The sequence below is a fragment of the Azolla caroliniana genome, unplaced genomic scaffold, assembly GCF_043228905.1.
Source record: "Azolla caroliniana isolate FFs.n. ecotype wild unplaced genomic scaffold, voAzoCaro1.0.p SCAF_13, whole genome shotgun sequence".
In the NCBI taxonomy this organism is placed as follows: Eukaryota; Viridiplantae; Streptophyta; class Polypodiopsida; order Salviniales; family Salviniaceae; genus Azolla; species Azolla caroliniana.
Genome location: NW_028230448.1, coordinates 13,255,704 through 13,327,792, shown reverse-complemented (window position 1 = coordinate 13,327,792; position 72,089 = coordinate 13,255,704). Strand labels below are relative to the sequence as shown.

Genomic DNA, 72,089 nt, shown 5'->3' with positions numbered 1-72,089 from the left:
ATAGTGACTATCCTAGGGTAACTGCCCTTTATGCTATTTACAGAAATAGCCCAAACTTGGGTTGTCCAAAGGGACAGTGTGAATACGGCCATTACACACTCGTATTCGACAATGAGGGAGGGATGTTGGATATGTGTGTCATAGGAGCGACCTCACATGAAGTGGGTTAAGCCCTACGTACTCAACACCATTGTGGCTATGATTGTTTCATTACGTAACGAAATATCAAAGTGACCAACGGGGATTTCAACAAAAAATTGTTGAAAAAAGGGATGGTGACAATGTCATTCTCACAAAAATGTGAGGACGGCCACCAAGATCCTTTCCCCAAAAAGGAAAACATTCGATATAAAGATCACGTAATAGAGGACCACTTGAACTTGACTAAGGTGGGGGACAGGAGAGCTATAAGAGGATAGAGATTAATCGCTCATATGGACTAAGGACCACCTAGACTTGGTTGAGGTGGGGTGGGGGACAGGAGGGCTATAGGCCGATAGGCGGATAGAGATCAATCGCTTTTGTGGACTAAGGGCCACCTAGACTTGGTTGAGGTGGGGGACAGGAGGGCTATTGTGTCGGAGGGGGGTCGGGGAAAGATCAATTGGCGGAGAAAGATCAATCCCTCCTGTGGACTGAGGGCCACCTGGACTTGGCTGAGGTGGGGGACAAGAGGGCTATAGTGTAGGAGGGGGATCAGGGAAATTCGTGGGACAAGAAGTTAGTGGGCAACCTAAGGTCAAGGGGAAGAGGTGGATGCTTGGACGTGGGGGATTGGTACCCCGCATCTCCACCAATATGTGAAATGCACATAAGAGATCAAATCCAGCCTAGTTAGCTTCTTACTTCTTACTCAATTTATAGTTCATACAAAGGTACCCATTTGGGTTGGCTTAACTAAAATGGGTGTGTTAAAAGGGTGGCACAAAGGAACACATGCACACCACAATATATTCCTACATGCAATGAAATTATATTGGGTTGGGTGTATCAACTATAGCAAATATTTTTGTAACGTATTTGTCAAGTCATTTTTGTAACGTATTTGTAACGTAACTTCCAAGCTTGAGGCATACATCTATAATCGCAACAATATTGGAAAATCAACGATAGAGGCCCCTTTAAAATGTTGGAATGTCTCTTAAAATTTTCATTTTTCAAGCCATCCCAACCAGGGCTCATTCCACTAGGAAGAATGCTTTAAAACCATGTCCACCTCATCTACTACAATATCCACTACAATAAATGCAAATCGTGCTCATTACTTGAAGGATTTACTTGGACTACAATTATTCATAACTAAAAGGGTCATTGCACATACATGTCCAATCACATGATAAAACCAATGGTGGCTCTAATCACCTCATTTAGTCATGAATAAGTGAGATCCAAGTAAATCCTTAAAGTAATGAACACAAATTGCAATTACTATGGTTGAATCTACTATAAAATCACCCCCTTCTTTCATGTACGCCACATTAGATTGAGCATAGATATGATGTAACACTTGAAAAAACAAATGCGATTGAGATCAATTATATATAAGATCATCCCTAAGTTGTTGCACCTTAGCATTACGATAACTTTGACATTACAATTGAGAAATAATGACATGCAATTAACTCTAGATATCCAAAAGCTTATTGTCTTGTAGTGCATGTATTAATAATGCACTATACCTAGATAAAACTCGAGAGAACTACTAAAGAAAACCCTATCATTGTTGTGATTAATTCACCCATGCCTTTGATGAATGATCTAAATGTTTCATAGAGTTATATCTCATGCTGCTACTCCCTTGTTATCCCTTCGTTCTGAAAAGTTCACCAAATTCTGTGAACGAAGAGAATCAAAGTGATATTGTGGCAAGAGAGAGTGGTTAAGGTGTAATGAGGGTTTGCCGAACAAAGATTTCTAATAACATAACTATTGAGTGGCAAGCTCAACTGGAGCCGGATCGGCTGAATAAGCCTGAGCCGGCAAGCGAGACAGATCGGTAAGCCGTGAGCAACCGAGCCGGCAAGCAACAGAGCCGGTGAGCTAGGGAGACGGTTAGCCGGATCCAATCGGTAACCGGAAGCCCAATATTAGTTTAGACTACTGGGCAATTATAGTCTCGTAGTAAGTGTCAAAAGCTCGTGTGAGCATTGAAGTACGCGGTACTTCTGTCACTCCCATGAGCACTTGTATAAATAGTGCTACTGAGCACAGTTGTATGTAACAGAGTGATTATATTGTTTTGAATATAGCTCTTACGTTCTGCTCTCTCTGTCTCTCCCGTGCACTCCTTGTATTTCCTACTTTCTCTGTCTTCTAACGCTTCCGCAAGTAATCGTTCACAATAACACATGCTTATATAGCATGGTTTACACATGTGCATATGCTTGTCACCTTGAAGTCATGCATGATCACCACTTGGCATTCGGCGATCATACATTAGCATGTGCAATGTAGCGACATTTCATAATATTATGTATATTCTCTAGATTATAGAATAACTATATGGTATCTCCTTATGGTTAAGGCTACATATAATCTTCCAAGAGGTCATGACTTCAAATCTTTACCCTACTCTATTTTCATGACAAGTTACATGAGTCGGAATGCATAAATTACCAATTGTCTTATTTAGATATCAATGATGAAATTCCACCTACGAGTTGTGTGACATCATTGGGATGTTTGGCAAACTTCCATGTTCAGTCATTAGGTGTATATCCTAACTAATTAACCAAATAATATAATTTGTTGTGCACAAATGTGGAGTCCAAAATGGTTTCTAACTAGTATTCTATACCATCAATAGGCTCAACAAGAGGTGGAGGAACAACATAATCCAGAATAAAACTTGAAGTATAAAGCTCCAAAAGTGTTACACATAACACTAGGTGAATACAAGTGTGGTGAGGGAGATTGAAAACGAAATGCAACTTCATTTGTCTAGTAAGAGATCATGGCTCATAATAATGACTCGATGAAATCCTCCCAAGTGGAGGGGATTCAAGGAAATACTCCTTTATGTGTGGACCAAGACATTCACAATCAAAGTTATGGCAAGGCATGGTTGTCTTTATAGTACTTCGTAAGAGCCACATGCAATCCCCAAGTCAATAACTTAGGTTCGTATGGTGATGAGTCAATATGATGAAAATCTACAAATTTCGTAAATTTGGCTTGAGCATCATCTAAATGGTAAGAAAGAATAATGTGAATCTCTTGGAGTTAAAGTAGACAATCCTCAACAATGAGATTTTTCGAGAATTCAAAATGTTCAAGCATCATGCAATGGGATTAGATCCTATGTTGACAAAGAATGGAGTATATATAGTAGAAGAGTGAATCATATTGTTGTAAGCAAAATCTACAAAGTGCAAATAGTAAACCCAATCATCTTGTTAGTAGTTGATGAAACAATGAAGAAACTGCACCAATATTTGATTGATACATTCATTATATAGATGATAGCTCAAGAGAGAGAGTTTATAATCAATCCAATGAATTGTGTCATAACTAGACTCGAACCCATAACCTTTTGTTACACGGGTCGAGACTTTACCATTAGGTTATGAGTTGTAATTTGAAGGATATTATTTTCATTTAGGTTTTATTAGGAAATTGATGTATATTCCAGATTTCTCTGGAACATTCTAGAAACTTCAGGAGTATTCCTGAAGACACTATAAAAGGAGGCGCAAGGCATTAGTTCGAACCAAATCGGTTCAACGCCAGTCTTAAGCCTTCTAACTACTGTTGTATATCTTCCGTCATATAATACATATATCTTTCGCATCATCATTCTCTCTCTCTCTCTCTCTCTCTCTCTCTCTCTCACTCACTCATTCCTTCTCTCAAAGTTCGACACCTCTCATAGTACTAATCCTTCTCTGTCTTAGTACTATTCCCCAACAATAGTACTAATCCTTCTTTTAGTACTAATTCCTTCTCTGCCTTAATAGAGTTCCTGACAGTTTGAACCGATTTTTCCCCCCTACTAGTCTCCCTCTTCCTTCTGTCTCTCTCCTTTCCTACTAGTCTCTTATTTCCCTTTTCCTTCATCCCATGGCCACCGTTAGCGCTGAAGAGTATCAATCCGTTTTCTCGGAATTTCAATGCTTGAAAGAGAAGTTTCATGCTTTGGAACAAGAAAATCAACGCTTGTTGGGGGATCTTCAGCAAATTTCCTTAGAAAAGCAGCAAACGCAACAACAGCATGGGGAACTTGCGTTACGCGTGCAACAACTCGAAGCAACCATCGTAGCAATGCAACAACAAGGGCACGGAGCACAAGGGATTCATAAAGAACCCAAGATTGGCCTTCCCACGAAGTTCGATGGAACGCGATCGCAGTTTAGAGGGTTTCTTAACCAGGTACGGTTAGTTATTCAAATGCATCCGTCCCGATATCCCACCGATGCATCACGAGTGGGTTTAGTAGGCACGTTGTTAACTGGCTCAGCATTAGCATGGTTCGCACCGCTACTAGAAAAGGAATCTCCAGTACTAAATAATTTTGAAGAATTCATAAGTGAGTTTAAAGCATGTTTTGGAGATACTGACAGCATAAGGACTGCAATCAACAAAATCCGGCGATTACGCCAAGGTGACCGTCCAGCCTCCGCATATGCTGCAGATTTCCGCCTACTCGCCGCCGATATCCCCTGGGATGATCAAGCATTGATGGAGCAGTTCCGCTATGGTCTACGCAACGATGTCAAGGATTTACTCTTGACTTTCCCTGAAGAGCCAAAATCATTAACAGAAGCAATCAGTCGAGCGGTCAGATGTGACAACCGCCTCTTCGAGCGACGTTCGGAACGACAATTTCAGATGCCGAGGGCAAGATCCGAGCCTACCTATGCCTCAATGGTAGCGAAACCTTTTCAAAGGGAGTCACATAATGCGCCTCCAGTAAGTACTCCAACTCCAATGGAAATTGACACTACACGTCGTCGTGGGCCGCTATCGGAGGAGGAAAAGCAACGACGCCGAACAAACCGATTATGCCTTTATTGCGGTGGACCAGGGCATATCGCGATAAACTGTCCCCATAGACCAAGAAGGCAGGTAAACCAAGTCATTGTTAGTTCTGACTATACTAAACCCGAGTCTATGTCAGTAGGAATCTCTGATAATCCTCATAGTCATAATAGTCCTAATAGTACTAATAGTCCGAATCTCGCAAACAAATTTGATGTCCTTAGCCAATTAGAAGAAGAGTTAAACGACTAAGTCCAGCCAAAATAGGAGCCGTTTGGTTGGACAGCCCTAGATCTGTGCAGCCCATTAGTGGTTCCATTCCCTCTAAGCAAGTTAGTGATGTGTTCGTAGTCCAAGTAGCAGTTAGTACTAAAAGTACCCCTCCAGTACATACCTTAGCCCTTCTAGATTCCGGAGCTAATTCTTGCTTCATGGATAGGAATTTTGCCCGAGCTCATCAGATATCTCTAAGAAAGCTCCCATGTCCAGCCTCAGTAGTAGTCATTGATGGTCGTCCCATTGCTTCTGGTAATATCATAGAAGAGTCGGAACCCGTTAATATTGTCCTAGATAACTTAACATGTGTAGTATCATTTAATATTATTAGTATTCCAGAACATCCCATAGTTTTAGGATTACCATGGTTCGAGTTACATGACCCAGACATAGATTGGAGGACAAGGGAAATCCGGTTGCGACAAACCCAAGGATCTACCCAGAAGGTTGCAACCATTTCGCTACGTCAGTTGCGTGAGGAAGGGCGCAAGGAGGAAATGTTTCTCTTTGCAATATCAGTACAACCCTCCAGCACCACCAAAGAGGAGTCCACCGTTCAACTTCCCGAGAAGTATCGTCAGTATGCTGATGTGTTCGATAAAGTACAAGCCAACACACTTCCTCATCATCGGCCGTACGACTGCGCCATCGACTTACAACCGGGAAAAGAGCCGCCATGGGGGCCGATCTACAATTTGTCACCAACCGAGCTAGAAGTCCTTCGAGCCTATATAGAGGAGAATTTGGAGAACGGTTTCATTCGGCATTCGAAATCTCCAGCCGGCGCACCCATTTTCTTCGTCAAGAAAAAAGATGGCTCGCTTCGACTCGTTGTAGATTACCGTGGCTTAAATAAGGTCACAGTAAGAAATAGGTATGCTCTTCCCCTTATCTCAAGTCTTTTAGAACGGATCAACGGTGCCAGGTTCTTCACGAAGATCGACTTACGAGGAGCCTATAACCTCGTACGGATCCGACCAGGAGATGAATGGAAGACCGCGTTTCGCACCAGATATGGGCACTTCGAGTATACGGTCATGCCGTTCGGACTCACTAATGCGCCGGCAGTCTTCCAGCACATGGCGAATGATATATTTCGAGACCTCTTGGATGATTTTTTGATCATCTATTTGGATGATCTACTGGTTTATTCAAAGACCCAAGAAGAACATGATTCTCATGTACTATTAGTACTAAAACGACTTCGAGAACATGGTCTGTATGCAAAGTTAGAGAAATGTAGTTTCGGGTGCAACCAAGTGGAGTTTCTCGGCTATGTCATCTCCTCAGAAGGCATATCTATGGACCCAGCCAAGGTCAAAACGGTGATAGAATGGCACACTCCGCGTTCGGTGCGGGATGTGCAATGCTTCCTAGGCTTTGCAAATTTCTACCGGAAGTTCATACAAAATTACTCAAAAATTGTGCTGCCTCTCACACAGCTCACCAGGAAGGGACAATCATTCATTTGGTCTAAAGAGACGGACATGGCTTTCGAGAGTCTTAAGAAGGCGTTTACATCAGCTCCAATTTTAGGTCATGTGGATCCGGAAAAACCATTCATTATCGAAGCTGATGCATCGGATTTCGCATTGGGGAGCATTCTGTCACAACAGGGTAACGACGAGAAGCTACATCCTGTGGCTTTCCACTCCCGTAAGTTTGACGCCGCCGAAATCAACTACGAAATTCATGATAAAGAGCTATTAGCAATAGTTGATTCTTTTATGCAATGGAGGCATTTCCTGGAGGGATCTCCTCATCAGGTCACTGTATTCAGTGACCACAAGAACCTTGCCTACTTTCAAGATGCTCGTGTACTGAATCGACGTCAAGCTCGGTGGGCCCATTTCCTCACACGCTTCGACTTCAAAATTACATATCGTCCGGGGAAGCACCAAGGGAAGGCAGATGCATTATCACGGCGTTCGTATCTAACACCACATCCCAGTGAGCCAGCTTTCGATAACCAGAAGCAAGTAATCTTGGGTCCAGCACGACTGCAAGCAGCACAGATCTTTGACATGCCCGTGGATTCCGACATTACCAATACTATATGTGAGGACTTGAAGACTGACGCTTTCGCCCAAGCTATACTAGCACAAATTGACCCCTCTCGAGCGTCATGTTCACAATCACAATCACCAGGTACGGATTATCGGCAATTCAAATACTGTGATGGATTACTCTTCTTTAAAGAACTTTTGTATGTTCCTAATGGTTCTTGCCGCCTTCGAGTAGTACAAAACTGCCATGACACATATACAGCAGGACATTTTGGTAGTACTAAAACATTAGATTTAGTACAACGATCATTCTGGTGGCCCCGTATGCGACAATTTGTCGAAGATTTTGTTCGGACTTGCGATACATGCTGCAGAGCGAAAATGCCAAGACATCATCCATATGGTTTATTAGAACCATTACCAATTCCAAGCAAGCCATGGCAATCCATTGCTCTTGACTTCATTACAGATCTTCCAGTCTCTAAGGGATTCAGTGCGATTCTCACAGTGGTGGATCGATATACGAAGATGGCTCATTTCTTACCATGTACTAAAGAAATATCTAGTGAAGACACCGCCGAAATTGTCATGCGGGAAGTATGTCGGCATCATGGACTCCCTGATAATATCATCAGCGATCGTGGACCCCAGTTTGTGTCAAAATTTTGGAAGCACCTTTTTAAAATGCTGAAGGTCACTTGTAACCTCTCCTCCGGCTACCACCCACAAACCGACGGTCAAGCCGAACGAACAAATCAAACACTGGAGCAGTATCTGCGGTGCTTTCTCAACTATCATCAGAATGACTGGGCAGATATTCTTCCGTTCGCCGAATTTGCCTATAATAACGCTATCCACGCATCGACTAAAGTAACGCCATTCTACGCTTATACGGGATATCATCCCCGGTGGTGTGTCCTTGAAACCCCAGAAGTGTCCACAAATCCTTACGCGGAGGATCGTTTGGAGCGGTTACGCAAGATACAAGCGGATTTATCTACTCAACTCCAGCAAGCTCAACAATCACACAAGGACTACGCAGATCGTCATCGACTTCCATCCAGTTTTAACATTGGAGATCGGGTGTGGCTGCTACGACGACACATCAAGACTACTCGCCCATGTGAGAAGTTGGATTATCGACGATTAGGTCCTTTCCGTATTATCGGGAAGATTAATGATGTCGCTTTTCGTCTCGAGCTACCTCCGCAACTTCGGATACACCCGGTGTTTCATAGTTCTCTCCTCGAACCCTATCACGAGAGCACTATCCCAGGACGTACTATACAACCTCCACCTCCTATCGAGCTCGAAGATGGACCTGAGTATGAGGTCGCTGCCATCCTCGATTCCAAGATTGTTCGCAACAAGCTCTACTATCTAGTCGATTGGCTAGGATATAGTCCCAGCGAGCGTACTTGGGAACCGATCGAGAATGTGACCAATGCTCGTGCTCTTCTAGAAGACTTCCATCGACGATATCCCGAGAAACCGGGTCCTCAATCCAAAACGACTCGTGAAACTCGTCGTTTTAAAGGGGGGATAGTGTCATAACTAGACTCGAACCCATAACCTTTTGTTACACGGGTCGAGACTTTACCATTAGGTTATGAGTTGTAATTTGAAGGATATTATTTTCATTTAGGTTTTATTAGGAAATTGATGTATATTCCAGATTTCTCTGGAACATTCTAGAAACTTCAGGAGTATTCCTGAAGACACTATAAAAGGAGGCGCAAGGCATTAGTTCGAACCAAATCGGTTCAACGCAAGTCTTAAGCCTTCTAACTACTGTTGTATATCTTCCGTCATATAATACATATATCTTTCGCATCATCATTCTCTCTCTCTCTCTCTCTCTCTCTCTCTCTCTCTCTCACTCACTCATTCCTTCTCTCAAAGTTCGACACCTCTCATAGTACTAATCCTTCTCTGTCTTAGTACTATTCCCCAACAATAGTACTAATCCTTCTTTTAGTACTAATTCCTTCTCTGCCTTAATAGAGTTCCTGACAAATTGTGGACCTTGATTATGGACAATGCCATTGGGAAGCCCGTGATGGCATCTTAACTATTGATAGTCATTGTGTCATCTTAATGAACATATCCACAACAATCTATTGATGAGTGGAAAAAACCAACTCTAGAGACAAAAATTAGCCACATGCATCATGAACCACACTTGATGAGGGAATTTTCATTGTCAACGTTGTCAATTAAGCTTTGAACTTCAACTCTACTATTTGTGTTGATGTCAATGTATATATACATTATTATTTAGCATTATAATTTTTGTTACAATAGTCATTCTAAAGTTTCAATTAGAAGTATCTTTTCATAAATAAAAATATTCATGCTTTCAGTCTTCATTGTTTTGGAGAGGCTTGTGCCTTCGATTGTACAAAAGAGTTAGTAGCTCTACTACTGGGCATAATGGTAGAACTAGATAATAAAACACACAAATGTTTGACAATGATGATAATATGCTCGACAAGAGTATTCCAAGACCATTCATACAATTTTCAAAGATTCAAAAAAATTCATAAAATTGATTCAATGAACACTATTACTAATGTTATGATCAGTTGCATGAAAGAAGTTAATGCCCTTAGTTCATGTGTATCTTCTTCTACCAAATTTTAATTAAAATTCAAGGGAGCGTCCTCCATGAAAAAGTGAGAGTCAATGATATTGAACCCTTGAAAGACACATTGTTAATGGATTTTGTTATCGACTTTTGCAACCCAAGTCTTAAAATAACATGATTTTGTATAGTTTATCATATATTATACCACAAAAATGGCCATGCCCCAACCACACTTTAAGGAAATTATCTTTGTTCCTCTATTGGCTTAAAAATTGTCATCGAGTTGTTCATCTTATGTGTTACTTATACGATTGAAACTCTCATTAACCACCAAATTTTGGTTTGAGGAATGCTTCAGAAAGATCCCACGTGTCAATGGTCTAGAGCCGGTCTTGAGGCTGCTAGAGAAACGTTACAACGGTTGATTACGTCTAGAAACACGATGTTATTCAGGAGTTCCGCGGCATGGTGGAGCAAGAATGGGGATAAGGTAAATCATCAATTTTTTAAGTATAAAAAGCCGAGATCAAACTGTAGTTGCAATCCTAAGCTGATTAAGGAGGATGGATCAGCATCGGAGGATGTGTCAGAGATCATGGAGGCAATCACAACTCACTATCGTGGGTTACTCTCATACAGTTCTATTATCCCCGAACAGCCTAATCTAACAGAATTTGTATTGGAGGGTATGCAACAAAGAATTTCAGAGGTTGCACAAGTTCATTTGTCAAGGCCAATCTTGGAAGAGGAGGTGTCAGATGCTTTGGCGGGTATATGTAGAACGTCTTGTCCAGGCATCGACGGATTATCAAGAGATTTTTTTGAAAACTTTTGGGAAGTGATTAAGGTTGACTTGGTTGATGGTCTTAATGAGGCATGGGCTCTTGGCCGTTTACCTGAGCATTTTAAAGAGGGGCTGATATTTCTAATTCCAAAGGTACAAGGCCTAATAGCTGATGCAAGGCAATGGAGACCGATTACATTGCTCAACACAATATATAAGATTTTTGCCAATATATTGGCCAAGGGGGTCAAACCCCACTTGAATGCACTAATTAATGTTGGACAAACAGGATTCATGGCAAACAGATGCATAATTGATAATGTGTTGACCTTTTGGGAGGCGATTGCCTTGGCAAAGAAAACCAATCAACATATTGCATGTCTCATGCTTGACTTCGAGAAGGCGTATGACAGAGTACAATGGCCTTTCTTAGATAAAGTGATGGAGAGGTTGGGACTACCCTCCAAATGGAGATCGGCTGCGTTAGCCCTTTACGAAGGAAGTTTGAGTAGGGTGATGGTGTCAGGGCATCGGGGCCCACGAATTCCATTATGCAAGTCTGTCAGGCAAGGGTGCCCGTTGGCCCCCTACCTTTATTTATTTATTGCAGAGGCATTCTCTTTCTTTTTAAACAAACCAGATGCAGGAATAAGGGGGTTAGTTGTCCCACAAGCGGGCAAGGAGTTGTTGGACTCATCATACGCAGATGACACTATGCTCTATCTACAAGGCAATGACGATAATTTACAGCTTGCTGAAAGTCGAATTGAGTTGTTTTGTAGAGCATCAGGAGGGAAAATCAATTGGAACAAAAGCAAGGGATTTTGGGTAAGTTCAAACCCATGGCCTCTTTGGTGCCCTAATGCTGATTTTCAATGGGTCCCCAATGGAATGGCTATTAAATATTTGGGTTTTTTGGTGGGCGTTGAGACACCCAAAAATCAGCAACTTGAGCAAGTGAAAGACAAAATCAGAAAAAAGCTTCGGGTGTGGGCATCAGTAAAGCTCTCTCTTGCAGGTAGGGTGGTCGTGGTAAACCACATTTTGTTAGCCACCATGTGGCACTCGGTGGCATGTTGGGTGTTAGACAAAACTTGCATCAAAAATATTAAGGCAATGGTGAGAGGGTTCCTATGGTCGGGTAGAGACCATGAGAGGGCATCAGCTAAAGTGGCGTGGAGTTGTTTGATCAAGGCGAAAAACCAAGGTGGACTTGGGTTGGTGGATCCAGTTCACCGAAGTAAAGCTTTACTAGGTAAGCTACTTGTGCGAAGTTTACAACCTGGTCCTGAACTGTGGAAGTTGCTTCTTAGGGATAGAGCTGACCTTTGGTGTCCAAGGAATGGCGGCCCTTGGAAGGCAAAGATGTGGTGGTTGTTCAGTCCAGATTTAAAGCTGAAACAACCAAATAGCATGGAGGACAGGGTGGCCCGTGCCATAATGATGGCTTGGTCAAGTGTAAGAGATGGGTTGGTCTTAATGCAACCGAAAACATTGGAGGAACAACTCCGACAACCGTTATTTTGGAACCCTAGGATTAGAAATGAGGACGGCATGATGCTTGGACAGAAAAAATATTTGCCATGGGGCCGCATGTTAGGGTACAATGTTAGTTCAGTAAGAGAGTGGGATGTTTTCAAAATGAAGAGGAGGGAGGGTCAGTTTGGTAGCATTTCTTGTAGGCTTGAGAAGGTGACCCAACTGATAAATAAGGCTGTTGATGGTCTAGATAGGTTGGATAAGGAAGAGGGGGTCTGGTCTGGGTGGTTTGTAGGTGAGAGTGATGGACAAATTATCCGTGGCAAGTGTCCATCTAATGAATATCGTTTGTGGGGAAACCTAAGTGCTTTGTCCGACAATGGTCAGTGGTTGGCAGTGCGGGTGGCAGTGTTGGAAGGTAAGAAGTGGCAATTAAACCCAGACCCAGGGAAGCTAGATAATGATTGTAAACTATGGCTATTGGACAACAAGCCTCTACATGATTTGGAGTGGGATCCACTAGAGGTATGGTGGCAAAAACCGGGAACGAACAAACTGGTGGGGTTTTTTGATTATAGTACTAAGCTCGGAAGGCAAATCATTGGCTCCAAATCAGTGGGTGCTGCTCAAACTTGCAATAGTTGGAGGGATAAAGGCATATCAGATGACTTGTTGAAGTCGTTTTGGCGGAGACTATGGGCATCTGATATGCCAGAAAAAATCAAGGTGTGGTTTTGGCTTCTTAGTCATAAGGCGTTACCGGTAGGGGAGTGGATGAGGTCTCGTGGTGGGGAGGCTGGTTGCCTGTTATGTGGTCACTCTTTGGAATCGATACCTCACTGTTTTTGGAATTGTGTAGAGGCAATCAGCATTTGGGGTCGAAGTCTCAGGATAGTGGCAGCATGCGGGGTGAATGGGAGAGTTGTGTGGGGGTCCTTACAGGGTTTGAAACTAACTAAGGAAGGTTGGGCGGAACAATTAAATCCACATGGTCATGGTTTTATATTGCAGGGCGGCAGTGTATTCAAAAGTGTTGGAGTAGAACCTGGTACAAACTCTGGTTTTTTTGAGGAGATATGGATGTTGGTGGCATGCTTCTCGGTCTGGCACATTTGGACCAGACGATGTATGTTTGTTTTTCAGCAACGAAAACTCCCAAGCGGTGAGGTGTTGCTAAACATTTGGTTTGAGCTGGTATCTTGGCTGCGTGGACAGTACAACTCAATTGAAGGGAACTCGGATGCAGCAGACAGGGCTCGCTCAAAGTTTTTGCTGAAATGGGGTCGCTCTCCTATGATGGTTAATTCAGCGTCTGGTCCTAAATGGAATTACCAAGCACCAAGATGGCTGTTTCCGCCATTGGCTTCGTTGTGAATATGTGGTCACCATGGTGGTCTCTATGTAAAAAGAGGCAGTGGGTTACTCTTGTTGTAAATAGTTAGGTGAGGATTATGCTGTTTTGATTATGGCTGTTCTTCGATGTAATTCTTTTGCTAACTAATGGGGAGTAGTGTTTTTTTTGGGAAAAAAAAATTAAAAAAAAAATGCTATAGATTATTAAGTATATTGACCCATCTAGTTTCACACGAGATTGGGAAATGCCATGTTTCACAAATAAAATACAATCACATGTGGAAATGTAAAAGCTCAGAAGAACGAAGTGGGATTGTGTTAATTACAAGGCAAAGACAAAATTAAAGTCGGTTACTCTTAAAATAAAGGATGTCAATAATAAAAGCATATCTGACTCAAGATGGTATGTGTTAGAATAGGAGAGCGGAACGAATAGCTCCATTGACATCCATGTGGCAAAGTGATGTTGTCTTATTGTGGAAGGCTATAAATTGAGGACAAAAGCAATAAGGTGCCTTGTGTTTTTTGTGTTTTCCCTCACATAGGTTTTCAACCACACAAGCATTAACGGGCAAGATGCCCTCGCTCTTTCTTGTTATATATACACATATGTTTATACAATTATATATCTCTTAGGTATGATAGGGTATAATGTATGTCTCCTTAGTTACCTTCATGTCCCTCGCAATATGAATTGTAAGAGCTACCGATGCTAAGCCTCTAGCATGGCACAAGCAGTAGGTCTTAATCATCCAAAACCAAATGGCCAGCCGTTACCCGTAGCATCATCATGTGTATCGATGTGCAAATACATTTTACGATGCACTTGGTTATTGTAATAGAGCATATAACATAAATAACAACGCTCAGTGCGAAGGCGAATGATCTGGAAACCAACACCCCCATGTACCCCTCGCTTGGAAGAGTTTCGAATGTATGTATAAGAAGCTAAGCATAAACATCATCATAATCTGAAGTTATAAGTAGTGGGGAAAACTCTCATCACTAGTTTTTTAGGGTAATAAGGCTTTTCTTGCTATAACATATGACCAACTTTGACACCGCTGATAATGATAGGTGTTGAGGCCAAAGGATCGAATCTCACCCTCCACCAAATTCCTATATTTTAGCTGAGATATAAAGAAGGCATGCAAATATGCATAATATCGCAAAAGGAAGAAGAAGCAGAAGCAGAAGAATGAAGAGATCAGCCTAGAGCTCTGTACATATTGTAAACAAAAAAGAAAAAGAAAAAGGCAAAACTCTTAAAGAGAGAGGGAAGATGTGTGGATTGATCGATAACACGAAAGAGACAGTTGGGAATAATAAGAAGAATAATAAGAATAATAGCAAGGGTGCAGCAGATGGTGATGGGGAAGATGAGGAAGGTGAGGCGAGGGCCGAACCGGCGGCATCGGTGGCGGACAATTCCTCTTTGGACGGAGAAGGAGGAGGAACCGATTCGGGTCCCGGTCCCAGTCGTGGGGTAGGCCAGGGGCCCCATGTGAAATTATCGGGTGCTAGTAGCGGGCAGAGGAAGAGCGTGGCGGCCGTGTCGAGGTCCCAGAAGGCGGGTCTTGAGTTCCCGGTGAGCCGTGTCGCTCGATACCTCAAGGCCGGACGATATGCAAAGAGGGTCGGTTCCGGTGCGCCCGTCTATCTCGCCGCCGTCCTCGAATACCTCGCGGCCGAGGTAAATACTTGAAATTACTCTCCAGACTATTTAATGGCTTGTCCAATTTCAGTTCGGTTCGGCCTCACGTATATTCTATGTTTCTTGGATTATGCTTTGAAGCTTTTGCATTTACTAGCAATTTGATTGTTGCAAGGATCCTACTAGAGGATTTTTTTGCTTTCATGTGAATTTGATGTCATACCATTTTTGCTTTTAGACTAATTCTTTGACCTTTCATCACATCTGATGTTTTTTATGTTTACTTACATTCAACTTCGTTGTTGATTGTGACCGTTGCAAAACGTTTTGTCATACTTTGATTTGGTATTGCAAATTTTTTGCCTTTTAAGCTTCTTACTTGTCCAAATTGCACCACCAAGCTTTGAGTATTCTTTAATTTAAGTCTACCGATTTACCATCTTTTTATTTCTAATGTGTTGCATTGTTTTTTGCTTCTATGATTCCTTGTCTTGAGTGAAGGGATCTTTAATTGTGGTACCGGAGCCGTTAGCTTTTATTGGTCCTATGTTTTTACTTCACTTTAGATTCATTTTTTCCTTGGTGCTTTTTTCCTTTTACCTTTCATGTGTGTGTGTGTGTGTGTGTGTGATATTAGGTATTGGAACTTTCCGGAAATGCAGCCCACGACAACAAGAAGAGTCGTATCACGCCTCGCCATATCCTACTTGCCATTCGCAACGATGAGGAACTTGCCAAGCTTCTCGATAACGTGACAATAGCTCATGGCGGCGTCATTCCTAACATCCACTCTGTTCTCTTGCCCAAAAAAACTAACGAAAAGAGCTAATTTTCCAAGAATCTATATGAATTTTGTACGTATGTAAAATTGGTTCTATTGTATGTTCCATTGTAAGTAAGTGAGTTGAGAAAAGAAAAAAAACGTTTAAAATGCAATTGATATGCGATGCATCTGAAACTTTCCAATGTCTATTGCCATTTCCAAGTAAGAAAAATGTGTACATCTTTGTTGTTGCAATGTATACATCTTTGTTGTGTGACGGCACACCTTTATTGAAGTACACATGTCCTTTTACAATGGAGCGTCTTTTGACACTTTCATGAACAAGAAAGATGGGCATGTTTCATGCTTGAAAGACACTCGAATCATGAAAATGAAGGATGGACATGTTTCACGCACCAATGGAATTGGCGATTAGAGTGGTCAAAGGTGGGGTATTTTGTGATCAATGCATGGGGTTTTTCTGCTACCTTGGAAATGATGCAACATAGAGAATCCGAACCACATGTCATCCATTCTCATACCAACCTTCCTCTCTTATCCCAACATTATGGCCGTTATAATTTTTAGCTCAAACATGGAGCTCTTCAAGGGATGTCTCTATTGCACATCTAGGAGCTTCCTTGAGAGATGCCTCCTTACCCAACAACTAGCTCACTACCAAATTATGAAGATTGTTGTAATCTACCATGCCGTTGATCTATTTGTATATGGTTGTACATAGATTCTACAAAATATTGGCCTCTCTAGCATGCCTTTGAGATATTTCTATGTGCTTGTAAATAGGTTCTACAAAATATTGGCATCTCTAGCAAAACTCATGTCATGGCAAGTGATTCATTATTGGATATTTGTGTCATTAATCAAACAGTAGTTCTCCTTGAAGTTGTATGATGTTAGTACAATAATCCAAACGCCTAATGTAATAGGTTCATGTCTCTTCATGATGCATACAATTGGTGATATTATATTTAACATTGGGATGTTGGGCATTGATTACATTAAATAAGTTTAGGAAGCATGTTCAGTGATGAACAAACATGTGGATGTTCGATAAGTAGACGATACTTCTTATCTTTATTATCCACCGTTTCACAATAGTGTGATAATCATATATTTGCTTAGACTTTTTGTTACGGTTTGGACCTTATAATATTAATAGCCCTAAGTAAACCTTAAAGTCATATATTATATACGAAATGATGTTATAAACATTAGTACAAATATTTGTAAGCTTTAAAACTACATCACATGTTATTTGTTCCATCTCTAATTCTTTTTGGAGCATCTTTCCTCCGTCGGTGGTTCACAAGAACTAATTAAAATCATCTCCATGTCAATGTAGCAACATTGTCATGTACCGCTTGTTACTTGCTTTCAAGTAATAGTAGGTGCTGAAAATAACAACATGCAAATATTCAAAATATGATGAAAGTAATCATCAAAGACAAAATGACAAACATAAATAAGACATTGTGAGTTGTCGAAGCCTTAGTGGACAATTCTAGACAAGAAAAGGACATCCTATTAATACAATCACATTTAAAAAAAAAGGGAACCCTCCAATTCTTCCTAGGATACAAAATGTTTAATTTGGAAACATTTAACAGTAGTTAGAATCCAATCGATCAATCAAAAAGCATATTTTAGTTAGAAACGACCACCCATTAGTGATATGGTTGTATATATGAAGTTAGACTAATATGTTGCTAAAGGAAATCCATGAAAGGTATTAAGAAAAGACAAGGTCCCATCTGGCAAGTCTACATACCTAAAAGGAATTCCATAAGAAGAATTAAGAAAAACCAACTCCCATTTGACGAGACCACATATCCTAGAAGAAATAGTTAGTCTGGTTGAGTACAAAATACAATATGACCTTAAATATAATGTGAAACGCAATACTTATAATGTTGAGGATGTGTGATTTGGAATATATTTAATACCATGGAATTACCCAAATTGAACGAGTACCTAACAATTTTAATATTCTAGCCTCCAATTTGCCCATAGTCTAACATTGTCCTCAAACAAGAAGTAGGTAGAATGTTGTGCCATGTGTGTGCACATTGCACGCATGCAAGATTTATTCAACTTTTCACCACGGGGACTTAAGCCAATTGCCTCCTTTTTCTTGTGCATATGATACTAGGCTTTGTTGAACTATTTGCAATCAATAAAGGCATTGGCAATCAATTATCTAACTTGACAATGCCATTTAGGTTTTCCTACATATAGTGTTTGTAATGTCTATGGCTCGTGCCTTGAGTGGGTAAATTGATATTTCCAAATGTAATAGTAATATAGTGCGATGCTAAAAAATAACATGTGTATATGTGTTTATCCATTTAAGTTTATAAAGTTTGAAGTTTGAACTCTTCGTAGGCAATGTTGTCGAAAAAATTCGACAAGGACCAAGTTTGTAGTTTAGCAAAAAATAGAAAACTTGATGCAATTTCTTGTTTGCTGTTTTTTGGGGCGGAGAAAGGAAAAAGTCTTCAAAATAATTAAGTAAAAGTATTCAAGATTTGTAAGTTCTTGTTTGACTACAAACAATGACATGGACGGTGACGTGGCAATACGTGCACTTAATGATCTTTTGGAAATGATAAGATAAACTATGGAATTTCTCACAAAACTATGCTTGTTCTTATATGTATTAAAAGTGATATGGAAAAGTGTGTGCTGCCTTTCAAACATTACTTACTCATATCAATATGTATATGTTTGGTCAAAGTTGGGCTCTTATTCACATCCCGATTAAGACTATGCACATTACTAAGCCTTGGTAAGAAGCAAAATTGGCAAAATTTGAGCTTCTAATTTGTCCTGTACAAAGAGATTTGTCCTCATCATAATGAAATTTGCTATCAGAAAATTAAGATTCTCATATGGCAAACATGAGAATACTTCATATATGCTTGCCATTCGTACTTCTGTAATTAAATCTTGTTAGTAGCAATCAAACACATTTCCTCATTAAATGAAACCGTCTAAAGCCTCACATTGACATAATGTAGTTTTTTTCATTATGATACAATATTATGTTTTATCTTACTTTTCATGTTGTCAAGAGCTTGAACTTTAACAAAAGATGCACTTGCGGGTGTTTGAATACATAATTTGAAATGATAAGAAAAGGTTTCTTGTGTTGTTTTTTAATTTCTAACAAATACAAACTCATTTCGGTAATATTTCTTGCAATATATAAATCGAGGATAATCACGAGCCTTTATTTCCACCATTGAATTCCAAGGTCACTTAAGGTGTGAACAGAAGGAATTCCCGTGGACCTAAAAAGAAGAGTTCAGAGAGAAAAGTGAAAGCGTAAGATGCCCCCTCTAGATGTATAATGTATACGTTTGAAAATCAAGGGAATTGTCAAAAGGTTATAAATGTCTCCACGAAGCACAATCATCACTAAACAATGTTTAATGGACATTGAACATCAAATACCCATATATCGTTTTGGCATTCCACGTTGGAACTCCCCTCTCTAAACATTGCGCAAACATGATTAGATTTCTATGAGCAATTCATATATTACAATGAGAGCCGAAATAGAGACGCTATGCTTTCATGATAAGTGTATTCTCAATGTCACGTATCGAGCATAACATCTTAACGAAAACCATGGAAAGTCTTCAAAAAGTAAATAATGGAAGAACATGAATTGTCATTTGCTTGTTGAGTCTCCAAAATAGATTTATTCATAAAGGAAATAATGGAAGAGCATGAATTGCCATTTGTTTCTTGAGTTTCCAATATGTCATATAGATTAGGTATCATATATTACAATTTACCAATATGATTTTCTATTTTAAACATTGGAACTTCCATATTTCATTGACGTGATTCCTCTTTTCATAGAACAATTTGTGAGATATTTAATATAACCTTTACCTTAACAACTTGAATAGTATTGCATAATTTTTATTCTTGACATCATGTTTGGACTATCAAATTGTGAAAGAACTAACCTAACTCTAATATCTAATGGCAAAACAAAAATCCTCTCATCTATGTGAGTCAAACATCTTTGTGACGAGAATATTCTTCCTCTATGTGTGTGTGTATGTGATATTGGCATTTGATATTCTTTTCTTAGTCACATAAACAAATCATTAGCTATCTTCTGACTATTGTCATCATGAGTAATTGCCTATTTCAATATATCGCGAGCAAACCATTGCAAACATTCTCATGAATATTGTCTTCCACCAATCCTAAAAACTTTAAATGTCAACAAATCATACTCAAGTTCCTTAACATATTATTTTAAAGACGTAGCTCAATGTTCTATAGAGCTAGTTGTATTATACATGTCGATGCTAGAATATGTGTTGTAAGGAGCATTTTCAATAAAGGTGTAAAAATTCCTTCCTTGCTTCTTTCATTGGACCCACGACCTAACATGATCGTCCATTCATTATTGTTGCATTCCATTGGCATCCATTTGTTGGAGTTGCCAAATTGAGATGCTTTCCTATACAAGTTTAATCGAAAATGTTTGAATTCCTCGACTCAATGGGAGAATAACGAGCGGGGATCTCTAACTATAATTTGGATTTCACAAATAATATTGAAACATTGTTGGAGGGCAAAGTGCATAATATGTGAAGGTTGGTACTACGACGTGGCATGGGTTGGTTACCTAGAGCGAACTTACAAGAGTATCTTTTCGTTGCAGGGCTCTAAAATGGATCGAAGCCATTCACGCGAGTTGGAAGCAAAGCAGCGGATGCAATCGATGTTTATAACATGAATGATATATAAATGTAAGGGGGGATCGGGATTTCAGGAGTGTGTAACGATATATATGTACATGCATGAAAAGAAGTGTGTGCGTGTGGAGAATTATGCGAGTGAAGAAGAAGAAGAAGAAGGAAAAAGAGAGATTTCTAGAAGTAGGGTTTTTGAAGAGTCTCACGTGACGTGGAGCGTAAGTATCACGTGATGGAAATTTCTCCGGTTCCATCACGTGAGGAGGGGCAGGCGGAGAACAAGTCGGTTTTTTAGTTTTTTTTTAAGAGAGAGAGAGAGAGAGAGAGAGAGAGAGAGAGAGAGATTCCAGAAGAAAAAACCCACAATGGCTGGCTGGCTGGCTGGGCTGGGGAGTTTCACGACATTTCATTCTGCCTTCCTTATACATATGTTTATATTATATGTTTATACATATGTTTATATATATATATATATATATATATATTTATTTATTTATAGACTATATATATATAGCACGTGCTCTTTTCTTATTGGTCCCCATATCCCCCCCCCCCTTCCTTTCTGTTTTTAAAGCTTATTTTTCATGCTAAGAATTAATGTGACCGAAAAGAGTAAATTAATAAATTTAATATAAACAAAAAAGTAAATTACTCATCTATTTATGCATACATATACATTACATATACATAGTTATATGTATGTACTGTTTTTTTTCTCTCTCTCTCTCTCTCTCTCTCTCTCTCTTTCTCTGTGTCTGTCTCTCAGAGTGTGTGCTTGCTTTCTTAATGGTAATGGATCCTCATGGAGATACCAGCAGTAGCCAATGTCTCTTAGTTACTACTGGCCACTCCTTAGATCCTCCTCCTCCTCCTCCTCCTCCTCATTCTCATTGCCATCATGAAAATGGACCTCCTCCTTGTACATCCACCTCCACCCATTGTGATTATGATCATGATCATCACCATGATGATGATGTCTTTGTCTTAATGAATTCGATGACGATGACCGCCCACCCGTTGCCTCCATCTGTATCCATGGCCCCGATATTGAAGCCGCCCGCCATGCCGTCCATGCCGGTGGTGGCCGATATTCCTTCGTGGTCACCACCGCCACCACGGCCTACTTGCCGTGGAAGCAGCAGCCCCACTGCAGAATTCGATCGCATATCATCGTCATCGTCATCGCTCCCCGGCCCAAAACACGGCTCCCGTGAACCCGCGATCGACATCAAGAAGAGGCGCATCGTCGATCACAACATAATTAGTGTGCCAGATACAATAAGACATCTAGTTGCTGGTATGCATGCACAGAGTCCATGGAATCTATACTTTTTTTAATATGCACCCCATGTTTTTTGATTAGTATGCACCGCATGTTTTGATTCAGTAGATTCACCAAGAAGCCATAATTTCTATATAAATCTAACATCTTCATCTCATTCATCGTCATATTCAATACAATCTTCTTCATGTAATATTTGTGTTCAACTGCTTATTATTAACCTTTTTGTATAATTCTCAATCTTAATATGCACAAGAAAGTCTCAAAGGCAATACTGTTAATGGATTCCCCCCCACTATGATCTAATGTGGGCCCCCATTTGCCTGCATTTTCTTTTTTCTTTTTTTTTTTACATAGAAAAGACATTTTGATCTGTCGTTTCTTGATCTTGACCTTGACCTTGACGTTGGATATATATTTGTTGGCGTAGTAACTTGTTAAAATTAGGTGTTTTAAAGGTCATACCTTCTAATACTTTTGTTTTTTGTTATTTAATCCTAAATTTAAACCCCATTAAACATAACATGTGTGAATGAATTTTGTAGTCTTAAGAAGAAATGCTGTACATTTGAATCGGCTTAGTAGTAGTGCCCATTAGAAAACCTAAGTGACCTAGATAGAGCCGATCGAATTGATGAAGTTCTTTTGTCGTAATTCGCAAAATGGTACGCAGAATCTGGTGACAATGCGATCCATCGTCAGAGTCAGACAGATTATATGATCGGGATCAATCAAAATGCAACTACAGAGGAGGAGGAGGATGGATCGAAATGGAGGGATTGTGAGACGAGGCGAGCGACGAGGCCGAGGTACCGGGGTGTCCGGCAAAGGCCATGGGGGAAATGGGCGGCGGAGATCCGGGATCCGAAGAGAGCCGCGCGCGTGTGGCTCGGCACTTTCGAGACCGCGGAGGATGCCGCCCATGCCTACGATGCGGCCGCGATGAGGTTCCGAGGCTCCCGTGCCAAGCTCAATTTCCCCGAAAGAGCCCACCTTCTCATAAATCCTCATCCTCACACCACCACCACCACCATAGCCATAGCTCCACCTCTTCTTGGTTACAGTAGCACCAACAGACAGAAGCAAAATTCAGAGATAATCATGTTGACAACACAACATCAGGAGGAGGGGGAGGAGGAGGAGGAACAACAACAACAAGGTGCCCCTAATCCTAACCCTAACCCTAACCCTAACCCTAACCCTAACCTTGACCCTGACCCTAACCCTAATTTGGCTGATTTAGGTAACCCATACGAATTAGGAGCTATTCAAGAGCTCCTCGATGATAACTACAGCGGCGGCGATCTCCATCCCCAAGCCGCTCGAAGACAGAAAAGATCGCGCAGAGACAATGTACCTTGCGTGGCTGCAGGTACAAGAAATGCTTCATTAACTAGGTTCGATCTGCTCGAGTTAAGGATCATGAAGAGCTCTCCCTTATATAGCAGCCGCCATCCCCCCAGCATGGCCAATGCTTCTAACCCTAATGCTTATTCTCAGCTAATTAAACCTTCTAATGATCACTATCCTTCTCCTAACGATGATAGTCATAAGAATATCCACAGTAATCTGCAGCAAACTGATCTGGTCCGCTCAGAACAACTTGAAATTAGGAATGCCATCTCCCAAAGCCTGAATCATACCAATAATTTGGATCCACAGTTAGTACACTCAAATTACTATCCACCCAGTGATTCGCCACAGAATCTGATTACTTCTGTCAATCCTCTGCAGAATCTAGGATACAATATACATGGATCTAATCCCACAGATGTAAATTCTTTGTCTGTACAACCATATGGGAGATCATTAAGTGTTAATGCACCTCAATATATACTACAGAGACAATTACAGCTTAATGAGTATGCCACATTACTGCGCCAACAATCTACCTTGCCTACTATGCATCCTCTACCAGATAATGCAAGGAATGCATCAATCACGCTGAAGACTACTGTCTCTACCGATCCATCATCATCCATATTTTCATCACTATCACCAATCATGATGAATTTATGCGGAGGCACTAGTTCTATTATACATGATCAATTACACGAGGATGATCTGCATCGGGAAGATGTTAACCCTAGATGGAATTATGACTAACAATTCAAACATACAACTCTCAGGATTCCACCTTCATCGAGTATCTTTATTTATATGTATATTCATCATGGAAAATGTAGAAGCTGCTCTGTTTAATCAAACAATCTGAGGGAAGTTGCCATTATCATGCATTTATTCCACACTAAATGGCACATATTCAAATAATCTTTGCAAAATTTTAATTTTAATTTGTGATCATTATATTCTTACATTAGAACCATTAGCGACAAAGGATTTAACCCAATTAAGGAAGCCTGATTTAAAACCCTATATAATGATCAAGGAAGTCCAATATCAGTAACCCCCCAACCAAGAATTTGGACAAATCAGATGCTCATTGTGTAAGCTTATCCACAAATATTGTTGCTTATCCGGTTAAAATGTCACATATATGTAGTGTGTGTGTGTGTGTGAGAAAAGGCCAAAAATGAAAATAAGGCAAAAGGTCACCCTATGTGTGTATATGGTAAAAAAAGGTCACTCCGCATTGTGCCACCAAAAAAACTCTCTTGTCTATGTTTTCTCCTGCCCGCTTTCGTTGTTCTCGAGGTCCTTTGTACGGAATCAGATCTAATTATTTGAATGACTTTGATGCATTATGGTCTCAATTGCAGGCGCAAAAGAAGTGACCCATGGATTGATGAGTTAGAAATGTGTCTTTTTATTATTATACATTTTGCATTGTTGTTAGCAGTATTGCACCAAATGGGGCCCAATTTATCTATAAGTGCCATAGGAGTGAAGAAATCCATAGGAAAATCTATGCCTACCACACATGTCGGAGATGCATTAGCTTAGTTCTTGCAAGAACCAACAATGCAGTAAAAGCCATACTAGAAACAATAACGGAAAACGTTAGTAGTAGAACGAAACCTAGAAAGAAAAATGTTGAATGCCACTATAATTGTCTTGAGGGGCATTTTAAGAATTATTGTTATGCCTTAACGATTAAAGAAAAGGAAAATATCAAAGCCAGAGAACTAATCGACATTAGACGTGAACTGATCGATATTAGAAGCAATCTTGCTGAATGATCCCTCATCCTCTATGTAGATAGAGGAAACAAATACAACTGTGATGAGACAAACACATTGGTTTTGGATGATGTTACCACACACGATTGGGTAAATATGGTTTCATCACCCTCCTAAACATTGTCGCTACACTCTCGTGCAGGATTTCATGTGACTCCACACAAAGAGTGGTTCACATGTTATGAAGCCACTCCTTGGGTGGTGCATTTCATCATTTTCATTGATGCCACTAGGAAAGTTTGGGTATATCCAATTAAGGGAAAGGATATTATATACCGTTGTCATGAAGATTTCCGGCCATAGTGAGAAAACTGGATGGATCGGGCTAGTTTGGCGAAGTGCACCGTTGTCGTGAAGATGTCTGGCTATAGTGTGAAACCGGGGTGGAATAGGGCAAGTCGGTGGTGTGCAACATGTGCGCATGTATAATAGGAAATTGTGTATAGAATAAAGGGGAGTATTTGTCCCACATTGTAACACCTCCCCTCCTTGGTCTATAAAAGGAGGGAGGGATCCCTTGTAAAGGGGTTGCCCATTTTGAGTCGTAAGGGTATACCATTTTGTAGAGGGTCATTTTATTAAGAGTTTCTAGGGTTAGTAACTTCTTCTCCTTCTTGGGAAGTTGGGCGCCGCGGCCATGGCGGCAAAGCTATTAGGGCTAACTTCTTTTCTTCTGAGCGTACCCGGCTCGAAGCCGGGGTTGTATCTTTCCCCTTTGTAATATATACACTTATATCTGTTTGTGCATATTGGTGTTTCTGGTGGTGTCGGGAGCATAGCCCCTTTCGTTTCTTGTGCATAAGAGTCGGCATCGCGCCCATGCCCTTCTCTCTCTCGTGTTCGGTTGCCTCCGGGTCGTGTCGAGAGTCGGTTTTCTTGGCATCCCTTTTTTCCCTAGTCCAAGACCCCCGTGGTCCGGCCCCTTCTACATGCACGCGCGTAATAACGCGACACCGTGTGCACCTGTACATTCGAGAAGTATATAGAAATAAGTGTCATAAGTCCATTTGCATACATAGTGGAGTGTTAAAGCTCATATGCGCGAAGGGTTCTGGTTTCTGCAGTGTTATCGGCACAAGGCCTCCACTCATGATGGCGAGCCCGTGAGTTCCCGACTGGAGGCTTGTTTGCAGACACTCGTTGTATCGAATCTGTTTGGTTCGGCTCAAACCCGGAGTTGTAACCTGTCATTCGTGTACATTTTTATATATAAGGTTGTGCGTAATTGTGTCTTTGCATACTAGGGGTGTGTGTCGAGTACGAACGCCACACACCTGTTCTCTCTCTAGGTTGCTTTCGGTACGTATCTGGAAATGCTCTGGTCAGTGTCCAAGTTGGGCACTGGAACCGATGAAGCTTGGTCTTTCATCCTTCGTCTATCTCAGGTCCAAGACCCTAGTGGTCCCACACCGAATCCTACAAGTACCCGCGGAAACCCGCAACATCTTTGGTGAACCCAACGTGAAAGGGGTGGCAAGGGAGGATGGAGTTAGAAGATGAAGACTTCGTAGAGATGATGGAGAAATTAATGGTTGAGTTCGGGCGAGTGACAATGAGACGAGAAGCGGCGCAACAAGCGGTCAGGTGTGTGGTCAAAAGAGTCGATCATTTCAACGGGGACAAAGTCCCATTCTACTTGGAAGTTTACAACATAGAAATGGAGGCACAAGGTATGGACGAGGCGTTGAGGTTGGAGTTCTTCTGTCGGGTCGCAATGGATCGGATGCACGCAGAGGTAAAGGAGCTTCAAGAAACTCATGGTTTGTGGGAGGCCTTCAAAGAGACGCTCTAGGAGGCATACAGAGGGCGACCGAAAAGCAAGGTCGGTGTGACTTCGACCAATGGGTTGCAAGCGGCGAAGACCCACCGGAGCAGGAACAAAGATTGGTGGGGGTGGACAAAATCCTGATGTTCATTAGGTCAATTGATCAAATGGAACGGATGGCCATCGGAATCGAGCTCTAAGACGACGACGGAGCGAATGGCCTTACCGAGGACTGGTTGAAAGTCGAACGGGTATGCTGACAATTGGATAAGGATCGACCCGCGAAAGGAGAGGGGAAGTTGATATGCGACAACATGCCATCACAACAGGGAGCCAACGCGCAGCGAGGCGGATCCGCGAAGCTCGATGTCAAAGCCCTGGTTCGGGAAGTGTACGAGGCCCAGAAGGTGAAGATCGAAGAAGAAAAGAGATTCGGCTCGCAGTTGTATTCCGGAGATTCAGAGCTAGTCGGCCTTCTAGACAAAATGGACACAGCCCATGCGGAGGCTGAAGAACGGTATGACGGTATCAATGGAGAGGGTGCGAAGCATGTCACCCTCTCGACTTGCAGAGAAAGACTGACCGAGGATAAGGTCGGATTCGACGAGGTGATGATCGCAAGTTCAGAAAAGGATCGATGGTTTCGAGCACGACTGCCCGACACTCTAGACATTGGAGAAGCAAGCCAAACTAGGGCTTGCGCGATAGAAGAAGATGAGATAGCTACTGACTGCCACATCGAGGAGTCGGCAGCTATGGACGAGTTGGCAAAGGGTGAAGTTACAAAATCGTTCCCTACACTTATTCTGGAGACTTCGGCAGTCTTGCTCGAGAGCCCACGTGAGACCGGAGAGAAGCAAAGTGGCGGCGGACAATGAGGAGTCAGAGGTCGAACAGAGATGTCCCTCCACGCTTGTTCTGGAGACTTCGGCAGTCGAGGCCGAGAGCCAACGTGAAACCGGAGAGAAGAAAGGTGGCGGCAAGGTGACATGGTCCAAGGGGAATTATGGAGGCATAGAAATAAAGGACGGTCCTAGGTGTCTCCTCACACTAATTTCGTAGACTTCGGCAGTCGGGCCCGAGAGCCGACGTGAGACCGGAGAGAAGGAAGGTGGCAGCCGGAATGCCAAGGAGGAGGATGACGAGAAATTGGAGGTCAAATAGTCCCTCCACACTTGTTCTAGAGACTTCGGTAGTCAAGCCCGAGAGTTGACATGCGACTGGAGAGAAGAAAGGTGGCGGCGAGGCGACATGGTCCAAGGGGAATTATGGAGGCATAGAAACGAAGGACGGTACTAGGTGTCTCCTCACACTGATTTCGGAGACTTCGGCAATCAGACCTGAGAGATGACGTGAGACCGGGGAGAAAGAAGGTGGCAGCGAGAGGACATGGCCCAAGGCCAACATGTGTGTAAAGAATGATGGAGCCGGCGAGGTGGCCAACGACAAAACCACGACGGGTGCGAACGGGAGAGTCGGCAACTGGCCTAGACAGGAGACTAACTCGGTTGAGAAGAGTTAGTTGGGCACCTCTTCGCCGGATCCGACTTGGTCGAAAGTTTGTCCGTGCAAAGACTGGGTGTACAAAGGGGCGATCAGCCGAGATCGGTCCAAATAGGTGGCAAGTCGGCCCAGTTGGAGGAGGAAGCGGGAAGGGCCAGTGAGCCGAGACGAAGACGAAGGTGGAGAGGAGTCCTCCACACTGATTCCGGAGACTTCGGCCGTCGAGCATGTGTGCCGACGTGAGACTGGAGAGATGGAAGGAGGCAACGAGGAGTCCTGGCACGATGCCTGCGAAGACGGATGGGAGATGACCTATGAGGAGGCCATGGAAGAAGCCGAGGCAGAATGAAATGAAGAAGCAAGAGGCGGCGCCGAAGGAAGCAGAGTCGGAAGTCGGCCCGACCGGGAATCAAACCAGTCGGCATTTCGATTCGGATGGAACGTGATCCAGACATGGATCCTTTGGCCGAAATCGGCTTGACATGCAATCCAGGGTGAACAAGGAGCTGGGGCCGATTGGAAGAGAACGAGCCTGGATGAGAGCTGAGAATGTCGAGTTCCGGATGATTGAGCCGGAGAGAAGTCGAACCGACCTGATTAGGGGTCGAAGAAACCAAGACTGGTGGATGCGGAGAAGGGAACGAGTAGGGATGGTGTTCACGAAACTGAAGAAGCAAACGAGTAGAAACAAGCACGAACGAGGTGCATAAGGAACGACTTTCGATAGGCGGTCAAAGTGGTCAGGTGTCTGGACAAAGGGCATGCACGGAGAACGAAGGAAGTCGGGTCGGGTCGGCAACAACATTCCTGATGGCTGCTCCGACCAACTAGAAAACGGTCAAGGATGAGCGCAAGATCAAGTGGATCGGGTGGCCCTAGTGGTTCGACGAGCATTGACGAACATGGTGGATCGGATGGAGTCAGTGGTTCGGGTGGAGAGGCTGGACGACCTCAAAATGGGGAGTTGAGGAAAACGACGAAGACGAGCTCCCGACCAAGACGAGGTCAGTCCGAGAGTCGATAGTTTGGGACCGGCAAACGCCTACATAGCAGTCGGGTGCCAGATCGACGGAGGAACCGTTTGATCACAGTCACCGGAAATCTCTCATCTTCTTTCCCTTTCTTGGCACATTCCGGTGGATGTGCGGTTTGGTGGGGGTGGATGTTGTGAAGATTTCCGGTCACAGTGAGAAAACCGGATGGATTTGGCTAATTTGGCGAAGTGCATCGTGTGCACTTGTACATTCTAAATGTATATAGAAATAAGTGTCATAAGTCCACTTGCATACATACAGGAGTGTGAAAGTGAGGGGATTAAATGCACTTCCCAATCACCACTCCGGAAATCATGGCAAGATATCTCCTTTGAAAAAGAGGAATATCTATCCTACATTGTAACGTCCTTCCCTCCTTGAACTATAAAAGGAGGGAGGGGTCTCTGGTTAAGGGGTTCCCAGTTTTTTATATGTGTTCCCAGGATTTTGTGTTTTCTTCTCTCTCTTTGAGTTTAGGGGTTCCATTTTGTTTGTGTCAAGTGCATTTTGGTGTGAAGCTTAGTCCCTCTCGAGCTCGTATGTTCTAAGGGTTCTGGTTTCTGCAATGTCATTGGCTCAAGGCCTCCACTCCTGATGGCGAGCCCGTGAGCTCCCCGACTGGAGGCTTGTTTGGAGACACTCGTTGTATTGAATCCGTTTGGTCCGGCTCAAAGCCAGAGGTATAACCTGTCATTCGTGTACATATATATATATATATAAGGTTGTGCGTAATTGTGTCTTTGCCGGTGTCGGTAGCATTTCTTCCTAGGGTGTGTGTTGAGTAAGAGCGCCACACGCATGTTCTCTCTCTCTCTCTCTCTCTCTCTCTCTCTCTCTAGGTTGCTTCTGGTACGTATCCGGAAATGCTCTGGTCGGTGTCCAAGCCGGTCACCAGAACCGGTGAAGCCTCGGTCTATCTTAGGTCCAAGACCCCAGTGGTCCCGCCCCAGATCCTACACGTACGCGCGGAAACCCACAACACCGTACGTTCGACAAATGTCTTAATAATGGTTGACTTGGAAAGGAAAAAATGTGTAAGGCTTTATATTCAGACAATGGAGGTGAGTATACCTCTCTTGAATTTAGTGACTTTCGCAAGTCTAGGGGCATTTGGAGAGATCTTACATTGTCATGATGGGAGAAGGGCACATGAGGAAACAAGTTAAATTAAATATATAAAAGATTGAAGGACATGGTAGAAGTATGAAAAGAAGGTCATGGGACAAGACGAAGTCAAAGAAAACAAGAACACTTAGCTTAAACGTCAAAGAATGTATACCATGCGCGAAAGGTTAGGGGTTCAAATATTGTTATGGACGATCGAAGGAGAAAATTTCCCTTAGATCAAGGCAAAAGCGCTATCAACATCTCGAACGATAAAAATGCTCATTTGTAGTTTGGGAGGAGTAGACCATAAAAATCTTGGGGCTATGGTGTACAAATATGTGTAGTTCTTGTATATACACATCAAATTGGCTTTGATGTGAGCACAATGGAGTGGGTTGGTATACTCCTTTATCCAACAAACTTTTGTATTTCTTATGATCTTATAATACCAAGGCATATCTCTTTAGGGGAAAAAAACAACGTTTCAATACGAGAAGGTTCAATTTCAATACCATTTTCCGTAATTAAATGACCTAAGTACACAATAGATTTTTGGAAAAAATCACATTTTGAATGTTTTGCATAGAAAGGGTTGTCACGCAACTTGTCCAAACCAAATCGAACATGTTGAACATGATCTTGCAAGGTACAACTATATATCCAAACTATCATCCAAGATGACGACAACAAAATCACTGAGTTAATCTCGGAAAACGTCATTCATCCCTTGTTGGAATGTGGCTGGAGCATTAGTCAATCCGAAAGGCATGACTAAAAACTCATAATGGTTTTAGGAATATCATCCTTGGCAATGCGAATCTAATGATAACCTGTTCGTAAGTCAATCTGATGATAACCAAGCGCGGACTATGACGAAGCACGGATGATGGGGTTACAAGCGACGGATGAACTTGGAGCGTGACGAAGCTAGGAATTCTAGATGTTGTGAGCGACATGAGGGCATGAAGATAGAACTAAAGATCAAGAAGACAAAGATGAGGCGAAATGAGAACACTATATTGATGTGTCAATGACTTGCCTTGATTCCCTTGAAAGGGACCACGGAGGTTACAAGTATTTATACTATGAGTCGAAGTACATGCATTAGAATATTCTAGATTCCTCTAGAACCTTCTAGTTCTAGAACTTTCTACAAACTACTAGAACTTGAAATGGATATTCTACTAATAATCTACGGACATATACATAACATGATCATGTACTTGGGTGTATTGGTTAGAACATAACACTTGACTACAATACAAATTGTCAAGAGTTCAAATCTTGGCATGACTGTTGTCTAAAAATCTTGGTGGTAAAGTAAGCGGCAATTCATTAGGAAACACATCTTAAAAATCGTCTAAAATAGGGTTGAGTAATCGTTGTTCATAATGTGGTAATTGTGTGGCATCAATATTAAAATAATAAAATTGAAGCGCAGGATCAATTACACAAATAAATTAATGAACTAGAATACTAACTTAAAGATTTAGAAGACACAAGTGAACGAGAAGGAAGTTTGGAACATTGAATAAAATGTTTACAATTATTAAGTTCAAATGTGATTGAGTGATTAACCCAATCAATGAACAAAGAAGGGTTTTTATTAAAAAACCAAGGGTATCCTAAAATGACATCTACGGATTGTAGTTTCATAACATGAAAGTCTAGCTTCACCAAATAGGCATCTATTTGAATTGGCAGTTGACAAACAATGCCATTGATGTATTGAACACTTCCATTTGCCATGTGAACTTAATAGATATGATCACTTGCGTTTATGTGGAGTTCCATTTGCTGCACAAAGTGACCATTAAGAAAATTGTGAGAACTACCGGAATCAAACAAGAAAGGTGCTTGTGTTCCATTGATATACCTGACTGCTCGGAGTAAATCATTAGGTCCAAGTAAATGTGAAGGAAAAGTGCATTCACATGAACTTAAGTGATTGGTATGAACCTCAACAACATCAAAAGACTCACCTGTGTGACTCGTAGATTTGTCTTGAGGAGGGGTGTTCATTGACTTCCTCTCAAGACGATGATAAGTATCCTTTGTGCGGCCCCGCTTCTTGCAATATGCACAGAAGAGGTCCAGTTTCTTGGAGTCACGGTCAAGAGTGTCATTGGATTGTCGACGTAATGTCCCTCGAGCTGTCATTGTCGCGCAGTAGAAGCGTGGTGGGCCCATAATCCACAGGTCCCAGGATCAAAACTTGGTTCTGATACCATTATTAAGAGTCTATTACTAATCAATAGACCAAAGTAAAGTAAAAGACGGAAAATAGATTGGATAGAAGAACCCATTTCACCCAATCACCCCTGAGCTACAATCTAGACATAACCAACCTACCACTGACGTCCCATACCGCCGGATATCCGGATGACTAATACCTTGGAAGAGATAAACACGATCGTCGAGATGAAAGCCTCGCCCGCACCACCGGTGTCTAAGACAACAACCTTCCGACGTAATGTGCTTATGAGGTTAGCTAAGCCTCATATTTATACCTTTTCCTAGGCCCCTTGAATAGATGTGCCTTTCTAAAAGGAAAAGGGTCTAAATCATTCATTGGTTGCCCAAATCATGATAGTGCATGCACCTGTCATTCCTTCTATCCATTCAAATTAGCCGTCTTTTTAACATTAGTAAACATACCCTTCACTAATGTAAATATTAGTGACCTACCCTCACTAACGTTATGTGTACATAACATGTTGGGCCAGTAATACTTTAAGAGTAATTTTTCAAGAACCTTATGGAAACCCAAATGGCCCAACAATGGGTGGTTGTGATAAAATTGGAGATACGTTTGTTGTAGGGCATGAGGGATGTAGAGACGAGGCTCGTCATGCACTTGAATGAAGAACACCAAGTTATCGCGGAGCATGAACCGCCGTTGTGAGGGAAACGGTTGGAGGGAGCGCAACTGATGGGTTATCACTTGGATGGCGGGCTCGTGTTGCTGAAGTGTACCGAGTTGTGGCAATGGTAGTGGAAGATCGGATGTCTCAGGGAGAAATTGGACAACCTGGAAGTCGGCGCGAGAGAGACTATCAACGACCAAATTGGTTGGACATTTCCGAAGGAGAGGGTAAATTGATAATCTTGGAGTGTCAACGTCCAATGCAACAAGCGGCTCAGGGGGTGAGGTCGATGGATAAGAGAAAGCAAGGGTTGGTGGTCAATCTCAACCGTAACCTGTCCACCATGAAGGTATGGGTGAAGACGTTGGAAAGACCAGACGATCGCAAGTAGCTCTTTCTCAGTGGTTGAGTAGTTGCATTCAACCAGCGTGAGAGTGCGGCTAATGAAGGCGACCACCTTTTCTTGCTCGTGTCAATCGGCTTGCAAGAGGACGACTCCTAACCCATGGTTTGATGCGTATGTCTACAACGTGAACAGTTGGCCAAAGTTAGGATGGGTGAACAACCCCGATTCTTGGATCATGGTTTTGAGGCGACGAAAGCTATCTTCACAAGCAGGATCCCAAATGAATGACACACCTTTCTTCAAGAGTTGGCGAAGGGGAAAAGTGACCAAGGCGAGGTTAGGGATGAAGTGAAGGGAAAAGGTGTTCATGCCCAAAAAACGTTGCAATGATTTTATTGAGGTGGGGTGGGGGTAGTCAGTGATGGCTGTCACCTTTGTAGGGTCCATATGGATTCCGTCGCCAGAGATGATGAAGCCGAGAAAACGGAGGTTGGTGCTTCCCCATCAACACTTCTTCCATTGGAGTTGCAAGTTATGCTTAGTTATGCAAGCAAGGACTTTGATGAGAGTTTGTAGATGGTCCTCCCAAGTGGTTGTATGGATAAGGATGTCATCGAGATAAACGAGGAGGACACCTTTGCTAATAAGGGCGGCGAAGATGGAGTTTGCCATGCGTTGGAATGTGATGTCGGCATCCAACAGGCCGAACGGCATGCGGGTGAATTGGAATAGTCCGCGGCGTGTGCAGAATGCGGTCTTGTGGGTGTCAGAAGGCTTTAGAGGGATATTCCAATATCCCGACTCAGCTAAGTCCAAGGAGGTGAAATAACGAGAGCCACCAATTTGATCCAAGAGGTTGTCCACGTGAGGGAGCGGGTAGAGGTCATGGATAGTCACTTTGTTGAGAGGCCTGAAGTCGATGCAAAAGCGGAAGGTGCCATCATCCTTCTTGACTAGGTGGGGTTCCGAAACCCAATTGTTGGTGGAAGGAATGATAATACCTTTAGTGAGCATGTTGGTGACGGCAACATCGATGCGATCATGGTCAAGGGGGAAACGTCGGCGGGTAGCCATGCGGATCGGAGTGGCTTCCCCGGTATGAATGTCATGTTGTACCGGGAAAGAGACAGTAGGAGTATGCGTGGGTTGGAGGGTTAGTGACGGAAAACGAGCTAATAATTGGCGGATGGAGACCAATCGCTCTTGTGGACTAAGGGCTACCTGGACTTGGCTAAGGTGGGGGACAAGGGAGCTATCGTGTAGAAGGGGGATAGGGGGAGCATGTGGGACAAGAAGTTTATGGGCATCGAAATCAATCACAATGCGACACTTGAGGAACCAATCACAACCTAAGGTGAGGGGGAAGAGATGGTGGGGCAAGGCATAAAAGTGGTGTGAGACGGTGAGAGTGCCTAAGGTGAAGGTGCAATGGGCTTGCGTGCAAGAGTGGTAAAGATGTTGGTGATCGCCAAAAAGGACGTGGATGGAAGGAGTGGTGGATGTGGGGAGACCTAAATGGTGAACTAAGGCGGTGCTAATGGAAGAGATACTACTGCCAGAGTCTAACAAGATGGTGTAGGTGCAGTGATCAATGGTGGCGAGAGAGGTGCATATCTGCGAACTGGAACAGGCAGGCACTTGGATGTGAAGGGTTGGCTCTTCCATCAGCACCCTAGAATTCAGATTCCCGGAAGCTCAACCAACGATGTCGCGTCAGCCATAGTTATCTGGACTTGTTGCTTGTGAGACTGTTGTTGCAATTTCTAGTAGTGACGTCAGACATGTCCATAATTGTGCAATAGAAACACTTCGGGCACCCTTGGCCATTGGGAAGGTTGCGGCGAGCCTACAGTTACATGTTTTGCACATCAATGTCCATGGAGGCCGCACCTTGGTATTGGGAGTGCAAGTCGGTCGATGATGGATGGGGCCAACATGGTTGGGAGTGAGATAATGTACAAGCTTCAATGCGTTGGGCAATGAGAATGGCGTCGTTGAATGTCTTGGGACCTTGGTCCCGAGCGCGGCGAGTGATGTCATGGCGCAAACGGGGCCATAAGAAGAAAATCTTCACATGCTTGGGCATGGTAGGGTCGACACGAACGAGGAATTGATTGAGGCGAACACCAAATTGGCTCACGAGTTCGTGTGCTTGTTGTTGCAACGTTTCGAGTTGTTGTAACGCCGTTTGGGCCGAATTTTGATGGGCGAAGTTTTGCACGAGCAAATCCCGGAGGATCACCCAGTTCTTTGTCACGTCGCTTGATTGTTGGACGTAATAGGTAGCGACGACATTTTCAAGCAGGGTACGAACTTCCAAAGTTGTGTACTCGTCAGACCATTGATGGTAACTGGAGATCATCTCAAAATGGTCCAACCAGGCTAAGACATCCTCAGAAGGCAAGCCGGAGAAGGACTTCGAGCGGACCTTGGAATTTGGCCGATCTTGAGTGCGGTCGTTGTTAGCGGAGAGGAAGGAAAGCATAGCTTGATTTGTATGGTTGATTTGAAGCATGGTGTTGGAGAGGAGTTTGAGGAGCTACTCCATTTGGGAAGGGGGTGGTTGTTCGTGAGGTTGCGAGAACTCAGGCTCCATTGGGGTATCAGCGTTTGAGGTGACGGGAGGGAATTGGGATGCCATGAACGAGGTAGTAATGGCTACAATTTTACCCCGCTTCTCCACCAATTATGTGAAATGCACATAAAAGGAAACCAAACCAGCTTGCCTAACTTCTTACTTATCGTTCAATTGATAGAAGATACAATGGTACCCATTTTGGGCCGGCCTAGCGTGTCCCAAAAGGGTGGGCTAAAAGGGGTGGTGTGCTAAAAGGGTGGTGTGTTAAGAGGCATGCACTCGCATGAAAGGGACACCGCAATATACATATATCACATATGAAATTCGATGAAATACATATGCATTTGTTGAATTCCAAATGTGTCGTTAACTCCCTCACAAAGGACCAATTCACATTACCATAAGCCTTTTCTAGATCTAATTGTACCCTGACCAACTCTTGATTGTCTTCCTTTGCAAAGTCCATAACCATCTATATGTACATTTAGAATATTATGTAGAAAATCTCTTCCTAATATAAACTCGTATTGTGATCTATGAATAAAATTATGGGTAAATATTTCTATAACCTATTAGCAATGACCTTAAAAGATGATGAACAAGGAACCTTAGGCAATAACTTTATCAAACCAATCTTCCATGAATTTGGAACATGCCTTGAATTCCAAACTTGTTAAAACATAATTGTGATTGGTCCCGTCAACTCTTATACACACTTCTTAAAAAATGCATTTGTAAGCCCATCCCAACCATGGCTTTTATCTTTTGACAAATGCAACATCACACTCTCCACCTCATCTTCTATAAAATTTGCCTCAAGGATTTCTTATATCTCTTGAGACATATGATCTCGCACTCCACTCAAAAACAATATTACGAGCATGTAACATCATGATCAATATTGGTTTTTGGATCAAATACTTGGGTGAAATATTCCTCACATCTTGCAACTATGAATTATGGATCCATATGCATTTGTCCATTCACTACTAGCCTTTCACATTGTATTTAGCATGTTATTCATGTAAGGCATGAAAACATTCATGTGACTAACTATTATTATCCTCTAATAAAAATTATAATTTATTATATTTCTCTCTATTATGTGGTAACCTATTAGGTTATCAACACAAGGTGTTCGGTTGAAAAGTTGAATTTCACACATCTTTGTTTGCACCATATATCATTTCGCTATCTACATGCCACACAGGTTTCCAAACATTTGACACAAACTTCTCAATATATAGGGTTCATCATTTTTTTCCAAACCTAGTGCTACAACCATCTCGACATACAAGTCTCCATACAACAATCTCAATTAGAATTATATGTGCTTATTTTATACATTCAAATTAGAGATTAGAAGTCATTTTCCCAGTTTTTGCATATTAATCTTCAATTATTCTGGTTAAGCTATTTGGACTTCTTTCTTGCACTCACTTTATTGTTGTTTTGCAAGACAAGCAAGAACATAATCCATGTGAGATGAGGGCATGGAATCAGGATGAAAGATCTCACCACACAATATCATGCACTGTATTCATTGAACTCTTAAATTGCTCACATTAAAAAAGTGGCACATCATTCAAAGAGGTTCCAGTTGGTTAAGTCTATCTTGGCTTTGTCGTAATGATGAGCATATTAAGGTGCCAAAATCTTCATGAGGAACACACTCAATAATTATTTTACAAAGGATAATCTAGGGGATAGCATGCAGCCACCATTGTTTAAGAAGATTCCTTTCAGTAACATCATTGAAAACCAAAAGTTGTTTATTACCATCAGTGACACAAAAACAATATTTTACTTAGTTTTTTGGATCTATTATCATTTTCACCATCCATTATCAAGAGATTAGGATAGCTATGTATCCTCAAATTGTTATTTACATAGTCTATTTTCCTAACTTTGCCCTGGAAAAAACATGCCCTCAAGCATGATGGCAGGAAAAAAATTGACAAACATTGAGGTACGTGATACATAGCGAGAGGCCAAACAAACACGTCCCAGTAATCAGTGTTTAAGCTTAAAACTCTATAAATACAATCTGTGCTGCTTCATTCAGTTTTAGGAAGGTCAGTATTTCCGGCCACGCCCTCGCCTCTTTAGAAAATCGGGTACATCGACAGGAGCTCCATTACCTATTGCTGCTGATGGGCGAGTAAGTGTAGGGAGGGATACTTGCTGCATACATGCAAATATTTGAAATATTATGGAAATTCCACTTCAACTTAATCGGATTCGTATTGACAGTTAGGTTCAATAAGATGCATATCTATAATTAAGATCCATCTAATGCATATCTATAGAGTTAAGCTACTTCATATGTATATGTAGAAGAGTGATTACCCGTTCTCCTTCAACATGACCTTTGAAGCCAGTTGCAATTAGCGTGATGCTAACCTGTGTATATACATTCATTTCCGAAATCCATGAGTTCCCGTTCAACATGAGTAACATTCTCATTTTTCTTTCTTCAATAACCATACCCATTATATCATAAATGCATTAACAAAGAATAGTTTTGAGAACATATTCCTCTCATTCACACATACACATCGAACAATAATCCTACACATAAATTTGCACATGTAGTAGCCAGGGAGCTTGCAAAGCACTGTCAAACTGAGCAGAATTTGCATGTTTGTACCTGGCCACTATAGGATTCATCCACAACTGCACCAAATATCAAATTGGCATTCGGATCTACAAGATCGTAAATAACCTCTGCTGCAGCATTTACCTGTAAATAGAAACTTTAACATTGACGTTCCCATGTGAAAACATACTGCATTTACACTGCATTAAAGACTGAAATTACCTCAAATAGTGTTAAATCTGTGCCTCCAGTGATATTCCAAACAATTCCAGTAGCTCTTTCTATGCCTACATCAAGTAGAGGTGATTGGATTGCATTCATCGCTGCATCTCTTGCCCTTGATTTCCCTGAAAGTTCAGGTGCGTAAGCAGACCATTAAAATTTAGCACACTCTCAATCACTGTCTCTCAAATCTGAATGTCATCGGCCTGTAGTGTACAATGATGAGGAGGCAATCGATTAGCGCGGTTAATAGTTTGACATACTGAGTCATTACACTTGGAACAGCGTCTAACTAGGAGAATAGAGGCCAGTACAATCCAATACTATAACTTCGAGAGGATTTGGTACTGGAGGAAAACCCCAGACAGGAGATTAGAGCAATAGTATTCAATGTATGTTTGGTGAGAACTCTGCTTAACGAAACTGAGGTTTGGATGGAAATATTTCACTAAGCTCATGAAATGAAATAGAGAAAATAAGAAAGGAAGTTTTACACTACCATTTAGCAGTTAAGAGCACAAAACTGTACTCCATTCCTCTCCAATGTTGCATGGGAAATTGGATGCTTACCACAGAAAACCTCCAGAAGCAAATTTCTTTCACCCAGATGGGTCCAAGATATTTAGAAATGGTTTGCAAGATGGCATGCTGAAGAATATTTGGATGTAAATGTAGCCAAAAAGAAAGGGACAGGACAACATGAGTCCATGTTTTACTCAGAAACATTGGAAGCCATCCACAAGAAATGGAGAACAGCTAAATACTGGGAAGATTACTGAAGGTGGCTGGCCTGACGCCCAAGCCTACGTCTGGACAGCCATGCCGAAGCAAAATGAGACATGCCCTCAAACTGAACCACATAAGCTCACACAAATTGAAAATAGGAAATGGGGGTTGGTTCAATATTGAGAAGGAAAAGAGAATCTCTGACCTATCATTTTAGAATGTCACACATTTGAGGACATCAGGCATGATTTTCAAGAATTCATACAAGGTTGTACTTGCTTTGAAGAAGAACACCAGAACCACTAGGAACACTTTTTGCTTGTTTACTCAATAACAGAACCAAACTTGTAGAAGATCCAAACAGAGAAATTTGGAAACAAGCGAGGTTTTCCTTTCTAAGCTTTTAGTTCTTCTGTTTGTTCTACTATTTTAGAATCCCCTCACATACACCACTAGGGGAGTGGTGTATGACGATTGTTGGTCCCATGGGTCATGCTCTCCCTCCCCCCCCATGGAAGTTAATATTCATCATCTCACACTACTGTTTGTATTTCTGAATTGTCTCCTGGGTAGACGATAATGTAACTTTCTTTTTTTCTCTTCTTCGAAGAGCTGATTATAAGACAAACAACAAAGTGCCAGATCTCTTGCAATAGAAGTTCACATGCAAGAAAACCACCATCCCTGATTTAAATGTATATGCATAGTTCCAAAAATAAGGTTGTGCATAATCTGCCATGCATATTGGCCACAAAGTAAAAACAAATTAGAAAAAAATAGTGATAATCGACGCCATAATGGGGCAGATGTCATCTGTATCCCCGCCATGAAATGGTCACAAATTAATCAATTCAGCAACAAGGTGATCATTGCAACCATATAAACCAACGTGAGCTGAACTGGTCCATAAAATTGGAGGATCATATCACAGTCAATACCCTTTTCCTAGTATATATAACGCATGCATTAGAGGTGCACATATTCGTTCTTCTACAGTATTATCAAAGATGGCATCAGGAGATAGCATGAGATAACATAGAAGAGTTATGGAAGTTGGGGATTGGGTACATTTCAACTCAGATTCCACACCTTTATAGCACCCAGGGCATGAGCATTATAAGGAATGGGCTGAGGATGAGGAGTATTGAAGTTTAAGCTAGAGAAACATAAGCATTAATTCTGAACATGATCCTGAGCATGAGTTCTCAGATAAACATGTGCTCATGAGCATTGGTCCATACAAAATCACGGAAAAGAAGCAAGTGTTGTTGCAAGGAAAACCATATTGATAGATGGATAGAGGCTAAATATACAGCATTTAGAAGAGAGCATGTACTATTTATGCAGCAAACATGATAGGGCCTTCAAAGTGAGTACACAGACTTTGATGGGTAGCAAAATGGATGGTACAACCAATTTGGGGTTTCACCCAAATTTGCAAAATATTATGCACTGATGGTACATCCATACCAAATTTGGGGTCTCCTCTATCGTAATATTGAGTAGTAAATCATCTAAATTTCAAGTGAAATAGCAGATGAGTCCCTTAATAAATGAAGTTATCAGAATAATGTAGTTTTAAAATATTAATACATTGTCGGTGTTTCTTTCTGGATTTGTATACTATTCTACTATGTTGCAGTTGTTCAAATCTATTTATATTTAGGGAGAGAGAGAGAGAGTTACCACTAGCAGTGCCAATTCCCATTAACGAAGAGCCTGCATCAGTCATAATTGTCCGCACATCAGCAAAGTCCACATTAACAAGACCAGGCACCTACACAAAAGTTAGCATTTCAATGTTTTGAATATTAGGTCTTTAGAATTAGTAAAACCTGTCATGTCGGGACAGAAAAAGAAAAACACATACTGTAATAATGTCCGAAATTCCCTTGACACCTTGACGAAGGATATCATCAGCCAAGTTAAAAGCTTCTGTCACTGGTGTTGACTGTGATACAGCTGCCAAAAGTTTATCATTAGGAATCGTAATAAGAGTGTCAACATTATCTCTCAAGGCAGCAATCCCTTCTTGTGCTTGCCGTCCTCTCCTGCGGCCTTCAAATGAGAAAGGAGTGGTTACAATCCCTACAGTCAAAATCCCAAGTGATTTTGCAACTCCAGCAATGACAGGTGCGGCTCCACTACCAGTTCCACCACCCATGCCAGCCTGCAAATTATGGTAATTGAAACTACTTTTAGAATGTTTTACACCCTACATTTTATCAAATCCATGGAGTCACAATACACCCAATTAATTTCCCATCTGTTTGTAGAGAGGTTCACTTTTTACCTCCTACTTGAATGCCACTCAACTGGACACATAAACACTTTATATGATTTTTACACTAGCAAAGCTTGAATTCCATTTCAAAGTTACAAACAAAGAACCTCTAGACATCTCTAGATATTTCTATGCCTAACATTAAATTAATATTAATTTATAAGTTCCCATCGGTGCGTGCACCTGTCTGAACATCATTCAATCAGACACATAAAAGGCTAAAGCTCCAATTGAACAAGAGAGAGGCATACTGTCACCAAAAACATGGACATCACTTCCACTATATTGTATATAATTCAATGGAAGGCATGAAAACATACTCTTCTGAGAGATCTCATCAATAAGTAAAACATAAAAAGAATGCGAGAGAAAGAGATACCGTAACAAACACCATATCTGCCCCTCGTACTGCTTCTTCAACAAGAGCTCTACTTTCTTCTGCTGCATTCATGCCTATGTCAGGGTTCCCTCCGGCACCAAGACCTCTCGTAAGGTGCGACCCAATTTGCAACCGGTTTTCCATAGCCAAAGGGGACATTTTCAGGGCTTGCAAGTCTGTGTTCACTATCCAAAATTCCACGCCTTTCATGTCACTCTCAAGCATCCTGTTCACTGCATTGGAACCTCCTCCTCCGACTCCTATGACCTTTATCTTGGCTTCATTGTAGTTCTCGGAGTCATTCCAGTCCTCAGAGAAAGATGCTTCCTTTACAATATTGAAACTGTCGTTGAAAGTATCATGCCTAGGTTCGGATATGGTGTCGTCTTGCCAAGGTCTGCGTGCATATGCAGCAGAAGGTGCAGAAGCTCTGTTGAACGTCGTCTTCTTAGCGTGTCTTCGTTGAGAGAAATTGTGCACCGAAGCGGAGGCAAAGGGGAAGTAAGACATGACTTTGCCGAAGACGCTGGCGCAGGGGAATGTTCGGAGGCCATGGACAGCCTCCAGGGGCAATATCCGTCTGTCGCTGAGGTCGAACCAGGAATCCGAATGAAGCAGCATTCTGGTACACATGATATTGCTCTCGGAAGGGAAGGGGGAAACAGGGGTGGGGGAGGAGATGATGAAGCTCCGTCTTACCAGGGCATGGGGGAGGCCTCAATTTGTGAGAGAGAGAGAGAGAGAGAGAGGAAGAGCGCAGGGGGAAGAGGCGTCAGAGAGACTGACTCTTCTGTGCTGTTGCTGTTGGCGATGGCGATGGCGATGGCGATGGCGGTTCCTTCGTGTGTGTTTTGCTTGTGCTTACTACTAACTCTACTACTACATAACTCATTTGCTACTGCTACTTCAAGAAGAAGAAGAAGAAGAAGAAGAAGAAGGAAGAAGCCTAATGACAATAAGAAGAAGAAGAAGAAGAAGAAGAAGCCTAATGACAATAAGAAGATGATGATGATGATGATGATGATGATGAAGAGATTCCTCATGTCTGCCGACCGGCTCACAATACATACATAGACTGTGATCCGAGGTGATTGGCATTCATTCTGTCGACCGGAAAAGCTTTTTCGCTGGAAATCATGTGCTTCGGAAATGGCACCACACGTCGGGATTCCCTCGAGTCCTTGTCCTCTATGGATAATGGCACTAGTTTGTGTACATTTATTTGCTCGTTTGCAATGCCATGAGTTGTCACCACGCCGATTAACTTTGAATTCTGTCATGCTGTGTGGCTAATGTCGAGAACAAAGAAGATACTGGCAATACCCTGAACGGAAGTTGTGCGGTGCTTTAGGAGTTGCAAGTCAAATGTGGCTTTTGTCACATCAATATCCACAACTAGTGTTACTTGTATCAAATTTCTAGGCTTGATCACAAGCTCTTGTCCTTGACTATATTATGAGTAGAAAGGTACTCAACTTAATACAAATGTTAACAATATAGATATACATTTCAAAGTGTGATAGCATAGCCTTTATGGATGCCTTTAGCTATCCTCATGTGTTCAAACTATTGCTTATCGATTAATCCGCTTCTCATATGAAGTCATAGAATATACAAATTATGGTTTGGTAGTAAGCATGTGATTTCATGCCTTAAGAGTGTGTGTTGAAGTCTTGAGCAACATGACCATTAGATCTTAACAATTATAACTTTATCAAAAGGGTGCCTAGAGGAGTGGTTTGTACTACCCACATGAAGTAAATTAGAAAGATACCCCTCTATTGTTCATACATGAGGAGATGGTGCCCAGTTTCTTAATATTGTATTATACTAGAAAGCTTTATTATTGCTCATACAAATCATATAGCATCAAAAACCATACATTTATTTACTCTTACTGTTTGGGCACCTTGTTAATAAATCGAGAACTTTAAATCTTCCTCACTACTAGGAACCAAGTGAACGTTCCTCATTAAGGACGACATATTAGAACCATCCAATGTCTATCTTTCAACTTCTTGAGGCATTCCTCCCCCTACTTCTTTTTATCTTTGTGTGTACCAACAAAGTGTTCTTGGTATGGAACATTGGCACGAGTGGCATGAGGTAGTTAAATGTAGAAAAGATTGTTATTGCATTCTAGCATTTGAAAGTGATGTAGCGGTAATTCCTAGGAAGATTCTTTCCATCCATGTCTCCACTCCACAAGACCAAAGTGTTATTTTACCTAAATTATATCATAGAAAAATGTTCATTTATGCTAGGCATTTGGTTATTCAAATTGATTTACTATGAAAGATCATGTTGTGAGTTATGTTACAAAAGTTTTGCATCCTCCTATTTGGTTAACATTATTACTTTTTTTTTCTCGTACCAACACATATACTACAATGTTCTACCATGATATCTATATCAAATCATGACTTGCCCCCTTATTGTTTTGTTTAATACCCAATGTGAAGAACCCCAATTGTCAGTATTTAACTTTTTCATCCCATCCACAAATATATACCTACTAAACTGATGCAAATCATCCGTTTGTTCATCCAACAAGAAAATATATGCAATCCACTACATGTGAATCCAAAGATTCTTGAAAAAACCAAGAGTTTAATCCATCTACAATTGCAAGTAGATCATAGTAAAAAGAATCAAAGTTTTCTCATAAATCAACGTTGAATTTATATGATGCCCTGACTAAAAACTCTCTTGCAGCAAACGGATTTTAATCACGATCTCAATTATCACTATTAAGTCATAGCTTTTGGCCATTGAAAGTCATGTCACAACACTAAACATCAATATATTACCAAATTGCTTTATGACGTTAATGAATACAATTATAATTGCTTGTTTGAGAAAGATGGAAAAAGCTGATTGTTGCCTCACATACAATAAGCAGTGGAATATTTTCCTTTTTCACACACCAAATTTAACATTGCAGAATCTTGGAATCCACCCAATAAGATAGATATGAAACCACAATGAGCACTATGTTTTTACAAACCTATACATACTTGAATAAGAATTGGTCCTTTAATAACTTTGATCATCCATTGCACCATCTACATAACCTCGCCAAATAAATTCACATCTGTAACCACTTGGGCAAACAAGTTGCTTTGTTGTAAACGACCAAGTTAGTCAATCACTAACTTATCACATACCAGGCAAAGTTAAGACCACAAAATAGTCACATGATCATATTTCCAATGTTCATTTTTCTCCCCACATACTCCCCTATTAAGCAATGACTCTCTTCAATTGCATTCTCAAGCCAGCATGTCACGAACAATTCTGTTGTTGTGACAACATATATGCATGGAAAATCTTCTTTTGTTAATATTCCTTCCGGAAAACAACTACCCAGGATTTCAGAGGAGATTTCCCTAAGCAAACATTACAAGTGTTCAGGAGTAATGTGTATGTATGTGTCGGGAAGTACATGTACACAAGACCTCCCATACACATACATCGACTTACCTAGTGAGGTGCCAAATCATCTCACCAGGTTTATATATACCCATAAACCCATGGCATCTATCTATCCACAAAATCTATGCATACATAAACATGGTCTTAGGGTAAAATGGAAAAGCGGGTATCCCATAGATGGAATACGTATGCATCGTATGCACACACTCGAGTGTCCATCCATGAAGTTGGGCGGTGGGTCAAAGGCCGGAACTATTCATCTGAACTCGATAGACTTAGGGTCGGTTATATTTTACCTGAGGCCTAACAAAATTTCTTGATTACAAGGGCTGTTGTTTCAGTTTAGACTATGAACACGGATCATACATCATTCAACAACAATACATGTGTGTGAATCATTCATTTAGTTCCATCTTTGGACCAAGACAAGAAACGAAACATAGTGGTAAGCTAAAATGAAATGATATACAGATCACAAGCATGCAAAAAAAACTATGAATCAGTAACAAGGAACAGTGCGACTCATTAGAGACAAACTATTTCCTCCATATTTCATGTTTTGTTTGGGAAACATTCATGATGTTTGGGCTCAATCCATGGATTGGATCGTTCATTTCCTTTCTCTCATGAATTGGATGAAGACAACCATACAATAGATTTTAAGTACAATTGGAAATGAAAAGATATACAAAAGGGAAAGAAAACAAGCAAAAAGAAAAGACAGACTTACCACAAGAAGATGTTGTTTTTTTTTTTAGGGTTTTAGACTAAATTATGAATAAAAGGGTAACAACAACATGAACAACAACAGGCATTAACAACAAAATGGTGGACAAAGAAAGTACAGGAAAAGGGGGGGGGGGGGGGATGTTAACTAATCTTCATAGACTCTGCACTCGTCGGCCTCGGGTGCATCTTTGCAGAACTTCTCCAAGGGATCCTTTTCCTCGGAGCTGCCTTCTTGCTTCTTGTGAGAGATGGTGGCGCTGATCTCCTCGACTGCATCCCAGGCGGCCGCACACTCTCCGGAGCCCCCTTCGGCCGCACACACCTCCTCCGCTTCCTTGATGCTCTCTTGAAGGACGTCTCTGATGCTGGAGGAGGGAGATTTGCACATGGCCACTATGGCGCCGCTCCTGCCAGACGTAGAGGTCGTCGTGCTGGTGCTGTTGCTGCTGCGGAGGTGGAAGAAGGATGGATTCCCTGCACGGTATTGCAGGCGGTTGGCTTTCACGTTCATGGGGCTCCTACCGAGTGGGAGCGTGGCCATGGAAGGTGTGGTAGATTGAGGTGCGATCATGGCCATGGTGGATGCCATTCAAGCTTCCGGCTTGATTTGATTGATTGATTGATTGATTGATGGATGGATGGATGGATCAAATCACTCACTCTGCTTGCCTCTCTCCCTAATTCTACCCTCCTCCCTCTTCACTGGATGGATGGATGGATGTCCCCCACACAGACACGGAAGAAACAGAGAGAGAGAGAGAGAGAGAGAGAGAGAGAGATTAAACAGGAATAGGAATGAATGAATGAATGAAGAGAAGAGAAGAGAAGAGGAATTGTGATAGATAATAAACTTGAGGCTCTGAATTTGCCCCCCTTTGCTCTCTCTCTCTCTCTCTCTCTCTCTCTCTCTCTCTCAACTCCCTCCACACCCACCACCCATTTCCCCATTATAATTTATACAAATACACATACATATACATATACATATACATATACATATACTGTTATACATATACACATAATCCACACAACACAATTCTTTCTTCTTTCTTCTCGCTCGTACGACTCACTCCTCCTTCCGATCGCTAGCTCTCCGTGGTCCATCTGCTCGTGACAAGAGTCCCCTCACAATCCGGCACATCGCAAATCCCATGGTTTCTCCATCCCACCCACCCACCTTCCTTCCCACACTTGGTCGAACACTCACCTAAACACACTTGGGCCTTTTTCGGACTCACAGAGAGGAAAAAGGCTACCTTGCTCTCGATCCACGTCGCTTTGTACCCCTCCTTGAACCAACGAAGCGTTTCAACAATGTAATCGGAAGGAAAAAGGAAAAGATAAAAAAGAGGCCTCCCGATGCGCTTCTTTATGAAACTTCAACCCAAACTTTGCGAAACTATGATCCATCTCCATGGGTATCTAATTCGAGACATGCTTTAGAAAAGTTGTAAGCGAATTTTTAGGTTCAAATCTAAATTGTGCAGTAGATGCAACTAAAACCCGGAACCTCTATGAGCTACAACCATGCCCTTTGTGAACTTTCTTAATGTCTTGAAATACTGCAAAAACTTTGTAATTACAAGGTATTGAATTCAAGACTTTTACACCTCTTTATTTCATTGTCCATAACTTTCATTGTGGAATGCAAGAGTTCATTGCGTGACCTTTTACTCTCCACTAAACAACCTTACCAATTGAGTAAAACCATCTTGCTTTGACATGTTGGAACCCAAAAGGAGGTGCAAGCACAATTGATTATCTAATGGGATCCCCATCTCTTATAACTGAAATAAAAGAGTTCGTTATATTGGGAAGACGTATTGGCTTGGCAACAAATCATGCATACCTACACTTCGAGGTAAAGGATGGATGCAGAAGGGATGTATATGCTAAGGAGAGTGGGTTGGCTAAGTATCTATTTACTCGCGAGACAATTGATGTGTATAGTTGTGGAGTATACAATGCCTTGCTAGATTTGGATCCTTTCGCACCCCTTGGTGAGCTTACCCAAGGATTGCCAAAATCATTGCATAAAGTAGGCACAAATGCCTTTCCTCACACAACGGCCAATCCCCCCAAACGTGGTAGAGTAATGTAAAATAGTTGGTATGATGAGGAATGTCATGATACAAGGAGATGCTTGCAGTGTGATGTAACTCGGGGCATTTATACACACAAACAAGCAAGAGCAACCTTCCAACGCCTCGTAAGGAAGAAGAAGAGATTGTATTTGGCTAAATTTGAAGATCATCTGTATCGCTTGTTTCTAGGACAAGAAAGTAAAAGAGCATGGAAAATGTTTAATTAGAGGCAACCTACCACACAACTGACCTCACCTCAGGTGTGGCATGAAGATGCACCTCCCCTTCCCAACCCACATGGTTCATGCCCACATGAATCAACCTTTTTTACGCACACTTAGCAGATATAGCTATACAAATATTACTATATGTTGATGATATTGTGATGATTTCTGACTCTCCGGAAGGACTACAAAGACATCTAAATGCATTAAAACTATTTAAATGTAAGGACAAAGGTTTGTCAATCAACATGGATAAAACTAAAGTGATGGTGTTTAACACCACTCAAGCATGGGTAACCAAATCAAAACCGAAATTCTTCTTGGGAGAGGAAAATGTGGAATACACACGCTCCTACGCATACCTAGGAGTAACATTTACAGGGCCTAGGTTCTCCTTACGAAAGGCTGCTTGTGCCCGACTTTCTCGTGGATATGCAACCCTTGGTGCTTTCGAGAGACAATGTGCACATTTGCAGTTCCAAGAGCCACTAACTAGGCTATGGTTATTTGATACACTTGTCGCACCAACTCTTCTATATGGAGTAGAAACATGGGGACCGAGTCTTAACAAGGCAAATCATCGGAAAGACTTAGAGAGACCTTTAGTGCCAACGATTGCTCGCATGATAAGGAGCAAAGCATCGGTGCCCCGCAATATAATCCGGGCAGGGATGGGAGCAACACCTATAATCATCGAGGCATTGTTCCGATCAGTGACATTTATCCAATATCTCTGGGATCTCCCTAAACGAAGGTACCCAAGGTTGGCACTTATGTCGTCAAGACAATTGGCTAAAAATAGAGACATTCATTGTTGGTATGCTAAAATGCAGCAATGGTTCGAGTCACATGGCTTGAGTATAGATGCACTACCCCCGTTCCAATATTGCTTGGACTATCCCTATCTAAATATGACCAAAGTGGAAAAGAATCAAGTGATCCGCACTAATATTATTAACTTGGAAAACAAGATAACATGGATTAGCCCCAAAATATCGCTTGGTACAAAGATGGCCCACTATAAGACACTTCTTACACACATCGAAGGATGTATTCATCATTAGGCCACCTTATAAGGACATACATCTATCCTATGCGCGACATAGTGTGATAGGGCAGTTGCGAACTTCATCACATTAGTTACAGATTGAGGTAGGCATATATACAAGAATACCTCTAGAAGACAAAATTTGCCAATTGTGTCATCAAGGAGTGGAATCCGAAGAACACTATGTTTGTCACTGTGGTGTCTTTTATGAAATTAGAGGGAGATACCATTGTCTCTTTAAACAAAGTTTTTGCCCGCTACACAAGGTAATGGAATATGAGGACCAATGGTGCCTACGACTTTTCTTGCTAAAGCTCAAGAGACCTCGGGAAAAGTTGTTGAAGAAGACAACCACACAAGCTCATCCACAAAGAACAATCACAACTTTCTTTAGCCCCATCAATCCTACTAATGCTACAAGTCAATGATGGGATACACAAATGGGCTCCCAACAAGACATAACAAAGGGCTTACAATTGATCAACCAATAGCAATTTGTTGTGCACGTAGGCCTCAACCCCATGGACCACGACCTCACCACACTTGTCATCAACAGATAAAAGCCATTATCTTCAACCATCGCATATGCTTCCCTCGCTTCGAAGAACTTTCCATTCTGGATCGACCTATGCTAGGGATCTTTCGAAGACAAAAGTTACAATACATGTGCTGAAAATTAGTTTCCCTCGTCTCTTTTTATCTTATTTACTTTTATATTTACGGTGTAATATTTATTTTATTTTTGATTTGTTGATTTTTTGTTCTCAAAGACAAGACAACACTTAAGATGTAATCTCTTGTTTGGTCATATAGGCCATTTTGGCCTCTTAAAAGACGTTAATATATCTTTCTCTCTCTCTCTCTCTCTCTCTTCTAGGCATGGTAGAGGATGAATGTTATTACTTCCTCCTCACATGCTCGACATATAGTGCAATTCATTCAAGATATGCTGACATACTAAGAGGGAGTGGTAACCTAAGTGCCATACTTAAGACACCACCTAGAAGGTTGTGCTCATATGTGTACGCTTTATTCACGCATAAAGACTTTGTGCTTCAATGTATGAATACCCCTTCTTTGGAAGGAGACACATATCAAGAACACATGTATACTCTGGTTTCATAGGTCAAATTTGGCCTCTTTATGTATGATAAATTTTTTAATTCTCTTGGTAAAAGCACAATTACATTAGTTGTGTATAAAATCCACAGCTACAACATTTCGTAGTCTCCTCTCTCTCTCTCTCTTTCTCTCTCTCTCTCTCTCACACACACACACACATTTCATGGGGAATCTCCAAATAGACAATATTCCAAAACATTAGAAATATCTCTAGCCCTATGCCACAAATAGTCTTTCAAAATTGACCTCACATACATATCCTATAACAAATCTCACCTATTTGCCTTTTGTAAATTCATTTGTAAGCTTTATTTTATTTGACAAATTCTCCATCCATATTTGACATATTGGCTAGCCGCTATACCATACTAGCGTAAAACAAAAAAAGGTTGTTTCTCTAATACTCTCCACATACCACATTCACTGTACTACGAGTATCTCCCATTGTTCTTTAAATGCAATCAACAAACTTTCACATTTTTTTGTACAATTTATCATTGACCTCATAGCAAAAGGATAAAACATGGTAAGCATCTCTACACCATCAAAGACAAGGCCAAGTCTAGTCCAGAACGCTATCATCAACAGAAAAATTAAGTCTAATCCAAATTATTATCAATAGAAAAATCAGAGTTTGGAAAGTTTCAGTGCAGCACACAAGATTCCTGTACTTCAGGACAAGCACAAGCCGATATGCGTCCAATTGCAAAATCCTAAATAAGAAAAGGAACTGGTCTTTCGCACAGTTACGAGCTCAGAGTCACTCCAATATGGCTTACATTGAAGAATTTAAGATACATTGAGCCTTAAATTACATTAATGAAATTCAACAGTAAGTTATGACGCCATGAAATGTATGTAAAGTATATTTTACCCCTACAGGTTATTTTGCACCTTGGCCACATCAATATAATCTTGAAAATCTATATCAACATTCTTATTAATCCAGTAGGCTACCATTTAGAACTGCAAGTGAAGAGCTCAAATTCCTCACATCCCAGAGTCTGCAGGAAGTGTCTTGATTCTGATCAGGATGCCATGCTGAGCCAAAAGAGTAGTCTAGATGACCTTTCAGCGTTGCCAAGACCTAAACATTCCAGCAAGATTTTAGTAATGCAACTTCAAGTATCATATTTACTCCAGTGTGGTTGAAGTACAATTTTTATTCACAAAAACATACCTTTCCACTGGGAATCTGTTAGAAGTGTGTCTTGATTATCACCCACCATTACCATCAATTTGATTTCCAATAAATTAAACCTGAGCCTAACACAACAATATCCAGATGTGAACCTTCTAGAATCAATATCACCTGCCCAATCAGTGTATGAGAATTCACAAAAACATACCTTTCCGCTGGGAATCTGATTATCACCCACCATTACCATCAATTTGATTTCCAATAAATTAAACCTGAGCCTAACACAACAATATCCAGATGTGAACCTTCTAGAATCAATATCACCTGCCCAATCAGTGTATGAGAATTCACAAAAACATACCTTTCCGCTGGGAATCTGTTAGAAGTGTGTCTTGATTGTCACCCACCATTACCATCAATTTGATTTCCAATAAATTAAACCTGAGCCTAAAACAACAATATCCAGATGTGAACCTTCTAGAATCAATATCACCTGCCCAATCAGTGTATGAGAATTCACAAAAACATACCTTTCCGCTGGGAATCTGATTATCACCCACCATTACCATCAATTTGATTTCCAATAAATTAAACCTGAGCCTAACACAACAATATCCAGATGTGAACCTTCTAGAATCAATATCACCTGCCCAATCAGTGTATGAGAATTCACAAAAACATACCTTTCCGCTGGGAATCTGATTATCACCCACCATTACCATCAATTTGATTTCCAATAAATTAAACCTGAGCCTAACACAACAATATCCAGATGTGAACCTTCTAGAATCAATATCACCTGCCCAATCAGTGTATGAGAATTCACAAAAACATACCTTTCCGCTGGGAATCTGTTAGAAGTGTGTCTTGATTGTCACCCACCATTACCATCAATTTGATTTCCAATAAATTAAACCTGAGCCTAAAACAACAATATCCAGATGTGAACCTTCTAGAATCAATATCACCTGCCCAATCAGTGTATGAGAATTCACAAAAACATACCTTTCCGCTGGGAATCTGATTATCACCCACCATTACCATCAATTTGATTTCCAATAAATTAAACCTGAGCCTAACACAACAATATCCAGATGTGAACCTTCTAGAATCAATATCACCTGCCCAATCAGTGTATGAGAATTCACAAAAACATACCTTTCCGCTGGGAATCTGTTAGAAGTGTGTCTTGATTGTCACCCACCATTACCATCAATTTGATTTCCAATAAATTAAACCTGAGCCTAACACAACAATATCCAGATGTGAACCTTCTAGAATCAATATCACCTGCCCAATCAGTGTATGAGAATTCACAAAAACATACCTTTCCGCTGGGAATCTGTTAGAAGTGTGTCTTGATTGTCACCCACCATTACCATCAATTTGATTTCCAATAAATTAAACCTGAGCCTAAAACAACAATATCCAGATGTGAACCTTCTAGAATCAATATCACCTGCCCAATCAGCGTATGAGAAGCCAACAAGCTCAATTCCGCCCTAAAAGAGACCATATTCGAGAGTGTTGGCCAAATACCTAAGAACACGAATAGCTGCTTGCCAATGAATTAGCTAAGAATACTTACACTTTAGGACAAATCAAGCCAAGTATAAGTTAAGTGAAGAAGAGACTAATTAACCTTCTATGTTTTGTGATATCTTCAAATATGGGAGAATCATGTTCACACGATAGCTTTGAGTTTGGATCCATGGACATAAGAGTGGCCTGCAATTTGACACGCCATGTCTCAAGGAGCTATCTAAGCTACTTCTGTTGGCTGAGGAAGATACCACCATGTGATTGATAGACCTAGACCTCCAGGCCTAAGAAGTAATGGAGAAGTCCTAAATCAGTCACTTCAAATGTGGTTTTGTGGTCAGTGCAGAGCTCCTTGATTTTAGAAGCAAGGGACCCTGTAATTAGAAGGTCATCAACATATAATATGATATGTAAGTAGTAGATAGAATGACAGTTTTCTGAAATATCTTAAGACAGAGATATAGAAACTAAAAACAATTATAGGGTTTAACAGATTGGAGGGATTAAAAAAGTAGAAGCAGTTCTGCAAAACACTTCACTTCAAAAATATACAAGGTAGGAGTGCTCACAAACACATATATGTGCTATCCAAGATACATAGGATATGCTCTTAGAAGAAGAGCTTTAAATGCTGATGTGAAAACTAAGTCGTGGTCTCATAAATACCTATTTAATGTTGAGTGGGAATCTTATTCAAGGATCCCATTCAAACTACAAAATATTCTTTTAAAAGTTGTAGTACAGTTATGAAAACGAGAATGTATAACTTTAACAAAAATTAGAAAATATTAAATAATATAAAAACGTTTTTCTAGTTTAGTTAGAGAAACCTAAAGGACCTTAAATCCCAACAACCTCCCACTTAAAGGAGCTAGGTTACTCTACTGGACAACTCCCACTCGCTCAAGTCATTGTTGGAGAACTGTCTTTAATAAACAATTTGTTAAACAATCTTTCGGATTCTTAGTGGTATCAATCCTTATCCATTGGATTTGACCATTGTCTATCATCTCTAATGAAGTGATAGTAAATATCAATATGTTTGGTCCGTGCATGGTAAACAGGGTTGTTTGCCAAACATATGGGACTTTGGTTATCACAATGTAGGACTAGAATTTGCTTTGGGAGTCCAAGAGAGGTAACCAAATGGCCTCCTTTGAAGCCTCTGTAGCTGAGATATATTCAGCTTCTGTAGTAGAGAGTGCATTGATTCGTTGCAGCCTTGAACACCAAGAAATAGCTCCCCCTGCAAGGGTATAGATGTAGCCAAATGTCTACATCTCCAACCAAATCAGAATCACACTAGTCATGAAGATTCAAGTCCCCTTTGCCATAACAAATGTTTTTTTCCTTACTGCCTTTGAGATATCTAAGGATAGAGTTGATTACAGTCCAATGGCTTAGTCTAGGTTGACTCATAAATTTGCTTACTACTCCTACTGCATTAGCAATATCAGGTCATGTTGATACCATTGCATACATCAATGACCCACAAGCTGAGGCATATGGGATAGCCTGCATTTATTTTTCCATAAAAGATAGCCTGCATTTTTTCTGTTTCCTTTGTCTTTGTGATAATGTGCTTTTAAAGCTTTTCTTGTGATTTAAGAGGCATTGAATATGGCTTTGCATTAGTCATCTGAAATCTTTCCAATACCTTCTCAACGTACATCTCTTGGGACACAAATAGTAACTTCTTTTGCCTGTTCTGACTGATTCTTAACCCATAAATGTGCTTAGCATTTCCAAGATTTTTTCACATTGGGCAACACTACTATGTGTTCCAATGCGGGCTACATCTTACTACACCTTCTATGTGATAATAAGTTAATCACTATGCATCTAAGGTAAACAAAATGCACTAGCTAGTCAAGCAATATCCCTTTGAGGTGCTAGTTGTGCTCGCAAAATGCACTGGACACATCCTTCAGAAGAACTCTAACATTTGTCTTTGTATGCACCTCGTTGACTCTAGATTCAATAAATCTACAGATGACAAGTAATAAGAACTACAAAAATCTCTCCCTAGAGAGATAGTGGAAGCATCCTCCAATCTCAAAGTACATTGCACAGCAACAAGGTAGTGCTCCTCAAGCTTTGGCTCTGTAAGGCATAACAAAGACATTCTTTGCTTGGAACATACACCCCTCACCCTCATATCTCTATCTCCAACTAATGTGATGATGTATGGATCATAATATAAACTATACGTACCATACATGCATTCGCATTCCAGAATGTTTCAATCATTCGAGTATGGTAACCACCCTTGAAGTATGGTAAATACCATACTTTTGTTTCATTATTTATTATAAGGTAAAAAGTGTAAAAAAAAACATAAGAATGTTGTGATAACATACGCATTTGTTTGCACTTGTATGAAAAAAAGTTTGCCAATGCATTCAATATATTACGTACTATGGCAATTGAGAGTGAGAGTAGAGATAGAGAGAGAAACTCAAGAAAATTTCATTACGAGGAAAGACCTTATGCAAACTAGTTTCGCTCTAGAGTGAGCTCATTAGTGCAAAGGTCATTAACAACATGGGTATAGGTTTATATAGGGAGAGAAGGGGCAGAGATGGAATACGAGTTAGTGAGGGATAGTGATAGGCAATGAATTGATAAATAATAAGTGGGGGTGGGCTATGAAAAGTGAGCGGTTATAAGTACCTGTATGGTAAGTAATAAGTGGGGGTGGGCTATGAAAAGAGGGGGATTATAAGTATGTGTATAGTATTAAGTAAGAGGATTTGGGGATGATCTTTTATATTTCATTTTGACAAGAAAAGAGTGAACGGACTTGGACTTACTCCAGCATATAAAGGGTTTGGGTATTTTGAATAGTTGGGGATCTATGAGTAAGTTCACATGAAGATTTTTTTCGCATGTCGTGAATTCTTATCCTAGGGGTATCTTGTGTATATCTAAGTTTGAAGATGATGGGTAGAAGGGTACTTGTTACACTTAATGTGTATCCTATGAAAGCTTTGGTGTGAACATTGTTATAATAGTGTGAACCCAGTTAAGTAACTGTTGGGTGTGAACACACTTAGAATAGTTTGAACCTAGTTAGGTAGTTGTTAGGTGTGAATATAGCTATAATAGTGTGAACCTAATATAGTAACTGTTGGGTCTATAAGTCTTGTAGAAACTGGTTATATAAACCAGATTCTACATCTTTGTAATAGTAGTGCTCGTTTTTCCCTAATCTACTAATATTCTCTTAAGTCTTCTAAGTGATCTTGCTGTATGAGAGTTAGTCTAGATCCCTGATTTTTCTACATGGTATCAGAGCAGGTTTAGGTTACTTTCTCTATCCTATCCTTCCAAATAGGCATACATAGATCTTTCTGTTTATCTCTTCCCACCTAAGAAGACATCAAACCTCTCCATGTACAGCAACAAAAGTGTGAACAAAAAGCTACAGCAAAGGCGATCTTTCTCTATTTTCCCATTTTTAGAAATTAGATTACAAGCTGATTCTTCTGACTACTTGCACACCCAAATCGGTTTTTTGTTTTTGGAGGTATAGTCAAAACAAAATTTGTAGCAGTCTCAAACCCTAACTGCACAGCAATTGCAGCAACCAATTTTTACCACAACAAAATTAGTTTTCAGCACATCAGAGTAACTCTTATCTCTCATCTATTGCCTCAATATTATATTGCTTCAGTACATTTTGGTGAATATAACCACCAAGTATTGCAATATCTAATCCATATTTCTTGCTTCTTCAATGGCTGAGCAAACTAATATTTTTAGTATGCTTAATGTTGAAGACAAGTTGGATGGTACTAACTATCCTATGTGGGCGTACATGATGAGACATGTACTAGTAGCAAAGCAGCTATGGGACATTGTCATCGGATCCGATGAACGTCCATCTTTGAGTTCTTCTCCAAACTCTCCCTCCCGTTCAGGAACAACTGACGCAGACAATGCTTCAAGCTCCACTCAACTACCCACCTCTTCACAACTTAAGTGGGATGGTAAGGATGCTCAAGCCCATGCTCTCATCGCACTATCGGTCAAACGTCACATTGTTCCACATATCCAATCTTGCATGACTTCAAAAAGTGCATGGGATGTGTTAAAGAATTTGTATGCTCAAAGGAATGAAGCAAGAGTCGCTATGCTTAAGCGACAACTTGAAGAAACAAGGATGCAAGAAGGTGAATCCATGGATGCATTCTTAACAAAAATCAAGGACTTCAAAGAACAACTACTCAACATTGATGAAGTGATTTCAGACAAGCAACTCGTTTCTAAAGTTCTTGCCGCGCTTCCGGATTCATATCAAGGCTTCGCCACAACAATAAGGCTTCTTACAAGAGGTAAAGAGAGCTTCAGTTTTGATGAGCTAATCTCCCTTCTCTTACAGGAATTTCAGTCTCGAGCAAATCGAGATGTTCTTAATAGTGGTGATCAAGCCTTTGTTACCTCTTCCAAGTTCAAAGGCCAACAAGGACGAAAACAAAGTAACCTTTCTTCTAAAGGCAATGATGCCTCGACTTTCCATGATGAGAAGAAGAAGATAAGGTGCAATTACTGTTGTAAACCAGGCCATGACATTAGCGAGTGTCAAAAAAGGAAAGCTAGTGAAGAGAAGAAAAAGCAGTCTAGTCTTAATGTCACCACCTCTACTGGTACGAAGGTAGAAGCACACATTGCTCAACATGAGTGGGCATTCTCGATACATACAATGTATGATCCCTCAAAGGATGATGTATGTTTATCAGTAAGTGACTACAGATGATTGGTATTTTGATAGCGGTGCTTCTAAACACATAACTTCTTGCAAAAATTTCTTTGTCACGCTTGAAGAAGCTTGTCATAAGGCGGGCACCGTTACTTGTGCCAATAATGCTTCTTACACCATAAAAGGCATTGGTCAAGTTCATATTACAGCTGTCAATGGGGATGTAGTCACCTTGAACAATGTTCTCTATGTCCCTGGCATAAAGAAAAACCTTCTTTCTGTTTCTGCCATTGCTATGCATGGATACCCTGTCCATTTTCTCTATGACAAATGCACAATACATGATCGTACAAAGGGCGATATCATTGTCATAACAGGTAGTTTGTTCAACAACCTTTACAAGCTTGACATATATCAGAAATTTGATGACCAAAATGCATTAGCGGTGGATGCCCAAACACAAAGCAAATCTGAACTATGGCATGCTTGGTTCGGCCATTTAAATTTCAGTAGCCTTGCACGGCTTAGCAAGCATGACATGGTATGCAATCTTCCTTCCATTCATGTACCATCTAATCATGTTTGTGAGGGCTGTATTCTAGGGAAGATGCACAGGTTTTCATTTCCAAAAGATGCAAATGTTTTGGCAACACACAAGCTTCAACTTGTACATAGTGATGTATGTGGCCCAATGAGGACACCATCAATTGGAGGTTATCTTTATTTTCTTACATTCATTGATGATGCTACCCGACACACTTGGGTATATCCTTTGAAGGAGAAATCTAATGTCTTTTCATGCTTCAAAGAATTCTTACACCTTGCTGAAAATCTTAGCGGTCACAAACTCATTACTCTTCGCACCGATAGAGGGGTGAGTACATGTCTCACGAGTTCAATGTTTTCTTGAAGGATAGAGGTATTATTCATCAATGCACCACTCCATACACACCACAACAAAATGGTTTGGCTGAGAGAAAGAATAGATCTCTCATGGAGATGGCAAGATGCATGCTCAACGGTAAGAAGCTACCTCATAAGTTTTGGTTGGAAGCTGTAATGTGTGCAAACTATGTTTTGAATAGATGCCCCACAAAAGCAATAACAACTATCACTCCGTATAAGGCTTGAACTGGTCACAAGCCAAATGTTGGACACATGAGAATCTTTGGAAGTTTGGCTTATGCATTTGTGCCACCACAGCAACGCCATAAGCTTCAAGACAAAGCAACAAAATGCATCTTTGTTGGCTACAGCAAAGAAAGCAAAGGTTATTGATTGTTTCAGCCCACTACAGGTAAGATCATCATCAGCCGGGATGTGATATTTGCTGAAAATGCAACTCAACCATTTGTGGATTGCTCCAAAGAGCCAATTGTTGATCAACCAGATGCATTTGATACTTTGTTACCATTGCTCCAAAATGTCGTGTTTGTTGGTGATCGACTAACCCAAACTCATGAAGGTAATATGCAGGTTTTGCATCAGCAACAACACCCTCCAAACAGAGATGTAGAGCTACCAAGCAATACTCAAATTGATCTCTTACAACAGCCCAATGTGGTTGAAAATGAGCAACCAAACATTGTTGATGATAATGTTGACTTACAGGTCATTAGCCCACATGATCTTGACATGGAATTGGAGGAAGAACAAAACTCCTCACAGCAAGCAAGAACAGTTTCTAAATGGTTGATTAACACCCTTATGGACAGTAAACTCAAGTTTCCTCTTCAAGGTAAAACCCGGTCAACTAGTCAGCAAGCTGAACTGCATTATGTGCATCATGCTCTTATTGCTGAAATTTGTGATGAGGAACCACTCTCTCTTGAGGATGCATTAGCAAATGACCATTGGGTTGAAGCAATGAAATCAGAACTTGGGTCCATCTACAAGAACAACACTTGGGAGTTATGTGATCTACCTAAAGGTAGAAAAGCAATTGCCACCAAGTGGATTTACAAAGTCAAGCGTAATGCAGATGGAGGCATTGATCGTTTTAAAGCAAGACTTGTGGCAAAAGGCTGTTCCCAAAAAGAGGGGATAGACTATGAAGAAACGTTCGCCCCCACTTCAAAGATGACTACAATCAGAGCTACAGTTGCTGCAGCAGCAATTAAGGGATGGAAGGTTCACCAATTAGACATTAAAACCGCCTTCTTAAATGGAGATTTAGAAGAAGAGGTTTATGTAGCTCAACCTCCAGGTTTTATCATTAAAGGTGCAGAAACTAAAGTTTGCAGGTTATTTAAAGCTTTGTACGGCTTGAAGCAAGCACCTCGAGCGTGGAATGCAAAGATTCATGCTCATCTTCTGCAACTCAGTTTTGTCAACAGCCCAACTGAAAGCACTCTCTATGTCCGAAAGGATGGAGAAAAATTACTAATTGTTGTGCTTTATGTTGATGATTTGCTAATCACAGGACCTGATGAGCAAGAAATTGCAGATTTCAAAGCTGATCTTAGTAAGACATTTGAACTTACAGATCTTGGTCATCTCCATTACTACCTCAACATTCAATTTATCACTGTTGAGGGGGGAATTTTTCTCAGTCAACGAAAGTACATCGAGAAGCTCCTACAACGATTCAAGTTTGAAGACTGCAAGCCAATCTCCACTCCTGTAGAAGCAGGATTCAAATTCTCATACCAAGACAAAGGAGAACCAACTGATGTACTCTTATACCAGCAAGTTGTAGGTTGTTTGATATTTCTGTGCAACACGCGACCTGATATTCAATATGTTGTTTCGCAATTAAGCAGGTTTATGCACAGCCCTGGAACAAAGCATTGGCAAGCAGCCAAGCGAGTTTTCCGTTACCTCAAAGGCACTATGGATTTCAGCCTCTTCTATGGAGAAAGAAATTCATCTACTTTAACAGCCTTCACTGATAGTGATTGGGTTGGCTGCTACGACACTCGTGTCTCACATAGTGGCAATTGTCTCATGATCGGCAATTCCTGTGTTTCTTGGCTCAGCAAGAAGCAGCCAACAGTGGCAACATCAAGCTGTGAAGCTGAATATAGAGCAGCATTCAGCGCCACAATAGAATGTGTTTGGCTTAGGAGATTATTGTCCGATTTGTCACTTGAGCAACCATCTCCTACTTGTATATTTACAGATAGTCAAAGTGCTTTGGCTATTGCAAGAAATCCCGTCTTCCATGCACGAACAAAACACATTGAGGTGCACTATCACTATGTGAGGGAGCAGTTCCATGCTAAAGAGACAAACTTGGTCTATGTACAAACTCATGAAAATGTTGCAGACATTTTCACCAAGGCTCTATCAAGAGAAAAGTTTGAATATTTTCGCAAGGAATTGGGCATTCTTCCAACACCTAGATAAAGACCACATTCAAGTCCACACCATTCACTTCAGGGGGGTTTGTTACACTTAACGTGTATCCTATGAAAGCTTTGGTGTGAACATTGTTATAATAGTGTGAACCCAGTTAAGTAACTGTTGGGTGTGAACACACTTAGAATAGTTTGAACCTAGTTAGGTAGTTGTTAGGTGTGAATATAGCTATAATAGTGTGAACCTAATAATAGTAACTGTTGGGTCTATAAGTCCTGTAGAAACTGGTTATATAAACCAGATTCTACATCTTTGTAATAGTAGTGCTCGTTTTTCCCTAATCTACTAATATTCTCTTAAGTCTTCTAAGTGATCTTGCTGTATGAGAGTTAGTCTAGATCCCTGATTTTTCTACAATACTTTGGGTTTTCTACTATATATTAGTGCTCTCCTAGCGCTAAATAGGACATTTTTATAATTCTCTAGTATAAATAAAGGGGGATATCCTGTCTTAACTAATTTACTAAAAAATAGTCTTTTCATTCTAAGGAAACCTAAGGGGGTGCTCTTTCTAATTAGGTATCATTTTAGTTCATAAATAATGAAATGTCGTTTTAAGTGAAGGGGTGATCTAACGAGAAGGAGAGATCTTGGTAGGTGTTTTTGGTAACAATTAGAAGAGAAATGTGAGTTTTTTAGGTTAATCTAAAGGGGGAAGTAGTGACGGTGAGTTTGATACAATTATTAGTGGAGATATTATGAAGTTGAAGGTAATTTTCTAATTCGGGTTTAGTACCCATCTATATCCCGAAAGTATCATCTATATATTTGGTAAAATAAAAAAGATTAGGGTGTGGTGGTTGGGGGTTCCCTAAGTGAACTAAGAATAGGCAAGCATAAACTATAGAAAAATTATTACCCATGGTTGTATTCTTTTACGTGTTGATAGATCACGTTATCAAAGGAAAGAAATTGATATTTTAACGTGAGTGCACTAAGTGTATAGATAAGGTTGGTTTTAAAAGCTGAAAAATGGGGCGTAATGATTTTTCGTAAGGCTCCAAGTCCTAGTTTAGGGGGGATGCTAGGATACAAGGATTAAACATCAAAGGTAAAGATAAAGCTATTAGGAGGTGGGTTGAGATGTTTTAAAGTTTGGATAAAGGAGTGTAAGTCTTTCAAATATTGTTTCTAAAGCAGAAGGATACACATGAGTTGTTATGGAGTTTGGGGAGGAAGTAGATATTACATACTTGATACCTTTTTGAGGGCTTATATAGTATTTAGTGGGGTTCTATGGTGGATAAGGTGCCTAGATGGTTGTTAACAATGTTTTTATGTCTATATAATAACTCCTCAAGTAGATAATGGGAGACTACTTTATAGGTATTAGTATTGGAAAGGTGTTTTATAGCTTTGTTATAGTATGCGTCTTTGTTAAGAAAGCAAACTTCAACATTTTTGTCGGTGGGTAAAATTATGTTAACAATAGAATCACATAAAAATACTTTCTAACAAAAATGTTGGAGTTTGTGTTCTTAACAAAGACGTATACTATAACAAAGCTATAGAACACCTTTCCAATGCTAATACCTATAAAGCAGTCTCTCATTATCCACTTGAGGAGTTATTATATAGACTTAAAAGCATTGTTAACAACCATCTAGGCACCTTATCCACCATAGAACCCCACTAAATACTATATAAGCCCTCAAAAAGGTAACAAGTATGTAATATCTACTTCCTCCCCAAACTCCATAACAACTCATGCCTATCCTTCTCCTTTAGAAATAACATTTAAAAGACTAACACTCCTTTATCCAAACTTTAAAACATCTAAACCCACCTCCTAATAGCTTTATCTTTACCTTTGATGTTTAATCCTTGTATCCTAGCATCCCCCCTAAACTAGGACTTGGAGCCTTACGAAAAATCATTACGCCCCATTTTTCAGCTTTTAAAACCAACCTTATCTATACACTTAGTGCACTCACGTTAAAATATCAATTTCTTTCCTTTGATAACGTGATCTATCAACACGTAAAAGAATACAACCATGGGTAATAATTTTTCTATAGTTTATGCCTGCCTATTCTTAGTTCACTTAAGGAACCCCCAACCACCATACCCTAATCTTTTCTATTTCACCAAATATATAGATGATGCTTTCGGGATATGGATGGGTACAATTAAAAAATGAGAAGGCACATTTGTTCAGTAATATACATTGGTATGTCACAACAGGAGGGAGAAAATACAGAGATCACTTATTTTTACATTAGGAGAAGGTTCCTCTTTATAAAGGCCAAGATCTGGCCGTTGGGCTAACTAGTTATTGGAACTTACTAGCCGTTGGGCTAGCCATTATGACTTTTAATCATTCTCAACACTCACCGTCAATATGGACGAAAAATATCCACTAAGCCCATCTTGTCACGCAATCTAGTAAGACTTACTGCCCCAAGTCCCTTTGTAAGACAATCTACTACTTGATGTTCAGTAGAAACATGACCCAATTTTCAAGCTTCTCCTTGATAAAGAATCCGTCGATTTCCATGTGCTTGGTCCTATCATGCTGTACCGGATTGTTGGCAATGTTGATTGCTGACTTATTGTCACATCACAACATCTGATTTTTTTGATTCACCTTTAGTTCTACTAGGAGAGTTCTCAGCCATAACATCTCCGCAACTACTACAACAATAGCTCTATACTCTACTTCGGTTGTTGACCTTGCTACTACTGACTGCTTCTTACTCTTCCAAGAGACCAAATTGCCCCCAACAAACATGCAATATCCTGATGTGGATTTCCTATAATCAACACAACTAGCCCAACCAGAATCATAATAGCCCTCAATGTTAAAATGACCATGTATTCTAAAGATCAATCCCTTCCTCGGGGCACCTTTGAGATATCTCAAAATATGGTCCACTACATCCATATGATCTTTCCTCGGATCATGCATGTAGCGACTTACCACACTTATTGCAAATGAAATATCTAGACGAGTATGAGTCAAGTAAATCAGCCGACCTACCAATCTTTGATACCTTTCACGATCAACTTTCTCTCTTGCAAGTTCAGTTAGCTTGATCTTTTGGTCGATTGGAGCAGCTACGGGCCTACAACCCAACATTCCAATTTCTGTGAGAAGATCTAATACATATTTTCGCTGAGATAGAACAACTCCCTCTGCTCCATGAGCTACCTCAATTCCAACAAAGTATCGTAGCAATCTTAGATCCTTCACATCAAACTCTTTACCCAATGGCACCTTCAGTTGGGCAATTTCTCCTTCAACGTTACCTGTGATAATTATATCATCCACATACACAACGAGTAATGTAGTATGCTCCTTGTGTTGTCGAAAAAATAGTATGGTCTGCATTCGTCTGTTGGTATCCCATACCCACCATAGCCCTTCTTAACCTGTTGAACTAGGCTTGAGGAGATTGCTTTAGTCCATAAAGCGACTTCCTTAGTCTGTAAACCTTACCTACTGTTTGAATTGTATCAAAACCTCGGGGGACATCCATGTACACTTCCTCCATCAACTCTCAATGAAGAAATGCATTTTTTACGTCTAATTGATGTAAATTCCAATCCTTAGTCACTGCTAAGAAGTTTTCTTGCAAAAGTGTCATCGTAGTCAATGCCATACGTTTGACTATATCCTTTAGCCACCAATCGTGCCTTGTATCGACCTATTTTTCCATCTGGGGTCTGTTTTATTGGAAACACCCATTTGCACCCAACCGCCTTTTTTCTTAGTGGTTGTGACACAATGTCCCAAGTTTTCTTCTTCTCAAGAGCTCCGAGTTCTTCTTACATGGCTGCTTTCCATTTTGGATCTTCTTTAGCAACCTGCCAACACTTGGGTAAAGTGACAGAGTCTAATGATGCAATGAATGCTCTATGTGTAGCTGATATGTTAGAATAAGAGATAAACTGAGCAATATCATGAGGAAAACCATAACGATCAAGAGGGACTCTTGCATTACTGTGGGAGGTTCTCCCAACCTCTATAGGAGAAGGAGAGGAAATCATATCAACTGTGATTTCTGGGTTTGGCAGTTCTATAGGTATTTCAAAAGTCGAGGCAGGTCGGGACATGGAACTTGATGGCACAAGTGGCACTGAAGACGTATTCATATTTCCTTCTTTCTGCCTCCTCTTCTGTGTATACACCTTTAGCTCCCTCTTAGCTCGAGTCCCAACACATATAAGTTCCTCGTCTTCTTTTCCTTCTTCTTCCTTATCTCCTACGCTCACTTGTTTCTGAGCTGATGTAGGGATCAACAAAGGAATTGATCATATTTTTAGCAACCTCTCACCATTATCTCGTTCCCTTATATTTTCAGTCTCAATTAAGTCATCAAAGGGTGAAGTTACCTCTTGTTTATAATATGGCTCCGACTCTCTGAAATGCACATCCATGCTCACAAATAATCACTTCTCTACTGGACTCCAACAAACATAGCCTTTTTGTGTGGCAGAGTATCCCACAAATACACCTTTCACAGCTCTAGGATCAAGTTTTCCTTCAAATGGTCTACTGTCCTTTACAAAACACACACATCCAAACACCTTCAAAGGAAGGATTCTAGAGTTATTTCCTTGCAACAACTCACATGGAGACTTCCACTCCAATACTCTAGAGGGCATTCTATTGATCAGTGCGGCAACCATCAAAACTGCATGTCCCCACAACTTCTTTGGGACATTCATAGAAATCATCATGCTTCTTGTTACCTCTAGAAGATGTCTATTCTTCCTCTTTGCTACTCCATTATTGTTCTGGTGTATATGGGCATGTAGTTTGATGTTGTATTCCTTGATCTGAGAGGTATGCCCTAAATGTGATGTTAGCATACTCTGTTCCATTATCAAACCTCAACACTTTTACTACTACACCGTATTGAGTTTGAACTGCTCTATGAAAATCTTTAAAACAAGCAAATACTTCATTCTTTTTCCCCATCAAATATAACCAAGTCACACGAGAGAAGCAATCAATGAAATGTTCCCTCTACCATAGATGCTAATGCTGAATCTAGCCCTTCACGATCCAAATACCATAGTCCACTATGCCATGTGCCAGTCCCAAGTCCCCAACTTGTCCCTTTCTCCTGGAATATCACCTTGGGAATATCAAAAGAAACAACACATTTTAGTTGGTGTATGATAGAACTTATGGATAATAGGTTTACTGGGAAAGGAGCATGCAACACATTAAACATTGTCACAGAGTCGGTACATTTCATTGTACCTATACCAACTACATGTTGTGTTGTACCATCAGCAATTTGAATGCTCTCTGGCATTGCTAAGTGGGTGTACGAGGAGAATTCGCTAGCATTGCACGTCACATGCCTAAATGCACTAGAATCAATTATCCATTCTGGTGTAGAGGCAAGAGTATTTGTGTTGCTAGTACTTGTAGCCGAATAAGCATAGGTGGCAACGTTACCTCTTGACATGAATGAAGTATCATCTACAGCTCTTTGCTTCCTCCTAAGTATTTCTAAGAGAGCCTGATCCTCTTCGGTGAACACCACCTTAGTTCCTTCGTCTTCTTCTGATACCATCAGGTTTGCTTGATGACCTCCTCTTCGGCCCCCTCGACCACAACCTCTAGTTTGTCCACGTCCTCCATATTCTCTCTCCTTCGATGGTTTAGGGCAAGCATTCTTTAAATGACCTGCTTCACCACAATTGTAGCATTTTCGATTTTCACTTCCACTTGAATTTGACACCATTAATGTCGATCATACCCCTGGAAGTCCTGTCTGTGGTGTCAAAGAGCAACTTCATTCTACTCTCCTCTTGTATCATAGTCGCAATTGCCTCATCAAGTGTGGGAATTTCAGCCTTGAATAGAAGAACTGCCCATCTTTGACCAAACGACGGGTTGAGATGTTTCAAAATTTGCATGGTTCTTCTTTGAGCAGAAATTTGCTTGCTCTTACATTGAGGATCATTGCACACTGTCACAGGTGAGAAATGATCATATTCTGCCCATATACGCTCCAGCTCTATGGCATATTTCTGAATCATCCTATCTCCCTGCCAGACGACATCTATATTATATGTTTGATGACCTTCTAATTACAGGGAGCTCCATGCTGACCTCAAAACCACATTCGAAATGATTGATCTAGGACTTCTCCATTACTTTATAGGTATGGAGGTCTATCAATCAAATGATGGTATCTTCCTCAGCCAACATAGGTATCTCAAGCAGCTCCTTGAGACCTATAGCATGTCAAATTGCAGGCCACTCTCTTGTCCTAACTCAAAGCTATCTCGTGAAGATGATTCTCCCATATTTGAGGATATCACGAAATATGGAAGGTTAATTGGGTCCCTTCTTCACTTAACTTAAACAAAGCCTAATTTGTCCTATAGCGTGAGTATGCTGATTGGGTAGGTGATATTGATCCTAGAAAGTCCACATCTGGCTATTGTTTTATGTTAGGTTCAAGCTTGATTTCTTGGAAATCGAAGAAGCAAAACTCATTTTCTACTTCATCGACGGAAGCTGAATATCAAGCCTACTTGGATACTTGTTGTGAGTTACTATGGTTAATGCAATTGTTTTCTCACATTGGTGTTTTGCAAGACTCTCGTATTGTAGTTTTCACCGACAGCCAAAGTGCCCGTGCCTTGGCACATAGCTCAGCATTTTATGGTAGAACAAATACTTGGATACTTGTTGTGAGTTAATGCAATGTTTTCTCACATTGGTGTTTTGCAAGACTCTCGTATTGCAGTTTTCACCGATAGCCAAAGTGCCCGTGCCTTGGCACATAGCTCAGCATTTTATGGTAGAACAAAACATATTGAAGTGCACCACCATTTTGTTCGTGAATTAGTGAAATCACAAGTCATCAACTTGGCATATTGTCCTACTCAAGAAAATGTGGTTGATTTATTTACTAAGCCACTTCCAAGGCAAGCCATTGATCAGCTCCTCAATCAACTCAATGTTGGACCGCCGTTCTGGAGCTGGGCGGAGGTGTTGGAGGGTGGCAGCTCCAATCCTGCAATCTCTTTCATCTTTATTATCTTTGTTCTAATTCTCTCTTTTCCTAGATTCTTCCCTCTCAAGAATTTGTAACTCTTTAAATGCCTTCTCTCTCTAGAATCTGCAATGCTTTAAACGCCTTTTCTCTCTTTCACTTTTTCAACGATATTCCCTCTTATTCCTAGTTTATTGTACCTGTTTCGTAGTACAAGAGTCACTTAACTACCAAACAACCATTTCACCCACTTTTCCCAATTTTGTATAAATAGGCTATACCAGCCTCTTTTGAAAAGACATTTTTTATATCTACACACATGCACACACATGTGCATGTGTTCATACACATACGAACATACTCACTCTTATTCTTGTGAACATTTGCACATACACTTACAACAAGACTTCATACAAAAACCTTCACACTAATGCACTCATCCACATACACTCATATGGATCACACTTGGCATGCCCGTGGGACAGTGCATCGCATGGCTGAACCCACATGGCTATGCCATCAACACTCGTTCGACCGGAACTCCCTCGGTCTTCTCATGTCTCTACTCGCTCGACACAAACTTCCCTGTTCGGTCGGCATATCCTCTAACATATTAACGTTGGCACTATCGTTTGGGTCTTGAAATGACGTGTGTATGTGTTCCTTTTCCTGTTCCATTATTTCGTGTGAGTTGTCGTGAGTTGTTATACCCTCGAGTTTTCAAATTTCTGTTTGGTACCCCTCATGTTTGTGAAATTTCTTCATATGCCCCTCTCTCTCTTTCTTCTCTCTTTTTCATCTCTTTTCTTCAATCCCTCTTGTGATGATTTTGATCTCGATCTCTTTCCCTATAGTACTCCCTATCACAGTCTCGTTGCCTTAGACGGTCTCGATCATGATCACAATCTGTATATCGTTCTCTTTCTCTATTTATTTTTTTTCTAAAATCTCTTTTGCTCATTCGATTCTTCTTCAGATTTTCTTCTGCACCAAATGTGTCTCAGTCCTATGTTCTTCTTCTTCTTCTTTCTCTTGCGCCTTCTTCTTCTTGGTCAACTTCATCTTCTTCACGAGAACTGTGGCAGAAATCTCCTCAGCAACGAATTGCTTCTCCTCTCCCTTGTACTGCACGTAGATCACAGGTCTAGATACAATCTTAAAAGGCCAAAGCTTAATGTCACTCTAAACAGAGGCATCAGATAACCTCCCCCTAATGAGATGCTTGGCATAAGTGTGACAATCTTTGTATGAAGTCTTGTTGTAAGTGTATGTGCAAATGTTCACAAGAGTGAGGGTGAGTATGTTCGTATGTGTATGAACACGTGCACATGTGTGCATGTGTGTAGATATGAAAGAGTGTGAGTGAGTTGTGTGTGTGAATGGCTAGAGGGGTATGTACCCCTATGTATCTTATTGACATCTAAGCCTCATGTAGCTATATAACCCCATATGGGGCATGAATGACACACAACAAGAAGTTCCCTCTCTATGTTTCTTTCTGTTTCTCTCATTTCTATCTCTATCTCCATCACGCTCAACCCCTTGGGAGGGGGGTGGAGCCATTCTCGACTCCACCCCCCACCCATAAACAACCAAGAAATGTAAGTTTCTTGGTTACAACCCACAATCTAAAGCCTAAAGGTTATGGGATTTAGAATCAAAGTTCCTAGTCATCTCTAGGGATGTTCATTTTGTGGAGTCTAAGCTGGATGACTCATGGGAGCTAGTCCCTCAGCCTCAACATAGGCATGTCATTGGTGTTAAAAAACAGGTCCCTCCAGATGAGCTGGATCGGACGAGCCGAAGGAACCGGACCGGATGGATCAAGAAGGTATCCCGATACCGGATCGGATGGATACGGAAGGAGTTCGGCCGGATCCGATATGAACCCACAGATAGGAACATATTAGTAAATATGTTCAAACGTGACCGTTGAGGTCATATTTGTAAATAGTCCTTAAGTTATATAAGTATAAATATAACTAGGGCAACAGTGTTTTGGATAGGTTGTTATCATTATTGTTGTATAGAGACATAGAGAGTGCGAGAGTGCGAGAGAGAAACAGAAAGTGTTTTTTGTAGTAACCGCCGGTTGGCGAAGACATAGAGCTCGAGGTCGTTGCCTCTGAGTCTTGCATTGTACCCTTTCTCTCTCATAGTGATAGTTGGAGTCTGTGGGCTCCCGTGGATTTTCCCAATTAGGGTTTTCCACGTTAATATTCCGTGTAGTCTTATTTCTATTTTCTATTTTCTCCCATTGATTGGGTGAGACTCGGTTGTGGTTGAGCACTATTCCTCACAATTGGATTGAAATGGATTTTCAAAACCAAGTACCATGTTGATGGTACTTTGGATAAGAATAAGGCACGTCTAGTTGCAAAACGCTACTCACAAGTTGAAGGAGTTGATTACGAGGAAACTTTTGCCCCAACAAGGTACACATATATTCAATGTGCGCTTGCACTTGCTGTTCACAACAAATGGTTCATCTTTCAAAAGGATGTCAAGTCAGCCTTCCTTAATGGTGATTTGAAAGAGGAAGTTTATGTTGAACAGCCTCCAAGTTTCGAGATTCCAAAGCAAAAAAACATGGTCTACAGGTTACACAAAGCCTTGTATGGCTTAAAGCAAGCTCCCAAAGCTTGGCATGACAAAATTGATACCTTCTTTTTCTCTCTTGGGTTTCTGCACTATTATGCTGACAACAATCTCTATGTTTTTTCTCAAGATAATTTGCTATGCTTGATCATATTATATGTTGATGACCTTCTAATTACAAGGTCCCTTTCTTCTAAAATCGAGGAGCTCCGCACTAACCTCAAAATAACATTCGAAATGACCGATCTAGGACTTCTCCATTATTTCATAGGTATGGATGTCTATCAATCACATGGTGGTATCTTCCTCATCCAACATAGGTATCTCAGGCAACTCCTTGAGACATATAGCATGTCAAATTGCAGGCCACTCTCCTGTCCAATGGATCCAAACTCAAAGCTATCTCATGAAGATGATTCTCCCATATTTGAAGATATCACAAAATATAGAAGGTTAATTGGGTCCCTTCTTCACTTAACTTATACCAGGCCTGATTTGTCCTATAGCATGAGTATTCTCAACCAATTCTCAAGTGCTCCAAGACAAAGTCATTGGCAAGCAGCTATTCGAGTTCTTCAGTATTTGGCCAACATACTCGACTATGATCTCTCTTTTAGAGGCGCCATTCAGCTTGTTGGCTACTCAGACGTTGATTGGGCAGGTGATATTGATCCTAAAAAGTCCAC

General features: G+C 40.8%; 4 protein-coding genes across 4 annotated transcripts; 2 read left to right on the top strand and 2 right to left on the bottom strand.

Annotated features, from left to right (window-relative positions):
• The first annotated feature begins 22,437 nt into the window (after positions 1–22,437).
• LOC147856196 (uncharacterized) lies at positions 22,438–24,056 on the top strand. Its single transcript, XM_087329506.1, has one exon. It carries the CDS (start codon positions 22,621–22,623, stop codon positions 24,007–24,009), a length of 1,389 nt encoding a protein of 462 aa, XP_087185632.1. The 5' UTR covers positions 22,438–22,620; the 3' UTR covers positions 24,010–24,056.
• A 13,933-nt stretch (positions 24,057–37,989) lies between these two features.
• LOC147856195 (cell division protein FtsZ homolog 2-2, chloroplastic-like) lies at positions 37,990–43,121 on the bottom strand. The gene is made up of 7 exons (XM_087329315.1): positions 42,454–43,121; positions 41,661–41,960; positions 41,477–41,567; positions 39,065–39,189; positions 38,894–38,986; positions 38,593–38,646; positions 37,990–38,427 (listed from the first exon to the last, which is right to left on the bottom strand). The coding sequence occupies exons 1-7, from the start codon at positions 43,084–43,086 to the stop codon at positions 38,320–38,322; spliced, it is 1,404 nt and encodes a 467-aa protein (XP_087185441.1). The 5' UTR covers positions 43,087–43,121; the 3' UTR covers positions 37,990–38,319.
• A 3,292-nt stretch (positions 43,122–46,413) lies between these two features.
• LOC147856194 (calvin cycle protein CP12, chloroplastic-like) lies at positions 46,414–47,370 on the bottom strand. The gene has a single exon (XM_087329789.1). It carries the CDS (start codon positions 47,204–47,206, stop codon positions 46,763–46,765), a length of 444 nt encoding a protein of 147 aa, XP_087185915.1. The 5' UTR covers positions 47,207–47,370; the 3' UTR covers positions 46,414–46,762.
• Positions 47,371–48,382: 1,012 nt separating this feature from the next.
• LOC147856193 (uncharacterized) lies at positions 48,383–49,989 on the top strand. Its single transcript, XM_087329104.1, has 2 exons — positions 48,383–48,617; positions 49,046–49,989. Exons 1-2 carry the CDS (start codon positions 48,383–48,385, stop codon positions 49,987–49,989), a joined length of 1,179 nt encoding a protein of 392 aa, XP_087185230.1.
• Positions 49,990–72,089: the final 22,100 nt, after the last annotated feature.

Bases quoted from the DNA above. Each gene is read 5' to 3' on its own strand.
- LOC147856196 (XM_087329506.1), top strand. From the start codon at position 22,621: ATGATCGGGATCAATCAAAATGCAACTACAGAGGAGGAGGAGGATGGA.
- LOC147856195 (XM_087329315.1), bottom strand. From the start codon at position 43,086: ATGTGTACCAGAATGCTGCTTCATTCGGATTCCTGGTTCGACCTCAGC. The intron at 41,961-42,453 runs GTATCTCTTTCT...CATAATTTGCAG, and splicing joins CAGATATGGTGTTTGTTACG to GCTGGCATGGGTGGTGGAAC. The intron at 38,987-39,064 runs GTAATTTCAGTC...TTCTATTTACAG, and splicing joins CAGATTTAACACTATTTGAG to GTAAATGCTGCAGCAGAGGT.
- LOC147856194 (XM_087329789.1), bottom strand. From the start codon at position 47,206: ATGGCATCCACCATGGCCATGATCGCACCTCAATCTACCACACCTTCC.
- LOC147856193 (XM_087329104.1), top strand. From the start codon at position 48,383: ATGGGATCCCCATCTCTTATAACTGAAATAAAAGAGTTCGTTATATTG. The intron at 48,618-49,045 runs GTGAGCTTACCC...CACACTTAGCAG, and splicing joins GGATCCTTTCGCACCCCTTG to ATATAGCTATACAAATATTA.